Raw genomic sequence first — 72,089 nt, 5'->3', positions numbered from 1 at the left:
TAACCCATGTATTTCAGCCACTTTTTCTCTACTAGCTTATTTTTTGTTGCTCTAAAAATTTTTGGTGGACCACATTTGTCCCAGAAGCTTCAAGCAGGCTTTCTACTGCTAGAAAGCCGTGTTCATCCAAAGGAGTGGTATGGATGGCAAGTCACAGATGTAGAAACTACCACCTTGAGACCAGTGGGTACTTGAAATGCCTTTAATTTGAATGTTTCAGTTATTCCCAAATGCTTAGTCAAAGCCTACATACTAGAAAAATGGCATTCAGAAAAAAATGACAGAGGAGACCAAGACTACACTGCTGTGCTGAAACCAGCTCACTCAGGCAAGCAAGACCAACTGAATGCAGCTCTTGCCAATTTCTTGTTCAGTGACGTCTTGTTGTTAGCTGGAAATGAGCCACGTGAGAATATTTATACCATAGAAATCAGTAAACCTCACAGAAGGTCAGTTATTAAATTTTTACTACCACATGCCTTCCCCAGCTAAAGGCCTGAGGAAAGTCCATGTTTAAAGAACCATCTGGCTCTCCAAAGCCTTAGGCCTCTTCTTCTTTGTGATTTCTCAAAGAAGTGCCAGCAAGAAAGGAAGACACATCCTATGACTGTTTCTGCTTCCATGCTTTAAAACAACCAAAACTAGAGTTCTGGCCAATTACCTCCTCTCTTTGCTTTGTGTAATGTATAAACTTCAAAGTAGCTAAATGCCTTTAGCCACATAAATTTTTGCACCTTTATTGTACTACAGTCTGGCCTGTCAGCTTCTGGAATTATTCTGTGAATACATTATATAAATTTTCCTTTTCTTCTGCTTTACTCATCAGGGCCTAACTTTCATTCCTTTCTAAGCAAAGCTTCCCCAAAGTGGTTTTCTCTCCTGCTCCACTGACTCGCGTTCCATCCTCCTTACTCCCAGAGGTCAACCTGCCACCTCCTCAGTTTGAGCCTCTAATCCTAGTCAATAATGGCTGCTTTTCCCTGGGGCCATGGCCGATCCATTGTCTCTTCTTTCTCTCTTTTGGAAGTTATGTCCCTAAAATTCCTCAGTTAACAGCACAGCTATTATAAGCTGTGTCTCAGCCTACATTTCTGACTGGTCTTCTCACCCTTCTTGATTGGGTTTTTTCCTACCCCAAGACCCTAAATGTAAAGCTTTTCAAGGAGTCTGAGATGAGGATCTGCCGTTGAATCCACATGGCAAATGGCAACTACTTTTACTAAAACCCATGTTTGTATTTGCAAATATGGCATTCTGTATTCTTTACAGATCCTTTTAAAGTAAGAGATATTATGTGGAACAGCAATTTCCACTGACGACCTCTCCAACATCCTCAGTTTCCCAGTATAGCATATGGCAGCTGTTCTCAAAGAAGGATATTTGTCCCTGAAGGGACATTTGACAAAGTCATATATGTGTATATATATATATATATATATTTCACAACTAGGGAGGATGTGCTGCAAGCTTCTAATAGTTAGCAGTGATGGATGCTGCTAAACATCATACAATGGTGTTCTGTACACAGAAGAGCTGCACAAAAAAAGGCTTCCCTGGCATAAAATGCCAATGGGCTAAGGTTGATAAACCCTAACTTACAATGACTCTCTTATTGCAGTTTCTCATAGCAGTTCACTGGCTAATGCACGTAAGAGTTGGGTTGTAAAGGGTACTTAAGGAAACACTTGTTCTTGAGATATAGAAGCACAATTGCATTTTGTCAATTTCTTTAGTCGCACTTGTTTAACCACTCAGTACTTCAGCGCCATAAGGTTTGCTGTACTCATCTAATTATCTCAACCTTGAGACAGGAGGTACCCCATTAGATTTCCACAAAGTCTTGGTTCGGACCCTCTGCCCTCACTGAGTTCACAGCAGATGAGCAATTCAATCCTTGGAGATGTTTATAATATGCAAAAAATAAGCCATAGGATTAGGACTGTGTGTGTGCATGCAAGGCAGGAATCTGCATCCTTAACAAGTATGTCAAATGTGTCACAAGCTTATTCACATTTGGCAATTACTAATTTAGGTAAAATGTAAGTTAGTGAGTAGAATCAAAGAGCTAAAAGGCTGAAAAACAGTTATGCTCCTAACTGCTTGAGTGACTGAGTCTTTGCTGAATCTCATTCAGTATTCTGGTCTGCAAAATGAGAATACTAATAAAACACTCCTCTTGGGGTTCTGAAAACTAAATGAGCTAAGGCAAGCAAAGTGATTAGCAAAAATGCCTAGCAGCCAGTAAGCACTTAGCAAATATGAGATGTTGTTAGTAAACCAACCTTAGAATTTTTAGTTGGAAAAAAAAAAAGATAGAAGCTAAAAGATTATTTTAATATTAGGGGATTATGGATTATCATCAAATAACCTACTTTCTATAAGTACTCCATCAATGTTTGTTGTACTGAATTGAAATGAACTGATTTTAGTAGAGTATACATTTATCTCATCATTTGTAACCGAGCAACAATTCAGATACAACAATGCAGTGTCTGAAAGGAATAATTCATGGCACTTTAAAGCAATGAGGGAAGAAAAAAGGAGAATACAGTACATAGAATACAAGATGTATTGCTGTGAGGAAAGACTTGGATATCATCTATTTCTACATTAGCTGTGTCTCAAGAGTCCAAAGCTTCTTGCTAATCTGATCACTCCCTACAACATCCTGGTATTATCATTCCAATTTTTTTGAAACCTGAGAAAACTGAACCACAGAAAAATTGAGTGAATTACTCAAGGTCACGTGGAAGTCAAGCCCAGAATAGAACTGATGTCTGCTGGTTTCCCGTCCAGCCATGACCCTTCCCAATACACCTTATCTGAAGCAGTCTGGTCAGCAGTGGCTAATGGGTTTAATATTCTTGAACCATTAATATTTTTTTTCTCAGTAACATTCTTGGTAAGCTTGCTTATTTTCCAGGGTGAAAGATATGTCTGAAAATAAAGTTACTGGACAGTGTTGATTGTCCCCCTAAAAAGAAATAGCCTTAAAGCAGTGAATGAATTTTAACCTAAAAAATGTGGCCTTTTAAATTACATTTACTTTTATACCAGTGTCATACCAATATCATGCATCTTGAAAAACAGAAAGGTTGAATGAAAAATACTGAATATCAAGGTAAGAGTTTTGAAAAAGTTGGAAAACCAGGATTCAGAATAATAGCAGACCTTTGGCAATGAGCTTGAATTCCTGCCAGGAAATGTAGTCCATCTTGGCATCCTGCCTTGACCTCACAATCCTGGGCATTGGCTTATATCTCGTGCTGCAGCCAACTCATTTCCTCAAGCCCAATCGATACTTTCTAATAGCTAAGCATCCTGCTCTGAATCACTTGCAAACCACTAAGATACATTTTCAATGTTTATTTTCTGACTTGAGACAGAGAAGAGCAAGGTCAGTTGATTCTTTCAATGATTGCTCTTAAAATAAAAACTTTCACTGCAGTCATTTGAACTTTTGAAAACCAATGTCCAATAATACAGCCATTTAGCAAATTCATTTGCTCATGATTTCATAGTTTTTTTATAGCTTTATCATCTTTATCTCTATGTATATCAATAAATATATTAATGTATCAGTAATTATTTAACGGGCATATGCTTTTACATCTGTCAACCATAGTGCCTTATGCCACATCAACACTCAATAAATGCTAAAAAATAAAATGCATGTAAAGATAATAAATGGTTCTTTTGAAATTAGAGAGTTACTTTTCATGCCAGCTAGACTGTTCATATTATAATCAGAATAATCATATATTTATCATGTGATAGGAAGAAATAAAGTTTAGCCAATGGGAAAGGAGTGTGTCTACAAGTTGTGGAAGACAATACTGAATGAGCTTGTAAGTTAGGCAGAGAACATAACCTCGATGTTACAGGATAATATGAGCGTAAGAATGGAGTGAAGTCAAGTCACAATATGAAATTTTTAGTGTAAAATTTCTGTAGTAGATAAATTCACTGCCCACAGTCTCCTTGATAGCCAATATTTTCATAAGCTTTTTCGCCACCATCACCACTACCATCAGTATCATCACCTACTTTCTACTACAGGTCAGAGAGAACTAGCTAAACGAGCCATCAAGAAGTCAGGAAATTGGAGCATCAATATTATTATCAATGAGCATTAGTAGGATTTCATAGTCAATGTGTGTGTTTTAACTTCAGCATAATAAAGTCAAGTTTTCTTCCTCCTTCCCACTTTTACATCAACTGAGACAAGATTGCTTACCTTCTCAGGATTTTAAATATAAAGTATGTGGCAAATAATCTGCGTTTGAGTACCAATTTTCAGATTTATTTAGTCATCATGTTCTTCGTGTGAATGTGATGAATTAGCAGACAGGAACGAAAGGCTAGATCTAACTGCTGACCAATTATGAAGAAAACGGTCAAAGTATGTAGTAAAACCAGTTTATCTCTCTATTTTAAAGCTATGTTATCTTTAACTTAATTGCTGTTTTAAAAGAAGATGCTATTTTTCAGATGTCAGCCCCTTTAAAACTGTAACTAGAATAATATGAGGTGGTGTTTTTTGTTTTTTTTTTTTTGAACTCTAGATTCTGTTTCAGATGTTAGTTCCTTGTTGTTAAGGAAACCATTATGCACCAATTATCATTAAAACAGAATCTGAAATTAGGTATCTGATGAAGAGGGAATTGTTCTCTCTTCTCTTGAAGGCCAGTGCTTGGACAGACATTTTCTCTGGTCAGAAAAGCCCATTTCTGTTCAGTTACTTTTCAATTTCTCCCCATTTCTTAGGAAAATACTGAAAGACAATTTCAAAAAAAATTCATGGAAAAGAGAAAGCAGTAAGACTGATAAGACTGATAAGCTCGTGACATCAGAGTGAATCTATAGACTCTTGACGTCTGTTATAAAAGGAAATGCCATTTAAACTTGGGAAATGGTATGAAGCATTTTTATTTTACCATTTTTATCGCTAAGGACACAATTTACATATAATAAAAAGCAGAATTTCTGTATATTTTTGTGAGCTTTAACAAATGTATAACACATTTGTGCACCCAGGCCCTCAAGTAACAAAATATTTTCATCATCCCATAGAGTTCCCTTCTCGTACCTCATTCTGGTCAATTCTCATCTCCTAGAGGCAATGACAGCTCTAATATCTGTCATCATAATTGTTTAATAAACAATAACAATGATAATCTGTCAATCAGAATTTTTTTTCCTATTCTGGAACTTTATATAAATAGAATCATACAATATATAATTATTTGTTCTGGCTTCTTTTGACTAAACATAAGATTTTTGAGATTTGTCCATTTAATTACTCTTATGAGTAATATGTTACTTTTCATTGCTAAGCAATATTTTACTGAATCAATATGCCACCCTTTTGTGCCCATCAACTGTTAGTGAGTATTTAGTTTATTTTTAGCTACTAAAAATAAGACATTTGTTCTTATTTTAGCTAAATGTTTTCATACACATATGTGAACATCTGTTTTCACTTCAAGTTTAGGATTGTTCGTCACAGATTTGCTCTGATGATCCCCTTTATAAGAGGCCTAAGTGGGAAAGAGATTATTCTGAGCAGAATAGCCTTTTCTTCATCATTAGTTCTTTGGTTGTCTCAGCCCAGGACTTCAAACCATACCATCGCTACCCATCTCCAACCTTGAATACACATTGTAGGCACACCCCAAATTCTGTGTTTCCTGGGATATGACAGCCAATCAGTATAATAAAGTCAAGTTCTCTTCCTCCTTCCCATTCTCATTTGAAAAATTAGGGCTTCTTTTAACATCTTAACAATTTGTAGCTAGTACGTAGGGCCACTGTAGGCAGTGTCACTCAATAAATCAAAAGCTGCCGGCATTTTCAGAGTTGTTACTTCAAAAGCTTTCCTGGGAGTGATGTCATCAAAATGGCAAAGTAGAAGAAATCTGATTCAACCAAGTGAGCCCGAGTAGTGGCTTACATTTTGCAATCATGGTAAAAAAGAATCCAGATTTCAACATTTCATGTTCTAGGAAGATTCTGAATGCCTCTCTAAATTTTCTGAGCTATAGTAAGAGATCTATTAATAAGGCTATCCCAATGCTCCTTTGAGATCCTTGCTGAGAAAGACGTGCTGAGGTGTTTGCTGTAATACATATTAAGGCCTAAAAATTTAAGGACTTTATCCCAGGGAGAATGCTTTCCTGGGGAATGGCGCTCTGGCATAGACTCACAAGGGCACTTCTGCTGTCTGATGAATTAGTAAACATGGTGTCAGCTCTTCAACTCTGTTATGCACAGGTTATGCCTTAAGTTTTCACATGAATCTGGGAATGCCACATCTTTAGCTGATTTGATCCCCATGAGCTGAGTCTTTCTGTTCCTCTTTCTGAGATGAGCTGAGGGTACCATTTAAACACTCTTAACTATTTCATCCCCTCCTCATTATTTTTTGTTGTTATTGTTGGTTCCAATTTTAGCCACCTTCTAGACTTAGGCCAATGGCCATGGAGCTCTTTGCCCATTTTACATGTGGTAAAAGTGAAACATCTAGTGGCTTGCCATGCTGCATGATAAATTATGTAGCTTTGAGCATTATCTTTTTCTGGGCGGGGACAGTGCATTGTCTCTTTTCTGAGAAAAATCACTAGAACAGATTCAAATTTCTTAAGTGGAAGATGGGGGAAGCACATATAATGAACAAGAAACGGAACTCCCAGTTCCCATTGATATGCATAGTCGGTTGCTAAGGCGAGGGTCAGTAAATTTGCATAGGAGCCAAGAAACCTCCTGAGATAAAAAGAGCCTAGATTCTGACCCCTTTTGCTTTTAGGAGTCAATATTTGAATGCATCTGATGAATTAGGATGGTCGAACTGAAGGATGCTGGCAATAAAGAACAACAAATTCACCAGAGGGGAAATTATCATGGGGAAAGAAGTAGTCTATGCAAGTAATCTGAAAACATCAAAGACTAAAATAGCAACATCCAATAGAAATATTATGCAAGTCACCTGTGCAATCTTGAATTTAGTAGTAATTGCATTTTAAAAAGTCAAAATCAAAAACTGAAATTAATTTTAACATTTTATTTCACTTAGTATATTCAAAATATTATCATCTCAACAAATAACTAATATAAAAAACTATTGATGAACCATTTTATATTATTCTTTGTGTATTAAGTCTCTCAAATCCAGAGTATGTTATATTTACAGTACATCTCAATTTGAATTAGCCATATTGTAAATATTTTAGTCCTTATGTGGCCACCATGTTGAGCAATGCAGGTCTAGATATTCATGGGAAAAGGACTGGAAATATCATTTCACCGGTGACTCTCACGAGGCATCTGTGCCATAACTGTGACATGCATTTGTATGTAATACAGAGAGCTGAAACTATGAAATGGTGAAATGTTCCAGGCTATATGTCAAGGACACAAAGGTTAGTGAAAATAATACCAAAGACTGCTAAATGATGAACTATAGCCCTATGCTGGCAACCCCATGGGGCCTTAGAATTTTCTTTTTCTCTCTTTCTGTTTTATGGAAATACAATCAAACCCAGAATTCTTGACAAGTTTGGTGGAGATAAAAAAAGAAGGACTCTAGAGAATATTTGATTTTACGGCAAATTGAAGCAAATGAGACTTTGGCCAAGAATCTGAAGAACAAGAGAAATATAATGTCCTTTGTTCTGGACATTTTTCCTATAAATTTGTTCAAATCAGTCACAACTATTTGGTTGTACATCAGCCATTCTTTTCCAGTATGCTATGAGCACCTTGAGTCAATAAATTAGAACTTGTTTTTTTTCAATAGTCCCAAAACCTTATATAGCACTTCAGTTGTGGTAAGTAGTGGCACAATCTTTTTCAACCTCTTCCTAGCACCCAGAAAAGGACCTGGCACACAGTCACGTGCATTAAAAAATCATTGAAAGATTGACCAGAGACACCTGATCTCCCTCGTTTTCCAACTGCAGTTGCTTCCATGAAAGATGGACATACCTAGATGGTTCACTCTGTTCATATCTCAAGTAAGCTGCTGTGCAGATAAGTGTGATTATCTTTCATGGGAAGAAAAGTGATAAGAATAAAAAATGTTACATTTGCATATTGCTTTAGATCACATAGAAAGGTTTTATGTGCAAATTCCATTTACATGTCCACATTTTACAAATACAGAGAGGGTAAGACACTTAGTTAAAATCCCATAAAGAACAAGCCATTAAACTGAAAATTGAACCAAGAATGTCCAACTCACTTTCAGTTTCCCTTTCCCTTTATCACAGCCACTGCCAAATCTAGGCCCACATTTTACTGTCAATAAGATATTCTTGACAGATACTTAGTATTTGTATCATGTTCGTTTTAGGAGCATCTCAGTAATCCCTAACTAAGAAAATGTCACCTTTATTTGCAACTGTCTTTGCTCTATCTTTACATATATTAAACATAACTATTGACCAGTCAGAAAACCAAGAGTGGTTCTACATAAAGATTTTCATTTTCCAAGTTGTACCTAGTGGTTTGTCTTCCACGATAAAATAACTTTGTTGGAAGCAGGGAAGAATTGATTTTTAAATCTGACCTGGACATGGAAAGGTGTGTTTTATTGCATGAGTCTAACTGAAAGTTTCCTGAATAAGATCTCCTGTTATGAGATCAAGTAGATTTTGCACAATTTATTCATTAAAGCACTGAGGAAAATAAGCCCAGCCATACAAACTGGCTTAGAAAACAATATAAATGCATTTTTGTTCAGTAAACAATTGCAGAGGAAAAATAATCTCCTCCCAAGTCAACATAAAGTGGGAAAGGACAAACATTTGCTCTTGCCAAATTCAGTCTGAATTATTTGTTACCTGCTACAGATCAGGGTATGTTAATAATACTGTAAGAAGCAGTGAAGTTCTGACACCTTCTCGAAACATAGTTTGTAAATATCAGTAAATTATTGCACATCAGCCTTTGCAAGGGTTGAGTTACGAACAGCGGTAACCATCATTATACTCTTGTAGAATCTGCATTTTTGGTATAATAAAATCTAAATACATCTCAACAAGATGTTAAGAAAGATTAGTGGACATGAAATCCAAAGATCCAGCTTCCCTTTGTAGCTGTGTCATCTTGCACAAATTAATGAATCATTATTAAGCAGGTCAATAATATCAACTTCACAGAGTTATGATAAGAATCAGTGAGTAAATAGAAGTGCCCTTGTACAATACTTGACCCATAGTAGGACACCTACAGATAGCTGACCCATAGTGAGAACACATACTCATAAGCACCATTTTTCTTATTTAAATGTGGTTGATAAATAGATCATTAATGACTAGCAACCTGTTATAGCTGTTCAATACTGGGCTTGAAATTTGACAGTAATACGCCATTCATTCATTTATTCTTTCATTTGTATAGTCATTAAACTAAAATTTAACTTGCAGTCCACTATGTTCAAAGCACTGTACTATATCCTGAAGATATACTAGTTATCAAGGCAGACAATATTTCTATCTCCCATAGCTTACACTCGATAGGCTACTGTTTGGTAAATGCTGTTCTACAGGAAGAGACTTGGCTTCCTAATATGGGAATCTCAGTCTCTACTATAAAACAGTAAAGGACTTCATGCAAAAGGATATTTAAGTCACCCATCAGCATCACCCCAACTTGCAGTTACAGAATACCAAGGTGAAAGAGCCACAATATCCTACAGCAGTTCCTGTTGACAAGTCCAATAGGTAAGCTGCTATTTTATGTGGCATGTTAAGAAGCAAGAGTTCATTGACGATTAAGTTGAAAAAGCTTCGTACTTAAACAGCATTTTTTTAGTAAAAATAAAAGAGGAAAGTCTAATATCTCACTTCTACTCATAATAAATATCCTGAACAGAAAGCAGAAATCACAGAATCTGCTTGATCACAGGTGACACAGCAATCAAAACAAACCCCAGGCAAAGATGGACTTTAAAATATATGGTGCTAGAAGAATTGGGTAATCATTTGGGAAAAAATTAAATTAAAGTAATATCTCATATCCTACACAAGGATAAACTCCAAATTGATTAGGGATCTAAATATAAAAAAATGGAACTGTACAAATATTACATGGGTGAATTTCTCTTTAAATTCAAGACAGGGAGAGAATAATCATGACATAAAATCCGAAGGCAATAAAAAATGAAAACACTGATAAATTTGACTGTGGAAAAAATATTTAAATGTATGGCATGAATCACCATACACAAAATTAATATGCAACTAAAAAATGAGAAAATATTTGTAATACCTACCATAAACAAGGTTAAAGATTCTTGAGGCATAAAGAATTCTTAAAAATTGAGGGACAAATGATCAAAATTAACAAAAAATATAAAAATGGACTTCAAACAGGCTAAAAATCTCAAGATGACTCATAATTAAAGAAATACAAGTTATAACGACACTGAGTTACAATCTCTCTCCTTTCAGACTGACAAAAACTGAAATGTAGGACAACAAATGCTGCTAGAACAGCCGGACATCCACAGAAAAAAAATGTGAATCTAGACACAGGCGTTGCACCTTTCACAAAAATCTACTCAAAATAGATTATAGATCTAAATGCGTAATGCACAACTGTGAAACTCCTAGAAGACAGGAGAAAATCTACACAAACTTGAGTATGTTGATGCTTTTTTAGATAAAACACCAAAGCCACAATCCAGGAAAGAAAAATTGATAACCTGGTCTTCATTACAATTAAAATCTTCTAATATCCAAAAGACACTAACAAGAGAATAAGAAAGCAAGCCACAAACTTGGAGAAACATTTGCAAAAGGTGTATGGGATAAAAGAAACTGTTCATCAAAATACACAAAGAACTTTTAAAACTCAATGATCAGCAAGTAAACATGCTGATTTTAAAAACGAACCAAAGACCTTAACAGATACCTCACCAAAAAAAGGTAGATTATAAATAAGCATATGAAAAAACACTCCACATTATATGTCATTAGGGGATTGTAAATTAAAACCAAGCAAGATACCACTATACGCCTATTAAAATGGCTGAAAACGGAAACACTGACATCACCAAATATCAGTGAGAATTTGGAGTAAAAGAAACTCTCATTCCTTGCTGATGGGAATGCAAAATGGCATAGCCACTTTGAAAGACAATTTGGCAGTTTCTTACGAAACTAAATATCCTCTTACCATACAATCTATAAATCACACTTCTCGATATCTAGTCAAAGGAGATTAAAACTTACATCCACACGAAAAACTGCACAAAGATTTTTATAGCAGGTTATTCATTAAGTGCCAGAAGTTGGAAGCAACCAAAATGTCCTTCAGTAGGTGAGTGGGTAAATGCACCACCAGTAGATTCTGGTGCATCCAGACAATAGAATGTGATTCATCATGAAAAATAAATGAGCTATCAAGGCATGAAAAGTCATAGAGGAAACCTAAATGCATATTATGAACTGAAATAAGCTATTCAGCAAAGGATATATACTGTATGATTCCAAATATATGACATTTTAGAAAAGGCAAAACTATGGAGATTGTAAAAAGACCAGTGGTTGCCAGGAGTTAGTGGGGAGGGAGAGATGAATAGACAGAACACAGAGGATTTTAAGGCAGTGACCTATTCTGCATGATACAATAATGGTAGATACATGTCATTATACATTTGTTAAAACGCAAGCAATGTACAACACTAAGGTGGAAACTGTGGGTTGGAGTAGTAATAACATGCCAACGTAGGCTCATTGATTGTAATGAATACACCACTCTAGTTTGTGATGTTGGTAGTGGTGAAGGCTGTGCTTGCTGGGGCCAGAGGAAATAAGGGAACTCTGTATTTTTCATTTTATTTTGCTGTGAACCTAAAACTTCTCTAAAAATTAAAGTATATATATTTATTAAATGCAGGACAACACCTCTGGTTAGCAAAGCTACAAGGAAACATGTTTTCTTCAAACATTGCTGGTAAGCATGAAAAGCAACACAACCTTTCTGGTTGGCTAAAAAATAACTACCAATGCACTTATCTTTTAACCCCACAGTTCTAGGAACCTACAGTATGAAAATGCATATATGCAAAAGGATATGCATTGAGGATTTTTTTGTTATTACAAGATATCAGGAACTACCTCAGTACCCATATCTGGAAGAGTTGTTGAAAAAAAAGGCATGTCCACACAGTACAGTAATTTGTAGCTATAACAAGACATAAAGAAAGATCTTTATTAACTAATATACAGTGATGTTCACATTAGCTGTTAAGTGGGAAAAGGAAATTATAAAGGTCTATCTGTAGTAAGCTATCCTTTATGTTCAAAAGGAAGAGATATAAGAAAATACATATACACATATTTTGTGCAGAAGATATACAGGTAGGATAAGCCAAAAACTAAGATGAGTTATATGCAGGGTATGGGAGAGAAGAGGCTGAAAAGCAGCAGAGAATAATAGAAGCATGTATTGAGGATAAAGAGAGATACTTCTTCAAGCAGAACTTTTTGAGTATCTCTAACTCTTAGAATCATGGGATTATATAGAAAACCCCCAAATTCAATAACTAAAATCATCCAGAATTCAGGGGAATCCAAAGTGCCATAGACACGGTACTAAATGAATATAGTTGCATGGAAAGTAATAACAAAATCACACTGAAATGGGTGGGGATGAAAATAACCCAAGAAACTTTGAAAATTTTATTTTTTCTGGACAAAATGCTTTACAAACAGAAAGACAATAAAAACTGTATACAAATGCTGTAATGTAGTTAGTTCATTTGTTTTTCATTTGGATGTGGGTTAACAATTCAGAAACTGAGTTTAGTACTACTGTAAGGATTATCGATTTTAGTAATTAAATGTATGTGATGAGAACCAGATTTCTTGCAATTAGAGAGCTGGGGGACGGATCATGGTATCCGGCATTATCTTTGCAACTTTCTGGAAATTTATACATTTTTTTAAAGTTGAAAAGCAGGCCGGGCACAGTGGCTCAAGCCTGTAATCCCAGCACTTTGGGAGGCCGAGGCGGGTGGATCACGAGGTCAAGAGATCCAGACCATCCTGGTCAACATGGTGAAACCCCGTCTCTACTAAAAACTACAAAAAATTAGCTGGGCATGGTGGCGTGTGCCTGTAATCCCAGCTACTCAAGAGGCTGAGGCAGGAGAATTGCCTGAACCCAGGAGGCGGAGGTTGCGGTGAGCCGAGATCGCGCCATTGCACTTCAGCCTGGGTAACATGAGTGAAACTCCGTCTCAAAAAAAAAAAAAAAAAAATGTTGAAAAGCAATAGAATGGCAAAGGTAGCAAGTGGTTTTAAGGACTGGATTGAGATGCTTGTGGTGATTAGTCTAAGAGGTCCCAAGGATTATAGAACGACATTTATAAGAAATCACACTTGCTTTGGGGGGAGAGATGTGCATGTGTGTATGTGTACACACACCACACACTCATACATGTGTGCATGTATTTATTTATAGCAAGGTGATGATTTTAGAAAGGTTTCAATTTTTTTTTTAATTTCTGCAACTTTTTATTTTTCTACTAGGAATATGTATTTAGCATTAGGAAAAATAAGGGCATGTTTTAAGTGTGTTAAAGAAAAATTTAGGAATTACTCATCCAGCTTAAACAGTTTACAAATGAAGAAACCAAGACTCAGAGGGCTCAAATGTCTTGGCTCAAGTTGTCCAGCAACTCCATGGCAGGGCCAGGATTACTGCCATCTGTACAGGGGCTTCATCCACTAGGATTGTGACACCTTTCTCTCTGGTGGGATTCTATTATTTCTCTCCTCCTTGAGTTCATGTTACTGTAGGAACCTGAATGGCAGAGCTAAAGAAATATACACAAAATAAATTAAAAAGATATAGCTAATATTTCAGAAATATATTTTCAAAAACGAAGTTGGTAACCAAAAGCATTCCTAACAAGCTGTCTCTGCTTATCAAATTCTAGCATAATTGTTCAATATTTCATTTTTTCTATTCATGAAAATTCTAAATAAGGCAAATCAGAGCTGTAAGTAACACAGTAATGTAATAAACTTCAAAGACATTTAAAAGTCCCCAATGTACTCTCATTTACATGAAGTCGTTTTATTTCCCAAAACTCAAGTTGCAAAATAATCTTAAGTAACTATTTCTAAAGTTAAATAAAAACATAAAATTCTATTATTTTATTAAGATTCTCCAAGTCAGAGATCTTAATTATTCCTTGAATGAAAGAACAAAGAATGTTAAAAATAAAAATAAAAATTCTAGCACTTAAATACCTAGATTTCCTTAGAAATTTCTGAGACTATTTCCATCACATGATAAAAATCTAATATGAAAGTTTCACTTTGAAAGTAGCTATTTCTCAGGTGTGAAGAAAAGTCTATTTTATAAAAAGTAAAATGAGCAGAATATTTTTCAAAAGTAGTTTTTTTGGTTTTAGGTTCCATTTTCAGTATGTGTGTTTAACAATGACCTATTAAGCATTTCCTTTGGACAAACTCTATTTCTGTTCTAGGTTCTGGGCATACATCAATAAATGAGATCAACAGTGCTTAAACTGTAAAAAATTTCTCCAGATCCAGTCCTAGGAATATTGGAAAAAATAAACATTTTTTTTTCCACATTGAAGATGTTCTACTTTATTCTGTACCCAAATGGAAGGAGTATTGACGTTGATTGAATTGCCAGCATTTTGCTAAGCACTTCACAGAGTATTTTGTCTTCAACACAACAACCCTTTAGGGCAGATGATGTTCCTCCTTTTTTACAGACCTGAAAACTATGGTTGAGAAAGCTGAAATAAGTAAATAGGAGTAGAAGCAGTTAGTAATAGGGATATTTGACAAATGGCAAGAAGTTTCTGACCTCTGCAGTATCCAATAGGTCCTTCATTCTCATTGTCCTGTTGAAAAAAATTTTAAAATGCATGGATGAGTAAATGAATAAGTAAATGAATAAGTGGAAAGACATAAGAGATTCTCATTCTACAACTATTTCTTGTTCATGTACAGGCGAGTTTCACGGTGTGCTTTAGAGAGTAAATAGTTGTCCCTTCAATTTCAGGAAGAAGCCTCTTATGGAGCAATAAAGCATCAGAAATTAGAAAGAAAGAATAAGAATGTTGCACAGCTCTGATGGTGAGATAAGGAGATAGAGAACTTGAGACAGAGCCCCCATCCTATTTCCAGTGACTACCTGTGTGATCTTGATTAAATAGCCAAGTATCTTGAACTTCAAGTTCTCCCCCATAAAATCAGAATAATAAAACATCCCTCATGTACAGTTGTGAGGAAAAAGACAAAAAGCATATTGCATGCAAATTGGTTGGGGGGTTAGTTGGCACTGAATTAACATCATCCCTCTTCATGGGTCTCCTCCTGAGGTCAGAGAAACACTGACTTTGGGCTACCTGAACTTCTAACCCAGAACAGGCACAAGTCCAGAGTTGGGAGCATGGGAGGGAGCAGCTAAAGGAATTAGGATCCAGATGGGCAGACTCCACACAACGTGTTCAAACAATGCCACGGATGTCATGATTAAATGTGGGTGTCAGCCTCTGAAGGTCTTTAAAAGTCAAACTGAACCTAATCAAATGAGGTTTTACCTAGAAGAAGCAGATGGTCTTCATGGTTTTCCAAGACCCCTTCTAACCCTCATGTTCAATGCTAGAATCATCTTAAAACCAGTCAGCCTTTATTTTTTTTTCTAGTGCTTTTTTTTTTTTTGTAAGGTTGGAGAGTGAAACTGATGGCTTATCTTCCGTTGCCTCTTGGTGGGGTTTATTTATAGAATATCCACATGACAGCCAGAAATACCTTCAGACCAGGAGGGACGCCGACCATCTGTTCCTCCGATAACATGCTTCCAGTGATTTCTCTGGGACTCTGGCACTTAACAAAATGTTGCCACAGCATCCTCCAATCTGTGTATTTATAGGAGGGAAAATGTGTGTATGTTACATATTTGGACTTGTTTCTTTCAGCAGGAGAAATATAGCCTCTGCCATATGTTTGCCACACACATAATTACCTCCCCACTCCACACATCCCATTTCAAATATTTCAACATTCAGATAGCAGCAGGTTAGAATCTTCCCCTTGAGTCCAGATACACTTAAACCCACCATCCTGGAACAGAAGCCCTTTGTGGGATGGCCATTAATCAGATAATTACTAACTTTCAAGCTGATTCTCTAAATAAACATTCTCTGATTTGTGGTATCTCCTGCAGCCAGGGAGAAGGCCATGTTTCCCATGTTGATTCCTAGGCATGAGCCCTCACACCCACTCTTTCCACCTCCTCCCCATGCCCACAGCACCTCATATGTAAATTAAGGAGTGAATAATTATAATAAAAATCACAGGTCTATTTACTGAGCTTGCTGCTCATAGCATGCTGTGCTAAATGTGCTATGTGCATTATCTGATTTTATTTCTCACAATAGCTCCAGATGGTGGGATTTATTATTCCCATCTTACAAATGAGAAAACTGAGGTTTAGGGAAGGTAAATAGCTAGTAAGTGACAGAATTGGCTTTCAGTCCCAGATCTGTTTCTCTAAAGGGAGGATCATTTTGTTAAATTCTTTCAACTTTCATCTATATAACTAGTATTTACAGAAAGTCTTCCGAGCACTCTGCATAGCTTTAGGCTCTGGGGGCACAGCATTCCACAGAGGAGGCAGCATTTATATATCTCTCTCTCTCTTTCTCCCTCTCTCTCTCTCTCTCTCTCTCGACTAGTAATTCTGGTAGAAGAGGACATATGATAAATAAAGAAGAAAATAACAGGTAATAATGAAGCTGGCAAGATGGGGCAATGCACAGAGAAAGCCCTGTGGCTGCTTTCACTTTCAGTTTGGAGGAATGAGCTGAGATCGGAATGAGAAGAGGTCTGGCAAGTGAGTTTCTTTGAGAAGAACATTGCAGGCAGAGGAAACAGCTCATGGCCTAAGTGGGAACAAGCTCATCTGCTTCCAGGTTCAGGTGGAAGGCTGGTGGGACCAGAGCCTGGGCGAGGAAAGGGAATACAGTAGGGAAAGAGGCCCCAAAATCAGGCAGAACCATGTCACATGGGCTGTGTAGACCGGGGTAGCAAATTTGGGCTCTCTTTTTTTTTTAATTTGAGCTGGAATCTCATTCTTGTTGCCCAGGCTGGAGTGCGGTGGCACAATCTCAGCTTGCTTCAACCTCCACCTCCCGAGTTCAAGAGATTCTTCTGCTTCAGCCTCCCAAGTACCTGGAATTAAGACACCCACCACCACACCTGGATAATTTTCGTATTTTTTTTTTTTTTTTGGTAGAGAAAGGGTTTCATCATGTTGGCCAGGCTGGTCTCGAACTACTGACCTCAGGTGATCATCCCACCTTGGCCTCCCAAAGTTCTGGGATTACTGGCATGAGCCACCATGACTGGCTAGGAGTTTGGCTTTTCTGAAGGTGTTTGAGTGGACACCAGCAGGGTAGGATGTTAAGTGGGGGAGTTTTATAATATTACTTACATTCTTTAGGATTCAGAATTGATTACAAGGTGATGAGGGATCGAGTCCAGAAGCAGGAAGAACTATAAAAGGGCTGCCATGGTAACATCAGGGCAGTGGAAGGAGTGCTACTTCCGCCTGGGTGGGCAGTGTCCACACAGGGGACAGGATGTGCTTCTCATTTGCGATCTTTCTAGAATGTTCAACAGGATTTCATCAAGTGAGAAAGGATGAAGGGTGCTTTCATTAGAGGGGACAATGATTGCAAGTGTACACACATCTCTTAAGTACAGAGTGTGTGTAGGAAACAGTAACAATTTATCTCCAGATTGTGGTGGAATCAAAAATGTCAGGGGCAGACAGTGAGGGGCCTGGAGCAGGTGCATCCCACAGGATGCCTCCCACCAGGCTAATAAGCAAAAGGCACCCCTTCCTTCAGGTGGATGGGGCCCCCACACAAGAGTATATGGGAAGGAAATACAGAAATGATGATCAGTTCCACCTTTCTTCCTGATCTCAGTCTGAGCCCCATCAAGAATAGTGCACAGAGGCCAGGCATGGTGGCTCACACCAGTAATCCCAGCACTTTGGGAGGCCGAGGCGGGTGGATCATAAGGTCAGGTGTTTGAGACCAGCCTGACCAAGAGAATGAAACCCCGTCTCTACTAAAAATACAAAAATTAGCTGGACGCAGTGCGGGTGCCTGTAATCCCAGCTACTTGGGAGGTTGAGGCAAGAGAATTGCTTGAATCAGGGAGGCAGAGGTTGCAGTGAGCCAAGATCACGCCACTGCACTCTAGCCTGGGTGACAGAGCAAGACTCTGTCTCAAAAAATAAATAAATAAATACAGTGTGCAGAAATCTCTAATTTCCCTTACCTACCCCAACCCCAACCTCACCCTCCCACCCTCTTTGAGTTTTAGTCACTCTTGTGCACTTGGAAAATCCACTCCTTCATTATGCTGTGTTATTGATGTACAGGTAGAAACCCCATTCATACAATATTTTTTTTCATTAAACTTATCATCTTTTAATACATTATATAATTTCTTAATTTTAGTGTTTGGGTCTGAATTTTTTTCTTTCGCTGTTGTTGACCAGGCTGGAGTATGGTGGCGCGATCTCGGCTCACTGCAAGCTCCACCTCCCGGGTTCAAGCGATTCTCCTGCCTCAGCCTCCAACTACCTGGGATTACAGGTATGTGCCACCATGCCTGGCTAATTTTGTATTTTTAGTAGAGATGGGGTTTCTCCATGTTGGCCAGGATGGTCTTCAAGTCCTGACCTCAGGTAATCCACCCACCTCAGCCTCTCAAACTGCTGTGATTACAGTCATGAGCCACCTTGCCCAGCCAATGGTCTGAATATTTTCAATATGAAATCAAAGCGAGGTGGCCCCAGTCTGAAGCATTAGGTCAGAGGGAAGGCATTTTTTAAAACCCTAAAATATTAAATTAACACTCATTATATGTGAAATGTGTCTTTGAAGCTCATGCAACTTTTTAAATTTTAGTGTTATATGGCATGCTGCTGTGTCTTAAATCTTTGCAAGAAAAAAAATCAATTAGCATTGTAGAGCTGGTAATTCTGTACTATATTCTGCAACAAGGGGAATGACAGAGAAAGAGCAATTTAGGCTGATAGCTACATCAACCACAGTACAGTTGATTAAAAATTTAACAGTTTTTCTGATGAATGTCCTAGCTCAGATTTGGAAAACACTGACGAATTTAATTTTCCACTGACTAAATAATCATTTTATAAGCCATGTATAATTCATGTAATGGCAATGTTATGGGCTTGTTAAAAATGACTGCTACTAAATAGTTAACACTCGGTAGCAAGCAGAGGCTTGTAAAGGATCATTACTGGAATTAGTTGGCACCTGTTAACAGAGAATGGGTTTCTACCTTCTGAAATTTTTTAATGAAATGAGTTCAACCTTTTAATATAAATAACATTTCACCCCTCAACCGTCACCAAAAACAAAACAAAAGAAAACACACACACACACACACACACAAATTGTGCATTGGGAAACAAATGATTTTTGTTTTGTTCTAACCTGGTTTTTCGGTGGAATAACATGGAACAAAACCTTCAGCTTTCCCAAGCTTGGTTTCATTACCCAGATGATGGAAATCTAAGTGTGTACCAAACAGCATTACTGGGGGGAGTCAATGAAGTGATGCTTCCAAATTCACGATGAGGCTGGTGCTATACCTTTACATTAGCTGTTCCTTCTACCCTGAGGGCTACCTCCTGAGTATCTATGGGACATTCCTTTACTTTTTGCAGAATTTGCTCAAATGACCCAATAAAACACATGCAAGAAACCCGGTTTCAAATTTCAAACCGAATTTTGCACGATCTCCCCCTTTATCTTCTTTCCCTGTCTTATTTTCTTTGTCTTGTTTACTCTTAACATACTGTAGAATTTATTTTTACTTATTAATTTATTATAATTTTTATTCTTATTAATTTTGTGATGTTGTTTCTCTGTCTTTCACAAGAAAAAGGTAAGCTGGAAAAATAAATAAATAAATAAATAAAGCTACATATTTTATTGTTTTATTCCTTAATGTCCTCCAGGACAGGGCTTGACACATAATAAATGCTCAAAAAATATTTGTTTGATGAATGAGTTAATGCTTCAGATATTTTTAATAATATTATCTTTTCCCCACTGTAACATAGGTAACAGACTCACTGGGTGGAGCTGTAGAAAATGCAATTTCTTGGGAAGTATTCCCAAATATTCTCCAATCAGGATAGTGCCTAAGAATCAACATTTTTGATGCACATGGGTAAAGGGCACAGTTTGAGAAACATTACATTCCTGGCTTTCGGGCCTTACTTCTGTATCTATACCACTCAACCCAAGGCCTGGCACATATGAACTCACCAGCCCACAACCAGTCTTTAATATTAATTTTCAGACATGCCTGGAGCATAAAGTGTGTGTTAATTTGGATTCCATAGCCATGTGTTGGCAATCCATCCAGAACAGAGAGTCAAACCTTGCTGCTTCCTTTACCAATGGACAGGGAGGCATCCTAAAAATGAAATAAAATTATTTCCAGACTCTTTTGTTCAATGGAACTTCCACTTCTTGGATCCTTTGCAATCTGCTCTTTCAACTGTATTAAGAACTTGGAGTTTGAACTTGGCCTTATGTGGTCTTGATCAAATTGCTCAATCTCCCGAAGTCTCTAGTTTTCTACAAAGCATGCCTGATGAGTCCAGGCCTTCCTCTCTTCTTCTCAGGATTATCACAAAGATCAAAATATATGAAATAATGTGGTCTATACAATAGCAGTATAAATTATAAAATGTAAACATTAATATGAATAGCAGGGCTCCTACATGGAGGCCTGTACATCATTTTATCCATGAATTCAGTTTACACGTCAGAGAGAACTTTGTAACAGGGATGTAAAAATTCAGAGATATTCCTGTTTAGTGGCTCCTAGACAGCATTGCACAGAGATCTGCCTGGAGCTTTTTAAAGATGGATATTCCAGGGCCCCAGTGCTGGAGATTGTCATTCCGTTGGTCTGAAAGGATGCTGTGGATCTCTGTTTTTACCCAGCACCTGCCGCAGCCAATTTTAAAACTGAGCTTTTAGATTCTAAATTCTGGAACACATCTTGGTGAACTCTGAGCCAATAAAATTGTATTTTCTTTAAGAGGAGGAGCCTAAGACAAAGGAAGAGATTCACATGTAGTGAGGTGACAGTGTGTGGGGAACACAGCAGCAGGGGTGCTATGGGCATTTCATGTCAGATTCTACTTCACCTTTGAGTACCACTGAAGCTTAAAGTCAGGCAAATCCACTGGGAGATGTGATGCCGTGAAATGGGAAGTGAAATTGCAAAACAGGAACCAGGACTACAGAGAACAATTTTTCTTGTTTCCACCATGTAAAAAGCCAGGTGCCTGAAGAATCTTTGGGCTGCATAAATGGCATCAGCTAGGTTTTAAGGGAGCATTCTCCCAGGGCAAACTAACTTACCTAGATGAGCTGAAGGAAAACAAGTTGTAAAAAAAAAAAAAAAAACCAGGTCTGTGAGCATTTGGGTTTAGAAATCACACTAGGGAGATTGTAAGATTGATTTGTTGTTGTTTATTTTGTTAAATATAGCAATCGGTATGCCTGTAAGCCTTTAAGGAAACCACATGTTTACCTTAACATTTGAGACTTCTCTTTTGTTCTTGGGAAAAGATGTGGATTCTTATCTAGTTGGACTCATGAAACTAGTATGGCCAGCCAATTCTAGTTTGTGCTATCAGCTAGCTTAGAGGACCCCCATTTCTCTTCCAACTGAAGGAGTATAAAGAAAAAGTACTTAGCAACTCATGACATTTCAGATAATAAAACTGAATTGCTCAATTGGAGTTTTCATCTATCACATCATTATCTTGGGATCATGCAAGTGTATGATTTGTTTCTTTGCCTTTGCCTTTTCTTGCTTGCTTGCTTCATTTTACTTTTTTGTGCTGGGTACGATGCCAGAGTTGGGATATAAGATGAATAAAACATGAGCTTCAAGCATCTCTTAGTCAAGTGGGGGTAATAGACATTTTCAAATACTCACAGTACAATGGGGTAAGTGCTAAGAGACCACACAGGAGGAAGTGATTCCTTCTTTCTTTTACATTCAACGAAAACTTCTCAGAAAAAAGGACCTTTTAGTTGTCTGTTAAAAGATGATAAAGTTCCACATTTACAAAAAAAAAAAGGGGGGGGGGGAATTATAGCTTCTGCAGAGGGAGACAAGTACCAAGGGCAAGAAGAAGCTTGGTCTTGCTGGAGCCGAATGTGAATGCTTATTGAAACTTTTCTCATTATGGTACATTTAAGGAATCCTACCAAGAAGCAGGCAGTATTCCAGAGGAACATAAAGATAAACACAGACCTACTCTTTGGCCTAGAGTTCATACCTGGGACAGTTAGCAATCACATGTGCACATACAGTACAGAATAAACAGTGCATCTCTAGAGGGTACATGAGTTGTCACAGGAACACGGAGATGTGGAGTGACAAACGCAGCCTGACGAGTGGAGAGAAAGTTTTACAGAGCATTACCCATGAGCTACGAGGAGTTCACCAGGAAGGAAAATGTAAGTGATGACTTCCCTTGCAGGTGGAGCACCATGTAGTGACAAGCTTGGGGTTGGGGCGGCCCATGGCTTCACAAAGGATTATGAAAAAATTATTGAGAATTTCAAAACAGGGACAGCAGAGCATTAAACTAAGCAAGAACCCTTCTAAGTGTGGGGGCCTGTGGGACAATATTACTCTCCCTGTGGATGGATGTGCATGAAGTTTGCCTCTGCTGTTTTTATCTCTCAGAGGCTTTTGTTCAAATTTATGTGAAGGTCATCAGAAGCATGACTACAGGGTTGTTCTTTTTCTGAAAAATAAAACTCTCATGTTGGAAAACTTTCAACTAAATAAGGCTTTATTGCTACCAAAACCAGTCTAAGTAAACTTTATTGAAATTCAGTGCAATAAACAATAGTGAAACAAAAGGAAATAAGAGCAACCAGAGAGAATTTTAAAGAAACCAGTAGATTAAAATCCCAACTAGACTAACTTCTGTTGAGCAAAGTAATTGTCTAAGATCAGGGAAGCAGCAAGGAACTCCTTGAGTTCCAGAATTCCCTCACAATAATTGAAAAACACTTTAGACTTTACTGAAATCATTGAATTTTTTTCCCAAACAGGGTTTGAAAATAGAATGCAAATAAACAGAAATACCATGAAAAATTATCTAGGAATTAGAAACAAAAAACCTTTTATGTTTCAGAAATAAGGGTCATTAAAAACAAAATATCTATATTTAACTGCTCCTGTAGATGGTAATTAGGTATTTGTAGAAGAGAAAAAGCATATAAGGCATCTGTGCACTGCCTTGTTAGATCAGGTTAGATTACAATGTAATGACTAACCAACTGCAGGTTTTATGGTTAAACAAAATTTCATCTTATTTATGTGTGTGTTCTCTTCATTGCTCTGCAAAATTTCTGCTTCTTAGCATTGAATATGGACTGAACTCTCATCTACTTAACATTCAGGAAAGCAGGATCATTTTTTTCTTAAGGGATCAAGTATATCAATTTAAATAAATTATCGAAGTAAAGTAGTCATGGGGTGTTTCAGAAGAGGTTCCAGTCTTCCCACTCAACTGCCTGGGAGATGTGCTCATTAGCTAAATCTTTGGACTTCTGCCAAGACCTCAGTTTCTCTTGGTTTCTTTTGAGTCTGTGACCTCCCCTTCCTCTAAGCATGTGTCCTGGTGGGACCCACCTCCACATCCAGGTCTCCCCAACTCCTGTGCAAGTTCTTGAGAATGAAACAGCATCCTGAGCCTTCCATTCAACGATACTTAGAACACCAAGTAGGAGTTGAGAAGATGGTAGTTATGTTATTAGAGCAATGATTAATAATAATCACCATTTGCTGAACAGTCACAGACAATTGCATGGATTATGTATTTTATTTGCTCATCACAGCAACTCTATGGGGTAAGCACTATTTTAGCCCCATTTTAAAATGAGGAAACTGAGGCCTAGAGGAGTCAAACCCTTTCCCAAGGCCATTCAATCAGTTTATATCAGAGCCAGGATTAAAACCCAGCCAGTTAAACTACAGAGGTTGTGTGATGAGCCCCTGGGTCAGTGTTTCCCAAACTTTGGTTAGTTTCATACCACTGTAAATGTCTTTATTTCCTTGAAATTCCATTTTTATTAAATTATTTGAAGTAAATAAGATGTTTAAAAAGATGTACCTACCATAATGTTACCTGCAGTTTTATATAACAGTTAAACATTTTTTAATTTTCATAATAAAAGATTAGATTTTACTATGCTAGAGAAGGAAACTTTGCAATCATTACAGATGAACGTACATATATTAATACTTTTAGTTTATATGTTCAGTGTCTTTAAAAAGGCATTAATCTATTGATTCCAATTATATATCTTTCCTACAACATTAAAGTTAATATTAACATACTAAAATATAAGCTGTTTACCATATACCTTCTAAAATCATCTTGAACACCACTCAAATTCATTTGACAAATGTTTATTAGGTCGTTGCTAATGTGCCAGGCATGGTATATAGCAAGAAAATCAGAAAGGCAAAAACCTTTGGAGAGAGACATGATTATTGAAGAACAGAACATTCTACTGATGTCCCATAAGGAATCCAAGGAGACAGTAATTCTAGAAGAGCACAGCTGAGTTGGTGTGGACAGATTTAATGGGAACTAAGGAGACATTGTCCCATTCTATGTTATGACTAGTTGGGGGTTCTCAGGACAGGACACCAGAAACAAAGAGTAGGACTTAGCCCTACTGTAAGTGTCCCCTAACTGAGAGAAGGTAGAACTCACTCAGCTCACTGGTGGAGCAGACTGGTCCGCCTCAGGTGTCCATCCCCTCTGGTATCTGGATGTGCAGTCAGAACCAGGATGGAGCTCGGCTTTTCACAAAAGAAAAATGTCCAAAGAAACATATGTGTGGAAAGGCCTAAGATCTTTCAACCTAGACAGATAGCCAATGAAATTGATTAGCCATTTTCCTGTCACCTCTGCAGCGTTCTTAGCTAGCCTGGATTTCTACCTCCTAATCATCTGTGAAAGAAGCACAACAGCCAGGAAGCACAGAGATAAACATTAACAACTACTGAAGTGAGTCTTACTAGAAAGGAAGCTCCCTGTGGGCAGGAACTTGCTGTATCTTGATGCCTGGAACATCCCATGGCATAGGGTCGGTGCTCAATAGCTCTTTGTTGAATTAATAGGTAAATTAGACCAGGTACCTTTCTTCCTTTGGAACAGTAAGTTGAAGAAGTAAGTGTCAAACATGCACTCATGTATTGTATAGTCTTAATGTCATGCTCAAAAGTTTAGACTTTTCCAGTAGGCCATGAAGAAATACCCTTGCCCTAAGAGTGTGATATTCAATCTACTTTTATACTACTGCAAGTTACTACACTTTCCGAGAATGCCTTATCTCCCCAAATCCTTCTCCCATAAAAAATTCAAAATTTATTGGGAGTTTACTCCTCTGAGTGAATCATATATATTATTTAAATATTTTAAAGCTTACAACCCAGGAGGCAGGTACTACATTATCTGAAGTTTACAAATAAAAAAAGAAAAGAAAAGAAAGAAAACATTGGGTTACAAAAAGTTTTCAAAACATGCAGCTCATGAGTGTTAGAAACAAGAGACAAACCCGGGCAGTCTGTTTCTTAACCACTGTTTTATTGCCCTCCCAATGCTCTCAACGCCAGCTCCCCACAAAATTGCAAGATTGCCAGTACCTGCCTTCAGGGCCGCATCCTCTCTTCTCTGTAACCTTTCATCTCTTGCAGCCTTTAATATCACTCTCACTGTTTTATCTAGAAACAGCATGTGACGGTTAATTTTATGTCAATTTGAGTGAGCCACGAATTGCCCAGACACTGGTTAAATATCATGTGAGTATGTCTATGGGTGTTTCTCGATGAGATTAACATTCAAATCAGTAGACTTGAGTAAAGTAGATCACTCTTTCCAATGGAAGCTGGCCTCCTCCAATCTGTTGAAGACTTAAATAGAATAAAAGGCAGAGTAACAATTATTTCTGTCTGCCTCACGATCTTTGACCTGAGCTATTCGTTTTCTCCTGCCTTCAGACTCACACTCAGACTGAAACTAAGTCATCACTTTACTAGGTCTTAGCCTCTATAATTGTGTGAGTCAATTTATTATAATGAATGTATTTATATATAAACACACACACGTGCACACACACACACACACACACACACACACACACACCGTCTTGATTCTGTTTCTCTGGAGAACATTAAATAGTCCCACCAACCTGTGCTTATTTCCAAATAGGAAGATAGGTCATTTATCAAAGCATACATTTACTAGGTCATGGTTCCCAGGTTAACTGCCATGTATCTGCTGATGAGTAGAAAGAAAATAATCATTTTTTAGGTTAATTATTTATATTGCCTCTTTTTCCACCTGTCTCATTTGAATGAGAGTAATGTCAAGTCTTGAGTAGTGCATAAAGATGGAAACTATGCGTGTAATAAACTAGACTTCTGTCGTTAGACCCAGTCAATTGGAGCTAGCTCCATGTCTACCAGATCCCATCTTGTTCACTCCCTCTTGTGTTTCTCCATGAAAGCTTCTCACTTCAAACTTTATGCTCAGCTCTAACAAAGTTCATCTTTTATCTTGATTACCATCCTAGTGGTCTTTCTACCTCTCTTAGTTTGTCAGCCAAGAAAATGTCTCTCCTTTTTGGGTTTGACCTCTGTTCCTCGCACCTGATTAGTCTAACAATTTTGCTTAAGAAGCTCTCCAGGAGCTGATACAACAAGGCCTTACCCCCACCCCCAATTCCCTTCATAACTCAGCTAGTTTCTAAGGTTTTGACTGATTAGCTGCAATTATATCTGATGCCTTTTCCCTTTCTCAGGTTCTACCATTCTACACTGAGAGACAACTATTAAAAAGTTACTGATTTTTCACTTCATTATCTATATAATCAGAAGCAGCAATGAGTCAATGAAAAGGTCGTTGAGATTGAAATCAAAAGAATTAAATTTGAATCTCTACTTTATTACATTAAGTCTCTTAGATTCAGTCATCTCATCAACGTAAATGATAATAAAGCCTCACTCACTAATGTTTTAAGGTTTCATTAAGATAATGTGCATGAAAGTATGTGTTAATTATTATAAGCTACAAAAATGTCAAATGCATTTTTATTATTGTCAGCCTCATCCTGGGCTGAGAACATTTTCTAAACATCATTTGTACTGAAAGAGAGAATCAATTCAAAGCAACACACATTTCCAGGTCACCTACTTCTTCGCCAGACGTTGTGTCTGCTGCTGGGTACAATGGGCACACAAGGAGCTCACAGCTTGCTTGGCACCAGAGATGGTAAATAACCCTGTTTAAGATTTGAAAATACCTAGTATCTAATTGGTATTTTTTTTAAAGAAAGGAAGAAAGAAAGAAGGAAAGAAAGGAAGGGAGGGAGGGAGGGAGGGAGGGAGGGAGAGAGAGAGAGAAAGGACTTGGAAATACAGAACTCTGCCTGAAGATTAATGAAGACTCATTTGTCATTTGGAAAAGCAAGCCAGGCATGAGTGTCTCCAAATAAAAGTCTTTTAAATACCTGTATATAACCTTTAAAAGCAAGTGCTTCCCGGAGTGACATCTAGTATCTCTTCATTAACTAGATTCGATTTGTAGTAAGCCCTCTAGAGGTCGGTTGACCTTATCGTCTGCATTTTCTCCGAGGAGCCATTAGTTCTTGCTTTAAGTAGTAACTAATTTCCAGATGTGGACTGCTAGATCTCAGAGAATTCGGTACTCAATATCAGCTTTTAAAAAGAAAAATAATATATTATAAAAATTGTAAAAATATTAATTTGATTGAATTTCATTTATATTTTCAGAAAAATGAAAACCTCGGAAGCAAACTGTAAAGAAGCATAATACTCTTGTATCCTCTGGTACGTTTATTCATATCTTGCAGCCATCTTTATTCCTTGTTAGGCCAAATTCTTATTTTCTCCTCTTACTGCTTAGGAAAAACATATTCTTAGGGACTTTGAAGTCTACAAAGAATACTACCTGTTGAATGTTTCCTCAGGTTCTTGATTAACCCTTACACATTCACTTTCTTTGATCTTTCAGAAAAATATCTTTTAGACTTCAGAAAATAATGAGCTCTTTTTAATGTCCCATAAAGTCCAGTACTCCTGCTTATCTTTTCTTTGTGACAGGTACAATTTTTGCACAAGAAAGTAGTTTTTTTTTTTTTTTTTTTTTTTTTTTTTTTTTTTTTTTTGAGACGGAGTTTCTCTCTTGTTTGCCCAGGCTGGAGTGCAATGGCGCGATCTCGGCTCACCGCAACCTCCGCCTCCTGGATTCAGGCAATTCTCCTGCCTCAGCCTCCTGAGTAGCTGGGATTACAGGCATGCGCCACCATGCCCAGCTGATTTTTTGTATTTTTAGTAGAGACGGGGTTTCACTATGTTGACCAGGATGGTCTCGATCTCTTGACCTCGTGATCCACCCGTCTCGGCCTCCCAAAGTGCTGGGATTATAGGTGTCAGCCACCGCGCCCGGCCAAGAAAGTAGTTTTTTACATTCCCTACTCTATCATCAGGTATGGGCCATAGAGCTCATTTGGCAGTTGATCCTGGGCCATCTTTTGATAGTTGTATCTTGGATATCTTTTTTTTAAATGTGTAATAATCAAACAATATTACTCTTTTTGAGGTCAATCAGGATTTATACATCGTAAAAAGTCAGTGAATAGCTGGTGAATAAGTTGAAATAATTTTGGGTTTCCAGCTTCTCTCCTCACCTTAAGCATCTGAAAGAAAAAAAAAAAAGGTTTCAGAATTTGCTTGTGCACAAGAGTAGATTCGCAGTGATAGCCATAGATTTTCCCTCAACCTGATGGCCTGGAAGCTATTTAGTAATTATATCTATACTGGGATAATGGATGTTTGAACTGCAAATGATAGACTTGATATCTTTGTCAGTTTTTGCCGTAATTTTTAAATGTCACTTGTGCCAGGAAGAGGGAAAGAATATAAAGACATTGGAACAGAAAACCAAAGTCAATGTGGGAAAGAAAGCACTTGCTGAAATGGAATGAGGGAAGGGGCAGAGGCTTGCCATTTATGCTAGCTACCTTGATGGAATAATCAGACATTACTTGATTTTATATTTTTATTTTCTGGAAGGTTTTCTCTTTCTCCCTGTCTTCCTCCATTTTTTTCTGCATACCTGTTTTGGAAGAATTTTCACTCCCCTGAAATCTTTGGTTTCCAAAAGAAGGGACTTATACTAGACCAAGAGTGTTGACCTCTCTTAATTCTCACTGCTTCCCAGGTGTATTCATCAGGGTTCTCCAGAGAAACATAGCTTTCTCTTAAAAATATAGCATCATGGGTAGCAACGAACTGGATCTGGTAGCATGGGCAGTAAAGGAAATTACCAAGATAGTTGTAGGTAAAGAAAGGAAGATTTTTTTTTTTTGCAGGAGGGGATTATGAAAGTACATCACAAGGGCCAGGTGTGATGGCTCACACCTATAATCCCAACACTTTGGGAGACCAAGGTGTTTGGATCACCTGAAGTCAGGAATTCGAGGGCAGTCTGGTTAACATGGCGAAACCTCAACTCTACTAAAACAACAACAACAATAACAACCACAAGAACAACAACAACAAATTGGCCAGCCGTGGTGGGCACCTGTAAGCCCAGTTACTTGGGAGGCTGAGGTAGGAGAATCACTTGAACCCAGAAGGTGGAGGTTGCAGTGAGCCCAGATCATGCCATTGCACTCCGCCCTGGTGACAGACCAAGATTCCATCTCAAAAATAAAAATTTTAAAAATACAGAAACTATGATGCAAGGATGCAAGGGTCAGGCCAGCAAGAGAGGAAAGAGAGGAGCTGATTACAAGGAGATAAAGGCTTGCTGGGAATTTTGTAGGATGGTGCTTGTGCTGGAAAGGGCTTCCTGCAGTACTGATAATGTCAAGGTTGCAGTGAGCTCACTTTTATTTTTCTATCAGCCAAGGGTCTGGTGATAAGTCGGGTGCAGGATGATTATGAGTTATCTGTGCAGGAGGGCTCTGTGTCCTGGCCCATGGAAAAGGCAGATTTATATATTATCTACTTTTTCTTTTTGCTTTCCTCTGCTCCCACCAACCTGACTCCTTTTTGTTATTAGTACTCCGCATTTATCTATAAAAGAGTATTTTATTAAATATAACTATAAGAAGATTTATTATAGGAATTGACTTATAAGATTATGAAGGCTAAGAATTTCCATGATCTGCTATCTGAAAATTGCAGAAACAGGAAAACCAGTGGTATAATTCAGTCTGAGTCTGAAGGCCCAAGAACTGAATGCACTAAGATGCAAAGGCAGGAGAAGATAGATGTCCCAGCTCAGAGAGAGTGAATTTACGATATTTAGGCCCTCAGGAAATTGAACGATGCCCACCCACATTGCAGAGGGTGATCTTTTTTACTCAGTCTACTGATTCAAATGCTAATATTTTCCAGAAACACCTGCACAGATGTACCCCAAAATAATGTTTCATCAGTTTTCTGGGCATCCCTTATCCTGGTCAAGTTGACACATAAAATTACTCATTACACTCCAGCAGAACAGATGTCATTTATCAAGAGATGAACATGTGAGAGGTAATTAAAAAGGATCATCTCAGCCCTTTCCAGGGGAGCCTGTGGCATTTTGGGGTAAAATATAAGCAAGTCTATTTGGTTATAAACCTGAAGTCATATTCTATCCCAGACTTTCTCTGCATCTTGCCCTCCATGGTTCTTGGGAGTATTATTTATAGCTATCTGAAATCTGAAATTTCCTTCCATGTCCTTTTGATTTGAGGTGGATTTCACAATTACATATAAAACAAATAAGATAAAATACAAACAAGTAGAAAAACAGAAGAAAAGGATAAAAAGTTAGAAAAAATAGAATAAAGTCAGTTGATTCTTTATTCATTCATTTGGCATATGCTTTTTGAAACTCCACTGTGTCAGGCTCTATTGCACGTAGGACTGTGTAACAAATGACAGACTGGGTTCCTTCATCATGGACTTTATAGACCACATACACTTCACACCATGAGATTCTCTACTTTTTTGTAGAGGTAAGAGGCAAAGTGTATACTGATCTTAACAGTCCAAGAAAAGAAAAATCATGATCAATAAACATGATATGTGAAAATGTTTGCCCACTCAAGACAGTTGAACAACTACAAGAGGTTTATATCGGCTCTTCCACTAGAACACTGAGATATGAATCAGTTTAACGGCAGTCACAGAGAAGTACAATTGTTTATTTTCAGTACTACTGAGTTTCATGCAACTTTTTCTACTTACCTATCTGCTTTATTCACTTTCCTCATTTAAAAAAATTTAAGGCCGGACGCAGTGGCTCAAGCCTGTAATCCCAGCACTCCGGGAGGCAGAGGTGGGCAGAATACGAGGTCAAGAGATCGAGACCATCCTGGCCAACATGGTGAAACCCTGTCTGTACTAAAAATACAAAAATTAGCTGGGCGTGGTGGTATGCGCCTGTAGTCCCAGCTACTTGGGAGGCTGAGGCAGGAGAATTGCTTGAACCTGGGAGGCGGCGGTTGCAGTCAGCTGAGATTGTGCCACTGCACTCCAGTCTAGTGCCTGGCGACAGGGTGAGACTCTGTCTCAAGAAAAAAAAAAAATTAAAATCTGTGACAGTTTTGACAAAATGAGCAGCAAAACCCTTAAGCAAATACTGCATTTTGGCTTGTTCTTAATGTCTGTTAGAAGGCATCCCTTGCTTCTCTTTTCTTCCATTTCCTGCCATGTCTTGTGTTGATTTTCAAAAGTGATTTTTATTAATTTATTTCTTAATTATGCATCCTGGACCCTCTCAAAAAGGTACCAACTGATGCAAGATGGTTATTTAACCTTTCAGAAGCCATTGGGGGCTTAGCATTTCATCTCTTCATCTAATTTCTGACTTATCATTAAAACTGATTCTGAGTAATCACTACTGACTCCCAACACTCTTCAGCATTTGACATTGTAAATATTTCTTGTTTGTGTAATTTAAACCTCATGAAAGGCTAGAGATGAAATGTGGTCATTGGCTTTTCACAACTTAGAAAAAAAAGAAGAAATATATTTAGATTAAATAAAATGCTATGTTCACCTTGTTGGAGCCATAGCAGCTAAAACAACATTTCAGATAAAGTAGTGAAACAGTCTCTGAAACCCAGGTTGCTTTTCTACTCTAGCGTGTCACACTTTCATGACAACACCTGGCCATAGCTCACAGTAATGGTCTACGATTCTGATAATGGCTTCTAAGGGATTTTTGTTTTGAACTTCCTAGGGTTATTAGGAAACCAAGCCAATTTTCTTTTGTCTAGTCTATGATTGAGGAAACTAAAACTGAAGTGTAAAACACAAGTCTTGCTCATATTAAAAACAAAGAACATCAGCAATAAGAAAAAACAGAATCACAGCTCAGAAGGAGTGGTGAAGCCAAAAACACAATTGTGCTGCAACATCTGGATAATCCAGACATTCTTGATAGTTGGCAATGAGAAAGCTCAGATGGAAGTCAGCATTAGAAGTTCTTTACCAGTGATGGTCAAAAGCTTTGGCAGTTCAACAAATTTATGAGACTTTACCACAAATCTGCATTGTTTTTTCTCAGTGGTAGCTGTCTTGATCTACATGGAATTTTGACCTTTAACATCAAAAGTATTCAGCTGGCTATTTAAACTATTGGATTTTGTAGCAGTAATGCAAAAATAGGCTAAATAATCCTAATGAATTTTGTCCTTAGAGGCCTAATATTAGTCACTGACCAATTTTGAACAATTCAATAAGGATACAATTGTTGAAGAGTGGTGTATTCTGTGATGCACCATCTACATGTTAACCTCAAGCTTGTATCATTGAAAGTGGTTCAAAGTCTCCATTTCAGTCATTTCCAAAGGGAATACCTTCCCACGAAGCCTAATAGACCCAATATTTTAGAATCTGTTCACATAGTTACTAATTGTTGGATGTCTCTGGGATGTTTTTATCCATTTCCGAAATTCTTATGCTTTGCCATCTTCTTGGCAACTGTTTTTTGCTTCTGGTTGAATTAGGTCTCCCGGAAACTCAGTCTCAAAGATGGAGCAGATGCTAAATGACTGAGACATACCCATAGAGTTAGAAACTAAAGGCAGACACAAAAACATAAGGTGTGATTCATGTCCATCAAACCTATGAATTGTTTCTGAAATTAGGTTTTCATTTCCACTGAATGGTTCTACAATTCTTTGACAGCTGCGATTCCATTGACTTCAGGGTAGTTTAGCAATGCGGATTGGCTATAGTCTCAAGTCACCATCTGTTCAGTCCACATGTCCAGCTTTCTCTTGAGTGGCTTTACTTTCTGAAACCAATCAGTAGAATTGAAATATATGTTGTCTTTTTACATCAAGTTTGGTGAATCCATATCTCTGCTATAGCAGTCTAAAATTATAATTGAGGTTTTAAAGATGTGGGTTGTTTAGTCATCTGATTTACCAAACTCCTTAATCTGAAAAAGCACATCAAAGAACCTCTTTCAACATTTTTCCTGACTAAATCATCCACCTATAAACAAAATTATATTTCAAGTTTTCTTAAGTAAATAGTATCAAGTATGCCGAAAATTTACAACCTTTATCTCCTCCCCCATTAAAATGTGCAATAAACTAGTTTTTATAAAATTTGGAACTCTACCTTTCTTAATGCTTGGGATAATTGAAACCAAGCTCACCAATGTACTCTTGTGACTCCCATTCATTACTTAACTCTTCTTTTTTCTTTCACTATAGGTCTTCCTATAATAATTGAATTCTGGTTGTAGTGCAGACCAAAATTTTTTAATTTCTTATGGGAAGGTAGGCTCACACATTCTCTATCAGTAGGTCGTGTTTATGTTTTGTAGCATCCTCAATGTAAATTCATCTGGCCTCATGTTGATTGTCCCTCTGAGGTGATCAGACAAGTGAGTAGGGAAGAGTGGTTGTCATAGTTCGTTTGGGGCTGCCATAACAGACTACCAGAGACTGTGTAACTTTATTTAAAAAATATTTTTTTTAAATATTGACTTCTTACCACAAGTACAATAAAAACTAATTATAGTTGTGGAGTCTAGAAAATCCAGTGTCTGTGGTGTCTGGTGTCTGGTGAGGACCTTCTTGCTGCATGCTCACGTGGCAAGTAAAAGGACAGAGATTAACATGTCCTTATATGGCAGAAGAGTAGAAGAGAATGAACCCACTCCTATGAACACTTTCTACAATGGCAATATCCATTCATGAGGAAGGAGGCTTCATAACCTAAACATTTCCTATTAGAACCCAGCTCCCAGTGCCCTTGCATTGGGGATAAGTTTCCAACACATACATTTTGGGGGAAATTTAGACCATAGCATGTGGCTATTGGAACTGGGGTTCCTGGCAATACCTTTGACCCATTGGTATCCTAAACTCTGAGGTCTGCTACTTTATGAGCTGCAGAGGGACCTCAGGCGAGCTAAAGCAAAGCCATTCACAAATGGTTTCCCCCAGGGATCCCTCCTTGTTTCTGCAGCTCCTCCTCTTTATCAACCCCTGCTAGCCTGGCTTGTCAATCTCCTGGATTTAGATAACTGTTCCTATATATCCCCTGCGTTATACTTGGTAACTCATTCACCAGTGATTCTTCACCCTACTTTTCCCACTGGTTTTGGTCATTTTATGTATATTGTGCTTTGGTGAAATGCTTAAAATCTCCTTGTAACTGAAATTAGTCAGTACCCCATTTGAAACCTTGCTGTTCTTGCAGGCTGGTGATTACCCAAAAGGCCACTGTTTTACCCAGGAAGGGCCATGAGAGCCCTGACAGTGTCATAGGGAAGGGATTGAGCTGGGGTGGGAGAAAGATACCGATGGTTCCTGGCCATGTTCACCTCTCACTGAGAAAAAGCAGGTTGGTTGGTTTGCTTGCTTGCCCACTTATTAGTTTTTATTGTACTTGTGGTAAGAAGTCAATATCTGAACAAACACTGTGAAGTTAAATTCAGACTGTTTTCTGTCTGCTGTTAAACCAAAGCACATTTCTTTGTGCTCCCTAAAATAATGCAATATATCAGGACAAGGAGGTTAAAAAACAAGCCTTTAGAGTTAGACAGGCCTAAGCCCAACCTGTCTCATACCTTTCACTACCCCTCTGAAGCCACGAGTGCTTAACCTAGGTCCTCAGTCCCTCTGTGTCAGTTCCTGTCTGCAAAATGGGGGAAAATGTAGCACTTACCTCGAAAAGTGTTATGAACATTATATGTAAAATCACATACAATGTGTCAAACCTAGTACATGGAATACTTACGATGATAACATACCACATTCTGTTTACCAGGCTTTATTCTATAACACTTTACATAGGTTTGTTCATTTAATCCTCACAGTGGCTATCTTTTTCTTTACTTTATAGATGAAGATGAGGTGAAGCAAGATTAATATAAGTTACCCAAGATCACAAAGCCAGCAAGGAAAGGGGCTGGAGTTTGACACCAGATCTCTTTTGTGCTGTAGCCTCTGTTCTAAAGATAGTGCTTTAGAAGAGAAAGTAAGGCACCCTGTAGAGCTTTCTATTACGTAGTGAAGCAAAGGCAGACCTCTAGTGAGAAATTGAATCTGGAAGCCAATTTTCAGATAAGTGTGCTATATGGTGTACCAGGAGGAGAGTGTGAAAATTATTCGTGAGCTATTTGAATTTTCAAAAGCAGTCCTTCATTGCTATCAGTGTCCTTGATGCTTTGTGAAATTTTCTGCATTGATGTAACAGGTATTGGTCATCTACTCAGTACTAGGTGGTATAAAGTGCCATTGATACAAATAGAAATAACTGTTACCCCAACCCTCACCTTCCTTAGCCCCATTCCCTAAACCACGTCTTTTATTATGGCCTTTTAGGGGGCCCCATAAGCATTAGTTAAAAAGAAGTTTTCCGGAATGGTAGAATAAGAAAATTTCATTAGGACTTGGGCCTGGGATTAAATCATGCCAGTAAAACCTGATGTTTGAATATCCTAATACTTGGTTTTCTTAGATGTAAAATGTGAAAATCTAGCATGTAGTGAAACATCAGATCTCACTCCACTGTCAGAATTCAAATCGTGTCTGCCCAAAAAACATATGTTGAAATCCTAAACCCCCAGTACCTGTACAGGTGACCTGCTTTGGACATAGAGTTTTTGCAGATTTAATCAAATTAATATGAGGTCATCAAATAGTGCCTTAATTTAATATGACTAACGTCCTTCTAAGAAGAGAAAAATTTGGACACAGACACAGAAACACAGGAATACTATCATGTGGATATATATAAAGACATACAGACACAATGAGGGAAGGCCATGTGAAGATAGAGACTGGAGTGATACATCTGCAAGCGAAGAAATACCAAAGGTCATCTACAGCCACTGGAGACTAGGAGAGAGGCCTGGAACAGATTCTCCTTCTGAGTCTCTGGAAGAAATCAGCCCTGCCAACACCTTGATCTTGGACTTCTGTTCTCCAGAACTGAGAAACAATAAATTTATGCTGTTTCAAGTCACCAACTTTGTGGTACAGGAGCAATAGAAAACTAATATGCCTGTCAAGTAATGAAGTCAGAAAATAATTTCTTAGGAAGTTTAAAATGATAGATGCAGGAGTAGAGAACCCGCTCTTAGGTGGCTTGCTGCATCAAATAATGGAAGCCAAGTCATAATGAGTTGAAATCCAGGTTCTATTGGGGATTAAAAGATTACATATTAACACCTTTCTCCCTTAGCCCAATTCCTGCTAGATGAATGTAACTCTCACACCCACTAACACACTGTTTTCAGCTTCTTCAACATGTATAGTTGTCTTCACCCACCTGCCTTTTGCTTTTATCTGTTCATCTTTCTACACTACTTTTTTAGTCTGCCTGTACCTCAACTCAAACTTCATCTACCTTCTACTATCCCTTGTCACTTTAATTTAACTTGAGCACAGATATGTTGCTTCTGTACCCAGTAATTGATTTTGTTCTTTCTATTTGTCTTTAAACCTGGCCATGTTTAAGGTCCCATCAACTCTCACATTTAGCTCACTCCTTCTTGAAAAGCCTGTTTGAACACTTTTGTAGAAACAAGGAAACTAGTAGCTTAGCTTTTTATCTACTGTGTTTTAAATAGTCTCTAGATGTTTCATTCTTTGTTGAAGAAAGAAGCTAAGGGAAGAGGGGACAAAGGTGTCTTTTCCAAATTAGGTGATAGTTGAATCTCAACAGGCCCAAGGTTCCTTAATGAGAATACTAACAGTCAGATTCAGACAAGCTGGCTTTGAATTCTCAGATCTCTGGTCTGGCACTGACTAGCTCAGGACCATTGCAGAAATTCCATAATTTCCATATGCAAAAATCATCAGGCTGTAAAATGAGGTAACAGTGCTGCCTATCTTAAAGAATTGTTGGGCCGGGCAAGGTGGCTCACACCTGTAATTCCAGCACTTTGGGAAACTGAGGCAGGTAGATCACATGAGATCAGGAGTTCAAGATCAGCCAGTCCAACATGGTAAAACCCCGTCTTTACTAAAAATATAAAAATTAGCTGGGCCTGGGGGCAGGAGCCTGTAATCCCAGCTACTCAGGAAACTGAGTCAGGAGAATTGCTTGAACCCTGGAGGCTGAGGTTGCAGTGAGTTGAGATCGTGCCATTGCACTCCATCCTGGGCGACAAGAGCAAAACTCTGTCTCAAAAAAAAGAAGTTGGGACGGTAAGTGGATTAATAATGCATGTGTGCTTTATGCCTGGTTCTTAGTAAGGTCTCAGTAAACATTAGCTCTTCCTATTTGTCTCATAGGTTTTTGGCAACTAATTTTTACAGTAATGCTTTCACACAGTTGCATTCACTATTTGTTTAACTAACATCTTTGCATATTTATTCTTATTCAGTCTCTTAATAAGAAATTAAATCATAAAATTGAAATATAAATCCAATAAAAAAAGGAATAAATTTTTTAAAAATCAATGCTAATAAATTTTGGTGACGATTTAAAAAAAAAAAAACTGCTTCCTGCAGTCGATTTTACAGCAGCATTTTATGAAGCATATTTTATTTTTAAACTACATCAAATAGGTATACTAGTACAGGCTGATAGCTATAACTGGAAATAACAGTAAATTTTAAAAAGCTTTTTAAAAAAAAGCCTTTCAAAGTTACTGTCAGAACTTTTCCTGTTTGTCTGAGATTGTGCACTTTAGGAATGAAAAAAAAAATATGTATATATATATACATATATATGTATATATATATACTGGAGGGAAGTTATACTCATTGGCATGAAAGATAGGAGAAAAGCATGCAAGGAAAGCAGTCCAATATGCCAAGGCAATTCTAGCTCTGGCCATCATACAAACTTAACATTACATCTTGGATATAAATGTCTTGAGTGAGTAGGTGACTATCACTGGGATGGAGAAAATGTAAATTGAGCTGATAAGCTTTCAAATAGACAATCTTTAGTCTCAGTTTGAATAAACTTGGCCCAGAGGGCTTTTATATGTTTCCTTTGATGAGGTTTTTTTCTTTTCTTCTGTTATTTATCTTCTTTTGGAGGCGGCTACTACATTGTATATTGTGTGATTTAGCAATTAAATTATTTAAACTAATTAATGATTGAATGGAAAGATGAGTGGGTCAATATATTTATAAAAGTCTGGTTTCTCCAAGCATTTTAAAAAACAGATAACAGATTTCTAGCATGTAATAGGCACTTGATAAAATATTTTGACCAACTAATTCAATTGTATAGATCCTTTATTCTCCCAGATACGTGGTAAATTCTGCATCAAGTAAGCATCAACATAGGCTGCTTGTGTACTGTCATTTAGCATGTATATGACTTACGCAAAGACAATGTTACATAAGCCAGTGCCAGTGTGAACAGATTCTGATCATTAAGATCTACTCCCAAGAAAAGGTGAGGATACAGGAGGTGGAAGTATCAAAGGAAAGGGGAGAATCCCCTCTTTCCACCACTTACTTTAATGGAGTAAGTCAAGCATAAGACTTTAAAATTAGGAGGCATGAATTTAGTGTCCATGTCTGTCACTTACTTGCCGTAAGATATTGGGCAATTTTCTTAGCTACACTTAGTCTCATTTTTCTCACTTGTAAAATGGGAAGTATGCTTTCTCAGTGTTTTCCCAGTGGTGAGGATTCAATCAAAGATTTCCATGAACGTGTGCATTAAACTTTAATGTGCTTCGCAGATATGAGACAACAACCACATCATCCACATTGGATGCCATAGAGAAGGTCAACTCTTGTGAAAGCATAAAGGGTGAGAGACCTTCCGCAGGAAACTAAGATTTAGAAATTTGTGGACTTCAGGATCATATGACTCCGTTGAATGAATCTTTTAATCCTTAGTTTTTAAGCAGTTTATATAACCTGAAATTAAATAGCAAAGCTTGACAGCAAAAGGGACAACAAAGATATATTTCAACATACCCAACCTTTTCCAAAATCATTCCTATAACTCCTGATCATAGTTTTGCTAAGGAATAAAAAAAGGTGCTTTCTTCCTAGCAAACCCAAACAGCCACTATCTGGACTGTGCCTGGAATCTCAGATGCTCTGTAAGACAGAAATGCATTATAAAACATGAGCTTGCCTCCCCTCAGTGCAGCTTTATTGCATATTTATGCTTGTAGTTCCTGGGTGCTTCTGAGGCAGGAGATATGCTTGTTTAACATCTGGACTGGCTCTATTGCCACTGACCTATGCAGAATTTAATCTGGCAACCTCCTTCTGAGCCCCTTAACCCATTTTTGTTGTTGTTGTTCTTGTTGTTTGTTTTTTTGTTTTTGTTTTTGTTTTTGATTTTTTGCCAGAAGGAGCCTGGGGAGTGTGCATAAATCTGAAGACTCCACATCAGGCACTGGCAGGAAGAAAGCTATGAGGCCTTTCCAGACTTTGTAGGATCAAAAACACAAGGGTGATATGGCAGGTGCACAGTGTCACAAAAGACAGGGACCAAATCACAGATGCTAATCAGAATGCCTGAAGGGTGGCAGAATTCAGGAAGCAATTTCTCTTCCACCTATCTTCACTTGATTTTTCTTGGGAACCAACAGGGAGATGTTGGATTTGACTATTAATGAGTCAGTACACACTTTATTGGTTCTAAAGCACCATTTGTCATGGCAATTCACATGAGTTAGCACCATGTTTCTAAAGCTTGCTACAGAATCTAGCAAGCATTTGTTTTAATGAGCTAACACACCCAGAATGACTTATACTTTTTATGGTATTTATTACATATTGTCATAAACACTATTAACTTAAATTATGGAACCATTTGCACACTGAAAGAAAAACAAAGTGTTCATCATTAGAGCAAGAAAGAATCTTTAAAGGCACCCACTTCAGCACTTTGTGTTCTGTTGCATAGAGAAGAAAATCTGGTAGCATTCTTTGTCTCATCTTAGTTAAAAGGAAATCTGGAGACCTGCAACTTGGCTGGAGTCCCTGAAGTCTGGGATGGAGAGGGTAGGCCCATGGACTACAGCGGGTTAAACACAGGGAGCATCCAGTGGTAGAACCCATCAGAAACACTGATGCCAGCTTTAGATAAACTGGTAGCCAAGTTATCAATCCTTAATGACTAGGAAGAATAATCCATGTCATGGGAAAATTTAAGGTTAAATATACAGATTAACAGAGCCTGCAGAGCCTTCTGGAGTAGGCAAAACACAGCACCAGGCACATTTCATGTTAGACTGTGCTTTTGGCTGTGTAGCAAGAAGCAGTGCCAACTTGGACTTAAGTTTTTCATAGCAATTACTGATTTCCTGGCTCTTAATGTACATGTCCACTTACAACGGTCATATCCAGGTTGTAAAGGCCGTACTTTGATGTGATGTGTCTCTCTAGGATTTTCTGGAATGCTAATATTCATTGTCTCCCACATTTCATTAATCTCTCATACTCAAAGCTATTTCCTGGTGATGCAAAGACCTTTGAGTATGAGAGATTAATGAAATGTGGGAGAGTTAATGTGAAATGGTGATTTAAGAGTGTGGACTGTGGTTCACCAACAAGCTATTTGTCCTTGGGACAATTACTTAACCTCTGTGTTGCAAGCAAACAGCTCAGCCTCCGTGCTGTATGTAAATGAGCACAATAGTAATCTCTTTAGGGTCAGTGTGAGGATTGAGTTAAAATATGCCAGGTCCTTAAAACAGTGTCTGGTATTAATGAATACTATTTAGGGGTTTCTAATATTTATTAATTTTAATTATGTATTATCCCTCACTTATCATCTAAGGCTAGCAATGTGAGGGAAAGCAAGCATATAACAGTTTGGATTAAAAAAAATTAACAGCATTTGATTTTCAGCTTAATGAGTTTTCTAAAAACTGTTTTTCACTTTGAAATAAGAGAATGAGACACATTGGTGTAAATAAGTAAAATCCCTTTGAATGGAAACGAATGCAGTATGTTAAATTGGTGACTCAAATTACATAATATTATTATTACTTTTCCCAAATTTTATTAAAACTGTAAACCTTTGTACTGAAGAAGTTCAATGAACCCCAAATGGAATAAACGTAAAATTCAAATATCACACAAAACCAATCACTATATTATTTAGCAATATATATATATATATATGTATATTTATATACATATGTTTTACTCATATATATATAAGTAAAAACAGTAAATAGGAAAGGCAAGATTAACAAAAAAACGGAATTGCAGTTACCTCTGGGGAGAAGAATGGGGGACTCAAAGGCTTTATGTGTATTGATAAAGTCTTTTCCTCAAGTGACCTAAGGGGTAAATAAGTAGTAGTATTATTCTTTAAATTGAATATGCACAAAATAGCTTTTGCAAGTATGTTAGAATCACAATAAATAGAAAATGAATTCATAAAGTTCATCCATTCTTTTTATTTATTACTTACAATAACACAAACCAGAAAGCTGGGAGTCATTCTTGACCACTCCCTCACTAAGCAATTCTAATTAATTATAACTTTCTACTTCTCTCTACCTCTACTGTCACATCCTGCCCCAAGCCATCTTGACTCTCACCAAAAACACAGAAGTCCTTCTCTCTCTGGTAAACCACTGCTCTAATCCAATCTCCAGATAGCAGCTTTAAACCTTATCTCTCTTTGACTTATCTCTATCCCCTTTGCTATCAGACGCAACAGAGTGACAAGTAAATTGCCTAAAGCTGCACAGCCAGGAAACAGCAGAGGCAGGACTTTGGGTGATATTGGGAAAGGCTTAGCCACTACCGCACACAGGGTAATCTCTGGATAAAGGACAGATTTATTTTTCCTTGAAACACTATCTCACCTACTTTGTCTGCTTAGTTTTCCTTAACTCTGACCTGAAACCACAATTTTCAAGAAATGCATTCCTAAGCCTGTGGCCCATTGCAGCAAGTCTCCACTGTCTGTCCTCCCAGCACTGTATTCATTTCTGGTAACATCCCTCCTCCACTCAATTGCAACCTCTGCAAGGGTAGGAGCCTGTTTTGCCCACCATCATAGTGTACACCCTTGCTCACTCTGGTATCCTCCATGTCCATCTCTCAGTGAAAATGACAGATCAACAACCATATTACATTCCAACAATAAGCAATCTGGTCTGCTGATGGCTGTGTGTGAGGCAGATGGACTGGGGGACAGAGATCAGCCCTGGTCCGTGAAATCCAAGATAGCCTACTCCATGGAAGGGACCTAGTGGCCAGGTGGAAATGAAAGTCACTTTGGATACCCAAGACCTCAATCCCTGGAGCCAGTGAACAGGTCACAAATTAATCTCTTCTGCCCCTGTTCTATCATATCCACTCCTGACACTTGGAGATTGGGTGGAGGGAACCTGGATGTTCACCTCAAGTATGCTGAGGCCACCAGTGACACAGACCAAGGTGGTCAGGTAAGATAAGTTCAGGGTAGGGGTGGGAAGGCAGGGGCAGGCACAGTCAAGGCTGTGGGGCTTCTTGGAGACCAAAATAAGCTTGATCCTGCTGAAGTCTGGCTCTTTTCCTTGGCAGCACTGAACATATTCAAAATTATTGCCCATGATCTTTCTGCTCCACAATAGAGGCAAGGTATCTTCATGCTCCTCTGAATCCTTAGTGTCCAACATAGAGCATGACCAAGGGCATATGTCCAAGAAATGGGTGGTATGCTAGCCCCCATGAGTCCTTCAGGTCTGACTCAGGTGAGAAGTCTTTATTCCTTGACACATTTTTAGTTGTTTGGTGCTTTTCACCATGGCCTTGGTGCTCTTTGTATTGTGGGCTCAAAAGACATTTGCTGAGTGAATGAATGGACACCTGCAGGCTCACTCTCTCCTCACTCTCTCCTGGACAGTTGCCAGGTCCAATGCCAGGCAATTCTGCCTGTAATTCTCTTTTCTCTTCATTTACCCGCTCAGTTTATTTCAACATTTGAGAGATTACTAGATGCTACACTCTTTTATTGGGCTCAAAGGTCACTTCCTCCAGAAAGCCTTTCTGGTTGTTTCTTTCAGGGGCTCCTCTTCTCCATGGCCACTGCACCTAGGTGGACCTCTCTGCCCTCAGATCCAGATGGTAACTTGAGAACAGAAACCAGATCTGATTCATATCTCTGTAGCCATCACATAGCCATGATTGCCACCAGGATGGGTTCAGGAAACACCTACAGAAGGCATCATCTCTTAGGAGAGAGACAACCTCTGAAGCAGATTGATCCTGATTGCATTCCAGCTCTGCACTTGATAGGATAGCCAAGTTCCTTTCTCTGTATTAACTTTCCAGGGTCAAACGGCCTGTTGAACCTGGAAATGAGGTCTAAACTATCTGGCAGCATTACTGGGATAGTAATTATCCCTTCAAGCTCAGGAGAGAGTAGGACAGGGTAGACCCCTTAAGATCTGGTAATTGGTAGTCCAGATAGGTGGCAAAGGTGGGAGGAGGAAGAGAAGTTAGAGTGAAATTCAACCTTTTCTGCCCTACTCTAAAGTTCTCTTTTCCCTCCACCCTCAAAGTCACCTAGAAAACAGAGCCCCAAAACTAAATACTGATGTTTTATTTGGGGAAGTAAAAACTCAAGGCATTAGGAGTGAGAAGCAAGGGAGGTAATAATGGGAAGTAATACAAGATGATGTATTACCAGGCTGGGCACTGCTTCATGGCAAGCCTTGAGGAGGCACAGCAGTTGTGTCCACCTGCTACTTGGGAGGTCTCCCCATAGGCTGTGCTATTTTGGAGAAATGGTGATTTGCAGCAATTCATGGACGGGAAGGAAGAAGGGGGAATTTATCTGCTTGGCAGTTGGCTATCTCTCATTTTCCATTAGTCAAATTTTACCCCATCAGTATTAACTCACCCACACTTCTGGGTTTGCTGGTGGCAACTTGGGATGCCAGATCCCATGCCCTGTGGTAGGGAATTTTATCCATGTCTTAGAAGTGGTGGGAAGAGACAGAGACTCCATGCATGTGGCCAGTGAGTTCCAGGGATAACCTGATATACTGCATATGTCCTGTCCAGCACACTCCAATGTTGGTTTTTTCATTTTCTGGAAGACAACACAAGGCATAGTGATCAAAGATCTTTCCCAAGGTCACATGCTTAGTAAGTGGTAAATTTAGGATTTGAGCACTGTCTGGCTCTGGAAACCGTGGAAGACTAAGATAAAGAATTTGGATTTTATGTAGCAAGCAAAGGAGTCACTGAAGGGTTTTAAGCTTGAGAGGGACGTGAGATAAAGTGCTATTTAATGAAGCTCCCAGTCTCCACTGTGCCCTACCTTCCCACCTGACTAAACTCCAGTGGAAGCAGGTGGCCTCAAAAGAGTTAGAGCATCAAAGACAGGTCTTGAGAAGTCTCTGGGTCCAGAGCTTCATTTGGGTTTTAATATTGCTCCATAATCTTCCCGTGTTCATCTAAGCCTCCACCTATCAAAGAGACAAGCTGCTCAGAGACAGGCAGGATCTGAGTAGAGAAGCCAAAATGAGATAGACCTAAAAATGAGGAGGAGGAGGACCATCCATCTCTTCATCATCGGCCTGTGGGTCTGAAGATCTTGGCATCTGCTGATGATTCCTTTGCTGCTGCCTGAAATGGTCAGATCTCATAAACTGTCAGTCACACTAATCACATCTATGCAATCTATCTCTGTTGTATATCCGCATATTTCATCTAAGCTCATCAGAAGGGAAGACAGACCACATACAGCCTTCCCATTTGCATGCGTAGGGCCTCTTACTTGGGCAGCCAGTTGTGCCACCTAACACTGGCTAAGTTCCTCAGCCTCATGATCCACTTCAGCCTGGTATTGGCTGTACATGGGGACTATGTGGGGTTCAGATCCACTTCAGACCAGACGGGAGACTGGTCACTGCAGTGTCATGGTGGGTGTCCAGAAACCACCATGTCCAATATTGCCATTAGGATCCACTACTCCTAGTAAAGCACTGAAAAACCAAAACAACATAAAATTGCTTATTGATTTGTACATTTATTGCATTTCTGGAAATCAAGCATATAATAAAAATAGCAAAAAAAAAATACTTTTGCATTTTATAAAACCAGACATATGTTCTAAGCCCATGCATGCAATTATAATCAGGTTTTTTACTTAGATGATTGTCAGTTCGGCCTGACAAAATCATGTGGAGCACAGAATAATTCTCCATTTTGTGGGAGGGACTATACAATGTATTATAGGATGTCTAGGCTGCCTAAGCCCTGCCCTCTAAACACCAGTAGGTCCCTTCTGTCATTCATCATCATAATCAAAAACCATCTCCCCAAATTTTCAAAATGCCTCATTGGGTGAATTATTGCCCTAAAGAGTATCCAGGACTGGGAGGCAGTTTATTGGTGGAGTGAAAGCTACAGAGCGGGCAAGATTGCCCAGGAAGTTCAGAAAGAGTAATAAAAGACCAGGGACAAGATAGGTCAAGTGAAATACAAACATTTAATAAATAGAAAATGGTAAGAAACAGCCTGAGAAGACTGAAACAGACAGAAGCAACAGATAGAAAAAGACTGGAAATAGAAGGAGAACCAGATTTCAGGCCAAGGAGGAAGAGGAATGGAAAAGGGGAAATAAAATTTTCTGTAGAAGAGACAAATCGGTAGTGTCAAATGAAGCAGGTAAATGAGGAACTGATGTATGTCTACTGAATTTGACAATTAAGAATTAATTTCTGAATTGTCCCAAGGCTATCAGAGCTGCCTGTGTTGCCTGAGATTGTATTGCAGCAAATTTGAAATTGGACATCAAAACTGGAGAAACTACATTGTCAACTCTTTCTGAAAAGGGGAGGGAGATGGAAATTATGACTGATGTGACTCATTGGTTCAAGGCAACTGAATTTTAATTCACATTCCATCGTATTTCCTTCAAGAAGTACCTTATCATTCCATGCTTGTAAAATGCACAGGCAATGCTCGGCTTCAATCAAACTCTAAAGAAGCATTTTCACTTGTTATTGTTTGCTTTAAAACCAAAAATCATTTCTGATTAAAACAAATGAGACTTTCTTGAATAAACTCTACAGCGGGAAAGTGAACATGCATAGACCTCTCTCTTTGTCTTCTTGAAGTCTCTGGACATGTCTTTAAGTTATGTACACATGTCTGTGTACAGCTACAAACTATAGCTCATGTAAACAATAACATGTTTCTTTCTCTTTCCCCAACATTGTGACTCTGACATTTCTTCTGTTTCTTTCCAGGAGACAGAGGTCAATATTGCTGTGTCTGAAATCCCATTGCAGAGCTCCACTAGGGCTCTTCACAATAATTACACCTCTTTTCAGAAATGTCAACAATTCCTGGGCTGCAAAGAATCTCTTTGCAAAAATGTGTCTTTAGTCTAGAAGTTGAATTGGCAAAGAATAGCATCTTCAGCATTTTATGTTAAGGGTGGAAAACTTGAGCATATTTATATGCCAAAGAGGGCAAGATAAAGAGTGGGAGGCTGATGGAACAAGTGTTAAAGTGATTCAATGATGAAATAAGAACATCGAGGCTGGAATAAATGGAACCAAAACTCTTAGATAGAAGGAGACCCTCTTTCAGTATATAGGAGGAAAAAAGAAAAGTATAATCACACCTCTAGGGAGTGGGGCTTGGAGGGTGAGATGGTGCTTTTTAGAAACTCACATAAAAGGGCAGTACCACCTGGGATACACTAGACTGCAAATAATAGATGTCCTAAGTAAATTTAGGTTCAACAATAAAGATACTTACCTAATTTAAAAAGAAATATATCCAGATTTGTTTAATAATTATGTGAAACGGTGAATGGCATTATCTGAAAATGATGATGAAAGCTCATTCTCAGTTGCTGGGAAAGCAGGCTCGCTGTTGTGAGGGAATGCAGAGTGTTAGCTACCTTCTCTAAGTGGATGGAACAATAACCAACCTAAGCATTCTGTGGAGTGTGACCATTGGCTCCCTTCCTTACATCCTTTAGCATATCTCATCCCCAGACAATTTTTGTAAACTCTTGGTTTTCAATAGATGATCCATGGTGGCTAAACCAGCAGCAACCTCATCACCTGGGAACATGTTAGACATGCAAATACTGAGGGCCTACCTCGGACCACTGAATTAGAAACCCTGGGGGTGAGGTTCAGTAATCTGTATTTTAACAAGCACTACAGGTTCATGCTAATGATTAAAAACCTCTGCTGTCAACATCTGGTACTCCAAATCCAGACGCAGGGACTAGATCATTGAGGGTTTCAAAAGCAATGAAAAGAACTTCATTGAGTCAAATAGAAGAATGATTCTGTGTGATACCTATATCATGCTGCTAGTAGCCACCCTCCTAGAGCCATTTCAAATTAATTCTCAAATTCAATTAGGAAAACCAAAGGTTGCTGTTTTTTAGCAAACGTTGCACACGTTTGATCAATCACAAGGGTATTCACAAGAGTGTTGCAGAAACAATGCTCTAAAGGTCATGCTGATTCAGTTTTACCTGATCATTTCCTCAATAATATAAATCTGAGAAGTGTGGTAAGAAAACATGAAACAGACCTAGACTGGCATCCCAGTCTACTTTTGACCATGTGTGTCTTAACTTCTCTGACATAACTTTACTCATAAAGCTCATACACACAGATCTCTTAAAGTTACTATAAGAGAAAGAGGCTAATGTATACTATACATAGCATCTAGTTTGAGGTGTCAGAAAAGCTTAGTGAATGATGTGAAAAAAAGCTCATTACTGTGTGGTTTTTGCTGTGACTCTTGTAGTTATTGGCGCCTGGCTATGCTATTGAAAATGTAAAGAGGAGGAATGATAATAGCTGAAGTGAATGTCTTAGAGCTTTCGTAGGAAGTGCAGTCTGGGAAAGGAGGGAAACAGAAAAGGCTTCCAATGCTGGAGATGTTTAAAATAAATCTTGAAGAATGAGTAAGAGAGAGAGGAGGCTCGGGGAAAGGTGATTCAAAGCTGAGGACATAACATAGATATTGGCATGGAGGCACAAACAACTCTTCCTTTTAGGGAATATCTAGGGAGTGTCGTTTGGATGAAGAGTAGGACCCATGACAAAGAGAGGAATAAGATGAAGTTGCAGGCTAGACCAGGGTCCTGACATGAAGACCCTACTTAGTCTACCTAAGGAATTGGATACATAATTAAAGAATATATGAGGACTGTTGGGTTTACAGCAGGAAAATGAAATCTGCTTTTAAGACCCTATGGAAGCTTAAGAGGGGAGAAAAATGTATACAAATAAAGAAGAACTTGGAGTCAGAGGACTTGTTTGGAGCTTGTTATCATGAATCAGGAGAGCAAGATGAGGCCTGGAAAAAACCATGAGGGGTGAGTGAGTGATTACTCAAGATTTTAATGGAAAAATAATGTTTTCTGATAGATAATAGTATCCTCATTATCAAGCCTTCCCACATTAAGAAAAAAAGGATAAATGAAATGGACTCTGAACATGTCTTATGTGACTATCAATGTACCAGGAACAATGAGGCTTGGTTCTTGGGTTTAAGACATTATAGCATCAGAGGGAGAATAAGCCACATGTGCCATGCATGGTTAGGGAATGTCAAATGCAGTGTGTGCTAAATGCTAGAAGGTGTGGTTGAGATGCAACTAAAGCAAGGTCTTGAAAAAACTATTCTGGACCCAAACCCAGAGTCCCAGGATATAATTTCAACTTTGTCATTGCCTTGGAGAGTGGTGGCCGTGGGAAAGTCACTGTCCCCTTTTAATCTTATTTTGCTCCTTTATACAAATGATAAGATTGATTTGAATCGAAAATATAAGAAAATGACCCAGGCAATGCTTCTCCAACCAGAGCTTATGCCTGCAACCTGGCATACAGAAAGTTATAGAATAGACAATATGCATCATCTCCAGATAATAAATAATTCAGATATTATCCTTCTGTTAAAATAAGTGTAGACATAATAATTTGGCATACAATGTAAACATTCATACATTTTAAAGATAAAACACAAAGCTTCAAAGACATATCTGGCTTTCAACGTATAATAGACAGACTTCTAAGATGGCTCTGAATGATCTACACCTCCTGGTATTTACATCCTTAAGCATATCTCATCCCCTGAGTGTCTGCTAACCTTAGTCACAGAAAAATAATTAACAGAGTCAACAGACAACCTGCAGAATGAGAGAAAATATTGGCAATCTATACATACAACAAACGTCTTCATATGATTTACACCTGTGTCTCCGCCCAAATCTCATGTCACAATGTAATCCCCAGTGTTGGAGGTGGGGCCCAGTGGAAGGTGATTTGGTCGTGGGGATGATTTCTCATGAATAATTTAATACCATCCCCTTTGTACTGTCCTCATGATTGTGAGTTATGACAAGATCTGGTCATCTTAGTGAGTAACACCTACCCCTAACCCTTCCTCTTGATTCATCTGTGTGAAGTGACCCTCTCATTTCACCTTCCACCATGATTGGGCGTTTCCTGAGGCCTCCCCAGAAGCCAACAAGATGCCAGCATCTTGCTTCCTTCACAGCCTGCTGAACTGTGAGCCAATTAAACCTCTTTGCTTTATAAATTACCCAGTCTCAGATATTTCCTTATAGCAATGTGGGAATGGATTAATGTAAGTCTAATATGCAGATTTTAAGAAACTCAAACAACCCAACAACAACAACAACAACAAAACCCAAGTAATCTCATTAAAAAGCTGGCTAAAGATGTGAATAGACACTTTTCAAAAGAATACAAATGGCCAAGAAGCATACAAAAGGATGTTCAACATCACTAATTATCAGAGAAATGCAAATTTAAATCACAATGGGATACCATCTTACACCAATCAGAATGGCTATTACTAAAAAGACAAAAAATAACAGATTTGGTGAAAATTTGGAGAAAAGGGAGCTCTTATACACAGTTGGTGGGAAGGTAAATTAGTACAACATCTATGGAAAACAGCATGACTATCTCTGAAACAACCAAAAATAGAACTACCATACAATCCAGCAATTCTACTAGTAAGTATCCACCCAAAGGGAAAAAAATCATATCGAAAAGATGCCTGCACTGATATATTTACCAGAGCACAATTCACAAAAACAAAGATATAGAATAAACCTAAGTATTCATCAATGGAAGATTAGATGAAATGTGTTATATATATACAGTGAAGTACTATTCATTCATGAAAAAAGAAAGAATGTCTTTTGCAGCAACATGGGTGGAACTGAAGGCCAAAATCTTAAGTGAAACAACTCTGACAGAAAAGAAAAATTACCAAATATTCTCACTTGTAAGTGGTAGCTAAAGAATGTGTAAACATGGAAACAAAGAGTAGAATGATGGACAATCAAAACTCAGAGGGGTGCTGGGGTGAGAGGGAGGTCATATTGGGAGGTCACTTGGTGAGTTCAATGTGCTTTGCTCCACTGCAAGCCTTGACTTCACCACAACAAAATATATAAATGTGTCAAATTGCACTTGTACCCCATGAATCTATACCAAAAAAAAAAAAAAATAGAATACGATAGAATACAGCAAAAGTAATAGAAATAAATTTGCAATTTGGGTTAGAAAAAACTAGAAACTCTCACTCTCTCTCTCTTTACTCTCATTTAATCCCACTGAAGAAGCCAGTTTTCATTGTTGTCAGCTGCCCTACTGAGATGACTACCTGGTCAGAAACAGCCAACAAAGAACTAAAGCCCTCAGCCAGACTACCCACAAGGACTGAACCCTGCAAATGGCTAGATGCATGTACTCGGAAGCATATTCTTTTGTATTCAAGTCTTGAGATGATTGCAACCCTGGCTGACCCTTTAATTGTAAGAGACTCAGTGACCCCAGATAAGGTGTACCTGGATTTTAGCCCCATGGAAATAATGAAATTATACAGATTTGTTATTGTGGTAATCTGTTATACAATACAACATACACAAAGGATTACTTTGGGCTATGGCCAGAAACACCCACTGAAATAATCTCTTTTGTTTCTGCCTTTAACAGCAGTTGGTAGAAATGTCTATAAAACATGCTTTTTGTTTGTTTGTTTGTTTGTTTTTGAGACAAAGTCTTGCTCTGTCGCCCAGTCTGGAGTACAGTGGCATGATCTCAGCTCATTGCAACCTCTGCCTCCCAGGTTCAAGCGATTCTCCTGCCTCAGCCTCCTGAGTAGTTGGCACTACAGGTACATGCCACCACCCTGGGCTACTTTCTTGTGTTTTTAGTAGAGATGGGTTTTCACAGGATGGTGTCCATATCCTGGCCTCCTGATCTGCTTGCCTCGACCTTCCAAAGTGGTGGGATTACAGGTATGACCCACCATGCCCAGCCTATGAGACATCTTTAAGAAGTGCAACCTTTAATGAGCTGAGGGCCAGTGAAGGGGAGTTCCATTGAAAGGGTGACTCCTCAGATTCCAGGTCTCTGGAAGAAAACTTCTCTGGGTGAGAAGGAATTTATTTCTGCTGCTCTAGAGAATGTTTTTGAAATAAATGAGAGTAAGGAAGATTTTTAAAGACTGTCCTTAGAGATGATATGATAAGTGAAATTGTTACTGGCATCCATAACTCAAAGACAGTGAAGATGAAGACGTGTAATGTGAATGTAAACTGTGCAATTTTTATATATGTTTTATTTCACTTTTACATGGAGGTGTGGGTTGGCAGACAGGTGTATGTGGGTGGAAGATATTTCTTACCATTAGCAGAAATTGTTTACTAGTTTGTGCTTATCATAGGAAAAATGGAGAATGTAAAGCAGAACAGGCTGAGTTAAAATTGCAGCTCATCTTCTCACTAGTAGGGCAAGTAAATTGCCTCTATTTCTTCCTCTGTAAAATGAGTAAAATAATAATAATAGTAGTAATACCTCTTTAACTGGTTTGCTGTAAGTAAGGATTAAATGAGTTAACTTTTGACATGTTGTATAAATTATCTATTACTACATCTATGTAACAAACAACCCTAAAACTTATACCTTAAAACAACAATGTCTTATTGCTTATGAGTCTATGGGTCACCCGGATGGCTCTGCTGATCAGAACTATTCTGGGTAGATCTCAGCGAGATTGGTTCATGAGTCCAAGGTCAGCCAGTGGATTGGCTAGGGGGTGGTTTCCCTAGGGTGGTCTCATTCACATTGTCTGGCAGTTGGATAACTATTGGCTGGGGTGATGGAGATTGAATGGGCCACATGTCTCAGATCTTCCAGTCGCCCACCTTGAACTTGCCCATAAGGTAAAAGCAGTGTTCCAAAAGAAAAGAGGAAGCATGCAACACTCTTGAGACATAGGCTTGTAACTGGCACAACATCACTTCTGCCTTATTTTATTGGTTATAGAAAATCACAAAGCCAGCCTAGATTCTACCACTTGATAAAACTACAAGCTCTTATGACAAAGGGAAGGGAATAATTGTCCCTATTTTTGCCAACAATCCACCATAGTTGTTGAAACTGAAATGATAGCTATTGTTATTACGATTAGATGAAGTTGTGGTATCGTACTAAATAAAATCCAATTAGTTTATATATGCAATGCTTTTATTGTATAAATAGGGAATGCAAAGAAAGCCAAGTCATTCGTCTTAGGTTTCCTGATTAATGATGAGCTTGGACTAAAATCCAGAACTTCTGACACCTGGGCGATGTTCTTGCTAAAGACTCTGAGTCCTAATATATATGACTAGCTATGAACGTACACGACTATATTGTTATTATATATTATATATACATGTGATTACAGTCATATTTTTACTTAGTCCCCAAAACATTTTCTAGATATTTGCTTCTTTATTTGTTAGTTTAAGGCATCTGAATGCAAATATTTTGTTTTGTTTTGTTTTGTTTTTGTGTGTGTGTGCTGATTGTATTCAGTGACTCCTAAAGGATGCTATCAAGAATCTTTGGACAAGGATCACAGAATGTTGAATTAAAAACATTTCCCAAAGCTCCAAAACATATTTCAACACTCACCTCCAGATACCATTGTTGCATGGCTGCCCAAGATAAGACTGGCCCTATTTTATAATTTAGCTTTACTTCAGGGCAGAGTGAGGGAGACAGAGCATCATAAACCCAGCCAAGAGAATGTGTTATAAAAGCCCTTGTTCTTTCACTCTAAGGACAAGCTGTGGAAAAACGATATGGGAAATGTGGATGGAGAGTTCCTGCTTCTAGAAAGCAGTGAATTCTTAGAAAAGCCAGCGCAACCCTCCCAGTGACTATAATTGCCATGCAAGCACAGAGGGCTACTCATGGAAACACTATTGTGTTCACTGCTGCTGTTTTTACTGTTGTGTTGCCAGTTTTGGTTGTTGTTCTAATGGTCCACGACACGAGGCATGGTCTCATTCATCCATTTGGGAAATATCTCAATAATGGGGAACCAAGTGTTTTTTTTCCTTGTGTGTTGCTTTTGTCAGGATGATCTAGATTATGCTGCAGTAACAATCAATTCCCAAAGCCCGACATGTTAAAACAAGAAAGGTGTGTTTCTTACTGTCATGAAATACTCTATGGATCAGCTGGAAATTTTACTGGGTTGTTCTCTCTTCAGTTCCCAGGCTGGCAGAATAGTCCCCTCTAAATCACTGCAGATTATTGTGGCAGAGGAGAAGACAACATAGCGATTGAGAACTGGTTCTAAGGTGTTTTCCTGGAGGAGACAGCCTGGCATTTAACTGGACAAAGCAACTCCTACAGCCATGCCTAACTGCAAAGGAAGAGAGAAGTACAATTTTATAATACGCTTAGAAGAAAATCCAGAAACTATAATACTTTGAAAAGTTTGAATGTCTACTAGGCACATACCCTCACGTTAAGGTTATATTAGAGGCTAAAGAGTAGCAGGTATATGAATATGTGCATCCACATTAAACCTTCAGATTTTATGACAAAGCCTACAATGTCCCATTCTCTTTATGTAAATGAGATTCTCCCTTGTTTCATTCCTACTTAGTAGAAAGAATATAGACAAAGCAGTAAGACTTCTGTTCCTGGGTTATCTTGTCTTTATTCCCATCCCATGGTAACCACCTCATCTGCTATTATTATGGGATTTTGCTTCATGAAATTCCCTCTCTCTTCTGTATCTCTAGACACACCCTGTATTTGATGTCCTTACTTGCAGTGATCACCTTTCTCTTCTCATGTTTTCACAATCAAAATCTTAAGCATACTCAGTGTCAACTCTGTTCGCTCTCTAATCTGACACTCATCACATTTTCAGGCTCTATTCATACTACTCTAAGGAGAGGAAATAAGGGTGACAGTCAGTGAGGTCATCTTAGAATTCCCCCTACAACAGCAAAAGGCCAAAGAACAAGAAATGCCAGGTATGGATAGGTGCACTATTTCACTTGCTTAAAATCCCTAACCCAATAGGATACTGCCTGTTAAATGAATGAGTCCATAACTGAGGCCTCTGAATCACCCTCTATAAGGCTACCTTTATCCCTAAAAGGTAGTTACCTGTAGTACTACCTGCTGGTAGTACCCTGGAGAGGTGTACTACCTGTTAGGGATAGACTACCCAGACATCAAGGATATATTGATTGTCTGAGAATCCTGACACCCCAACAGAAATGATTCTCACTATCTTAACCTCAGTGTAGCATAATACCCAGCCACAAAATTGCCACTGAATGGTCAAGGTTCACATTCCACCTATTTCCTATTTTGTCATGCTATCCGAAATCACTGAACTTCAGGTAGACTCAATCTTTTTTGTTTTCTTTTTATAAATGTAACAATAGTGATTTTACAAGGATTAATTAAGATGTAAGCACACATCTAGGTACATACTGAGTGCTCAACAAATGTTAGTACTGTTATTGTTATTGTCACTTTCACCTATTCCTTTCCAGCGTCAGCATCTTGTCTCTCACCTCTTTTCTCTTTATTCTCCCTTTAGTCTTTCCTTTCACAGAAGCAATCAGAAGCCTGTTACATTTGCCAAAGTGCTGATATCAACAAAACAAAATCACCCTTAGCCAGTTCAGTCTCCCAAGAAGTGATAGGATTAATTTGCAGTCCCTCTCCACCACCCACTTTCTGGAGCTAGATCACAAGGCAGAAAGTAGAATCAGGGGGCTGAGAATTTTTTTTCCTTTGTTTGAATACAGCGACATGGACAGAAAGGTCCTAAAGAGAGGCTACAGCTCTCAAACAGAAAATCACAGGTGGTTTATTAGAAGTGGCTTTTTCATTAACCATCTGTGTGACCTTGGGCATGTTGTACTTTACTACTGCAATCCTGTGTCCCCTCCTCTGCAAAAGAGGAGCTTGCCCTGTGAGATCCAGCATCTCACACTGACATTCTAACATCCATAATACAAGGGCAGCACTACAAACAGCCCAGAGCCTCATGCGCAGGAATGGAGCACACATTGTACTAATGGCTGAAGAAGGCTCGGCTCATTGATTTGACCAGTCTTGTATTGCCAGCAAAGAAAATGGTACCTCCCTCCCTGAGAAAAGGCTGAAAGTCACGGAGCAGAAAGGCAGCAGAAACCGGAACTAATTGATACAGATACTCTCCAGGGCTGTAATATTACATTGGATTCTACGGAGCACTTTCAGGTATATCACCAATCTGGATTTCACAAACAATACCATGGGGTAGGTAGAGTGATTGTTAGTATCTACATTTGTGAGAGACCTAAGTTCAGGCCTCTGCCCAGGAAGAGAACTAGGGTTAAGACCCAGATGTAGCATGGCAAACAAGTTTAAAGAGATTTTAGGCCTATAGCCTTAGAATTGTCTATTGTCTCTCTGCTAATTGACCTTGGAACATGACCTTTTACAAATTCTCTACTCTGAGATTTGTACTTTCCTAATCTATAAAAGAGGAATAATAATAACTCAAATATCCAAGGGTGGTTGCAAGGCCCACATCAGATCATGTATGTGATTCCACTTCACTGACTATAAAATGGTGAACTTAGTTTATTTGAATTGCGTTGGCACCTGGCACTGCATTGTACTCACTATTCTAGAAATAATCACTTATAGATAGACAAAATAATCTACATCATGTGTCTGGCAGATGTATATTCCTGAAGCTACTCCTTCATCTATTTCATTCTATGTGTCACATCACAGGCTTAGCAAGCCCCTGCCACTTTCTCCCCAGATCTATGTCCCTGTCTTAAAAACTATCATAAGCTTCAACCTCACCAAGGACTTTTATGGTGATTAGACCCTCTTAATTCAGCCACTGCCCTCTGCTCTGAACTCAGAAACGGATGTTCGCCTGTCAATCTGTCCAACTAGGCAATGACTACCTTGTTAGAGAGACATTACCTACCTTGTTATTGGCAGGCCAAAGAAACAGAAGAAACACACATTTGGGAGGTGTGAAAATAAATAATTCCAACTCTAAGCTGTTGGAACTTTAAATTATTTTGAGCCTTAAAGGAATAAGATTATAGGGCCTGAGTCAGGTGATAGGCAGCTACAACATAGGCAGCCATAATATAGGCAGCTGTAAACTTTGTTTCTCTTACTATAGATTAGCCTCCTCCCTTACCTATATTGTCTTGTAAAATGTAAATGACTAAAGGGCACCAGGGAAGGGAAGACCCCTACCCTCTTATTGTTGGTCTTTGTTATACAGTAACTTCCCTCTCACACAAAGACTTCACGGCTGTCACATTATCTAATCTAGCAGTCCCAACCTTTTCGACACCAGGGACCAGCTTCACAGAAGATAATTTTTTCATGGATGGGGGTAGAGTGGGAGGGATGGTTTTGAGATGAAACTGTTCCGCAAGGAATATACAACCTAGATCCTTCACATGCACAGTTCACAATAGCGTTTGTTCTCCTATGAGAATCCAATGCCACCACTGATCTGACAGAAGGCAGAGCTCAGATGGTAAGGCTTGCCTGCCCACTGCTCACCTCCTCTGAGTGGACCAGTTCCTAACAGGCCACAGAGCATCTGTGGCCCAGGTCTTGGGGACCTCTGGTGTACCGGAATGTTAAATATACTCCTTTAAATTGGAAAGGAAATAAAAGCAAGTTGTACAGAAAAGACAAACTGTAACTAATTAAACTGTTGCAACTCATAAACCAGCCTTATATAGAAGATGTTGTAATCCTGTTAAATTGTTTTGGTTTTCTTTCTTTATAGGCAAAATCTTAACTTCAGAGAACTGACCTCACTTCTCTGATGTCTGTGTTTTCCAGATGTCCATTCCCAGCTTTTCATGTGAATACACTCTTTAAAACTGGATTCTGGTTTTTCTGATTATTTCAGTCCCAGCTTTGGTACTGGCCAGCTGGGTGATTTTGGTGAAGTTACGGAATCCACCAGAAGCACAGTTTCCTTGTCTACAAAGTAGAAAATACAATTCCTGTCCTCCAATCCCACAGATTTCTAAGCATCAATAATGGAGATGTTGTAGAGTCGCTTTGTTAATTCATGTGTTGCAGAGAGACAGCCCTTGTTCCTGATTTGTTATTTAAATATCGTAATTTTGTTTGATTGTTTACTGAAGTCGTCTGAAATCTCCCGTCTGTAACTAATCTCTGACTGAATGAACTTTCATGACAATTTTTAAGAGAGAAAAAGGAAAAAAAAAAACATATATTCTGAATACCTACTAAAAGCTAGGTGATGTCAATGCATTTGTATTGCTTATCTCATTTTAGTCCCACAACAACCCTGTGAGGAAAATAGGAGTCTCACTCCCCAAGAGGTAAGCAGCTCTCTTGGGTTTCTGACCTGAATGACCACAGGCTTAGTGCTGCCAGTGACACACAAAGGAGAACACATGGGCTCTGAGCAGATCGCGGAGGGGATCATTGCTGATACACCCAGAGAAAGCTGTCCCAGAGGCAGGCAGAACTCAGGTCTGCACCTGTAAGGGGTCTTGACTTAGCCTGGACACTTGTGGGTCATTCATGAGGAGCAAAATGAGGCTGAGTGTGTAAATGTGGTCAGTCAGGGAAAATGCATAGACTGAAATATAGAGACCACAATGGAGTACTTGGAGCTAACATTTTAAAAATGGACCCAAGAAGAGAATGAGATGGAGAAGATTGAGGAGCTGCTAGAGAAGCAGCGGGAGTATGACAGTGCAGAAAGATCTTACTTATTGTTGTGGGTGGGCTTTTGGAAATGGCAACTCTAAACAAAACAATCTGTGACAAAACCAATTTTACCATAGGCTAATTGATATTAACAAGACTTAAGTTTCTACTGCATAGTCTGGTCAGAAAAGCATCATCATACTTTATTTATTTATTTATTTATTTATTTGAGACAGATCTTCTCTCTATTGCCAGACTGGAGTGCAGTGGCACACTCTCAGCTCACTACAACCTCCACCTCCAAGGTTCAAGCGATTCTTCTGCCTCAGCCTCCTGAGTAGCTGGGACTACAGGCATGCACCACCACTCCCAGCTAGTTTTTGTATTTTTAGTAGAAAAGCAGTTTCACCATGTGGACCAAGATGGTTTCAATCTCTTAACCCTCTTGATCTGCCTGTCTTGGCTTCCCAAAGTGCTAGGATTACAGCCATGAGCCACCGCCCCTAGTCACATCATTATACTTCTAAATAGAAACCCCAAACACTTCTAATATTAAACATTGAAACAAATGTGAGATACCAATGCGTTTAAGAAAGATTAATAAAAACAAGTTAGATAATTATTTACTCATTTATTCTAGTGCAGGGTCTTGGGTGGCTGGATCCTGTCCCAGCAGCTCAGGAGCCAAGTGGGACCCAACCCTGTCCAGGATGCTGTACCATCACAGCACACACTCACATCCACATCCACACTCACTCAGACTGGGACCACTGAGACACACCAACAAACCTAATATGCACAGCTTTGACATGTGAGAGGAAACTGGAGTACTCAGAGAAAACACATGCAGACACAGACATGGGGAGGACTTGCAAACTCCGCACAGACAGTGGCCCCAGCTGGGAATCAATTTTTTTCTTAAATGTTATAATTAAACAATGTTGAATATTTGAGAAACTCCTGTATGCTGCTGCAGATTTCAGAAGAGGAATTTCAAGTAGAAGGAAGAGTTTGACAATGCTTACATTTGTTCGATGTTTGTAATACAAGGATTAAAAAGTGTCCAGTGAATTTGGCAGTTAGTTCTTCATTAACCACAGGAGGCCATCTTCAGTGGGGTCATGATGGCAGAGGAAGGCTGCATCACTGCAGTTTAAGGAATGACTGGGAAGTGAGGAGCATGCAGAGAGAATTAGTTGACAACTCCATGAGAAAGTACAGGCTAGTGAGTGATAACGGGGAGAAGGTGAAGGCTCCAGGGAGAGGTTTGTGCATGCTAAATAGCTGATGAACTTGTAGAAACCCAGCAGTTGTTTGCAGAGGAATGGTGAGTCTGGAGTCCTGTCATCTTGTGCACTACCCAGAGATATCCGAAGAAATGTGGTTCCAGTAGCCAAAAGCCGAAATGAAACATTGGTAAGCTAGAGCACGCCCAGCAAAAGTGATGAGCATAAGAAAGCAGTTCAACAGGCTGGGCGTGGTGGCTCACGCCTGTAATCCCAGCACTTTGGGAGGCCGAGGCGGGTGGATCACGAGGTCAAGAGATCGAGACCATCCTGGTCAACATGGTGAAACCCCGACTCTACTAAAAAAGAAAAATACAAAAAATTAGCTGGGCATGGTGGCGCGTGCCTGTAATCCCAGCTACTCAGGAGGCCGAGGCAGGAGAATTGCCTGAATCCAGGAGACGGAGGTTGCGGTGAGCCGAGATTGCACCATTGCACTCCAGCCTGGGTAACAAGAGCGAAACTCCGTCTCAAAAAAAAAAAAAAAAAAAAAAGCAGTTCAACATTTCCAATGATGCACATACACATAATACACACAAGACATGTATACAACCTATGCATCACACACACTGAACACGCAACACACAAAACACAACATGCAAACACATATACAACACACAACACATGCATATTACACACATACAATATGCATAAACCATGTATACAATGCATCATACCTGTATCAGACACACATTATACATACAACACATCCAATACAGTAAAACACCACATACAATATACATGCATACACTAGACAACACACATTGCATAGATGTGACACACATGTGCATATATGCACCAAATGCTTGTATACACAGAACATCCACATAATACACACACACACACACACACACACGTGCACACACACACTCTAGGGTTGCCTAGCAAGCCAAGGATGTATATACCATAGTCCCAGTAAGAAGCATGGGAGGAAGGGAAGAGTCTGATGTGTACTAGCCTTCGAAGGGCTAAAAGCTCACATATTTAACCAAGCAAAGAGACGAGAAGGCAATCAAGAAAAAAGGGCATGAGAACAAGATGTGATGACCTTCAGTCTCTGCCAATGCAAGCCACAATACCACTGTGGGAGCAGAAACCGTAATCCTCTGAGCATACCCTTGGGTGTGCAGCACTGACTCAGAGTGAGCTACAATTCCTTTACAAAAAAGAATAAACACTCATTCTCCCCCAACCCTTTTTTTTTTTTTGATTTGCAATAAATGAGTGGTCTGTTGAAAACTCTTGCATGTCTACTTCAAATGTGCTATATGAAAGCTGAATATACATCATTATACTAGAAACACACACACACATATGTTTATTGTAGCACTATTTACAATAGCAAAGACAGGGAACCAACCCAAATGCCCATTAATGATAAACTGGATAAAGAAAATGTGGTACATATACAACATAGAATACTATGCAGCCATAAAAAAGAATGAGATCACGCCCTTTGCAGGGACATGGATGAAACTGGAAGCCATCATCCTCAGTAAACTAACACAGGAACAGAAAACCAAACACCCCATGTTCTCACTCATAAGTGGGAGCTGGACAATGAGAACACATGGACGCAAGGAGGGGAACAAAACACACTGGGGCTTGTTGTGGGTAGGGGGTGAGGGTTGGGAATCTGGAGGAGAGGCCAATAGGTGCAGCAAACCACCATGGCACACGTGGGCCTATGTAACAAACCTACATGTTCTGCACATATAAGCCAGAACTGAAAGAAAGAAAGAAAGAAAGAAAGAAAGAAAGAAAGAAAGAAAGAAAGAAGGAAGGAAGGAAGGAAGGAAGGAAGGAAGGAAGGAAGGAAGGAAGGAAGGAAGGAAGGAAGGAGAAAGAAAGAAAGGCTGAAAGAATGGGAAGACCATACATATAGTGGCTACAGACTCTAATAACTGTTAATAGAAAAAAGAGACTTAGACAAAGGGCATCGGGGCCAAACCTAAGGTAAAAAGAAAAGAGGTTTCCTGCCATCGACAGGCATCGTTATTTCACACTAAGGCCACCCCTCCATGACTAGTCTTGCAGAGTGTTTTTGTTTTATCTGACTGAGTTCTTTTTAGTTTTTTTGTTTTGTTTTGTTTTGTTTTGTTTTGTTTTGTTTTGTTTTGTTTTGTTTTGTTTTACGTAGGAAGAATCCCAGACAAATATGAAAATTCATTCCTTTCCTTATTGCCTCCAGTGAAAAGAGATGAGATGAGGGTGAAATTTACCATTTACTCTTTTTCTCAAAAAAGTTTTTTCCTGTTTTCTTACTCACCCCTAAGTAGAAAACTCTGGAAATGGTCTCCAGGCTTTCAACAATGATATTCTGTTTCCATTTCTTACTGCACTTCCTTTCTTTCCCAGGTCTCTTCTGACAGTGCCAAGTTGCACGCTGGGCTGTCATAGAATGTTCTGAAGTCGTGTAAAAGGAACTGGCACAAAGGAAAAAAAAGTTCTTTTTCTCCTACTCTGTTTAAATTAGTCATTGTCTCCAGCAGTGATACCCATTTCCTCTTACTTTCCTGATCTGGCTTCTTTTTCTTCTTTTATTTTTTCATGCAAATATTCCGATTTGAGTTCAGTGCACACATTCACCCCAGAAGTTCCCGAGATGCCAAGAAAGATCTTTGCCAACAGACCTTACCGTGTTCCTCTTGAGATGATTTTTCATTCTTTGGATGAGTGTGGAACATCTAGTCTCATACATACCTGCTTCTTATTGGGTTTCTACACAGTACGATCCAGTAACGTACAATGGTAGAGGTGTCCCAGCTGACACAAAGAGCCAAAATGCCTTTCATTGTCAATTGCTGCCTAGCTCAGAGGCTGTTTCAAGATTTGCCATGAGTTCAAAGAATTGACCCAAGATGAATTTATCTTTGAAAATACATATTCTGCATAGTACTTCTTCCTTTTGCCTGGTAAAGTCCTGGTTTGTGTCTATCATCCAGGAGTAATCACTTTTAACACCCACTCCATTCTCACAAGTGTCTTGGTTTGCACAGCAAGTTACATAGCCAGCAAGGATACACTACACATTGCAGACATAAAGATACAAAAGACAGTATCCTTGCCTTAGAGGACCTCAGTCTTTGTAGAAAGATAGGCAAGTAGATGATTATAATGTAAGAGCTAAGACAAAGATATGCATAGGGGTATATGACTTTGTCCCACTGTCTCAATGTCCCTTCTGTCCAGAACACAGGGGTGTGTGGTAATTTTATTGTTGCTATTTTTGTTTTAACCAATCACAGTGTTCTTTCTACAGACAGGATGTTCCCAATAATGGGCCATGCTCCCTTCCTTCTGCCCCATCTTTCCTTGCTCCATCCTTTTCTTCCATAACTCTTGAGTCTCCTGGACATATAAACTCAAAAAAAAAAAAAATAGTCAAGAGCATGGAGGAAAAACACAAGGGTAACAAACTTACATTCTAGCTCTGAGTCTTTCCTCAATCTTTGCAGAAATATCACAGGAGCTGCTGTTGCTGCACCTCCCCACATGTTCTGTAGCTCTGAGTGTCAAGTTACATCTGCTCCTGATGGCCCTAAATTGTAGCTTTTTCCTGCTGTTTCTGTTTCTGCTTCTTTGGCTACTGGTAATATAGGCAGGTCTTGCTAATAGTACTTACGATCAATACTGATGTTTTATGCAAATATGGTCAAGCAAAGGCTGGGATTTGACCTAATGGCTCCTACTACCGCTAAGGAAGGCAGGATCACCACCAAAATCATGGACCTCACTCTTTTGTGGCCATGCATAGGGCCCTCCTCTACCCCAGCTATAACTCTTCTTCTTATTCTCTGAAAAGGATGACTTCATTCATCATTTACTCCTAAGATTTTCCTTGCAAGCAACTCTTCTGTACAACTCCCACAAATGAATCAGTCAAGCTGGGAGGTTCCATCTGACTAAAAATGCAGCCTCCACCTACAAATATTAAATGTTCCTGGGTTTATTTTCTGTGTTTAATTTTATCAACTTTTTAATTAAAATGTCATTACAAATTTAAGACAGAAGGAAAGGGTAGGCGAGAGGCCAGGGTGGGAGAAGCGTGTTAGAATGTATTGAGCTGTGTAAGCTGTTTCTTCATTTCTTTACTCTAAAGAGTTCTGAATTTCTGACATTTTGTTATTTTTAGTAGCTTCAAATCCTGAAGTTTATAAGTAGAAAATTGTGAGGCACTGACTTGCCAAGTGGCAAAGATCTAAAAACAAAAATGAAAACCAGAAAAGTTAAGTGAACAACTGCAATTCTGTGAGACAAAAGCTAAAGCTGAGATGAGAACAGAGATTTCTGAGGGCACAGAGGCAGGTGTCTAAATGGAAGACAGAGGGATGCAAAAACATAGGATGTTATTGTCTCTCAGTTTTTTCTTGGGTTGTTCCCTAAGGTATCTTGTCTCCTAAGATTGTTAAGTTCTTCCATGAAAAGGACAGTGTTTTATTTCTCTGCCTTATTTGCCCATATTACTTTGTAGTGCTTAGCACAGCAGAAAAGCTTCAAACACAGGTGGTTGCTTGCTCGATTGATTGATTGATTGTTTAAAAAGAGAGGAAATGAGATAATCTAGAAAAGTCCAAGAGCAGTCGACCATTGCTCTCAAATCTGTCAGTAATTCTCTGTGTGACCTTGAACAACCATTCACTTCTTAGTGTTTTCAACTGTAAAGTAAGTATGACCAGATAATCAACAAGCTCCAGACTAGTTTTAAAATTTCATGAGCCTTTAATTGTGACTGTTAGATCAAGTAAAAGGAGAAATTGTAGGGCTTGATAAGTCATACACAGAAGCCATTTTAAGGGCTGAACTTGGACCTTGATTTCTCTATTATAAATCAAGGACATTAAAATAGATGATCTTTTCTATTGAGTCTTCGAAAACACAAGAAATATCTGAACCAGAATTCTAGTCTTCAACTTCAAAAATTAAATTCCAGTGACACAGTATCAGTCCTCAATAAGGAAAAGGAACAGACTTTATTCACATATAATTCACTGGCCCATGGATAAGAAACATGTATTTTTAGTGGTTTTATTTTTATCTAAGTCATAAAATCTCAATTCTGTCTCAAACATAGTATGTTCCCATTCATATAAGAGGCAATTCATTTTATTGTTACTTGAAACTAAAGGAATCCAATAAACTGGATTGGAGCCAAAGAAGACCATAACAACAAAATGATTGATCCTTTTATAATGCTATTCTAAGATTGGAGACATTCAATATAGACAATATTCATTTATACCACCAACCAGTATTCATCTCTGTAATAGAATGTAATATTCATTTGCATTTATTAACTACCTGTCACCACTAGAAATACAAAGTAAAAGGGCTTCACTGTTAATTTTCAGGCATGATCAAATACTAGTTGTTATGCCCCCACTGACATGAAGAATCTATATGGGAACTTGAGGCAAAAATGTCAGCTCTATTGCATAATGAGAACGATAAAAGTGGTATGTCTAGGATCCCTTGGTGAAAGCAGAAATTAAGTAAGCAGAGATATTTGAAAATAAAGACAAAAAGGGATATTTTAAGCAATGGGAGCTGTCCAACATTGGAGGCTGGCAAAGGGTGTTAACACCAGAGATGAGGCTCTAGACTGGTTGTATTCCACGCCTCCTTGGTAAATCTTTGCAGCATCCATCTGAGACAAATCTTACTTTCCATCACACAGATGAAAAGGCAGACCCTCAAGAGAGTTAAGCCCTTCTCCTTGAACTATTGAGCTGTTACGTGATTAAGCCAAAACTTGAAATGAATTTTGACTGATACTAAAGTCCATGTACTTTCATTATGACACAGTGCATTCATGAAGTAGTTTCATTTCACCACCTAATGTTCTCAGAGAAAGACCAGCTGACAAAAACAATAGGAATAGCAAATATTTTTTGAGTTCTTAATGTCTGCCATCTTGGTTGGGAATAGTCTTGGACTATTTGAGGTATTCAGGAACATCTCCCTCTCAAGTATTCTGTACTAACCCAGTGAGGCAGGTATCATGATTGAGAATTGTCACAGGATTTTATGGATCCTGAGGACAGCAAAGCTTAACATGGAAGGTTTCCTGAAGGAATAGAAAGGTAGAGGAAGGTCTAGTCCTTCCATCATGAGCTGACCACTCTTCGAAGCCTTCCTCAGACTCATTAAGATCCTGTGATTTTCAAGTTTCTCCTAGCCACCTACCAAGACAATGCTGGGGAAGCTTCTCTGAGCTTACCACAGTTATCATGCCACTCTTGAATCCCTGTAGTTACGAAGGACTCATCACCTCCCCAAAACTATGCTCACTAAATTTTGACCTATGATGTGCTGACTCGTTTCAACTTTGTACAGCTCTAACTCCTAGAAAATTTTCTATATATTCAGCTGAGTTTTTATAATTTCAAACCACTTATCTTTTTTGTCACTTGGAGTCAAACAGAAAGAAAAAATAGCATGAGCCTTTAAAGTACTTCAGAAAAAATATATACCTTCCCAAGAGTGTAATGGGGACGGTGAACGTGTCACCCAGACACAAGTTCACTCTTAGTTTGCTTCTCGCTTGTGTTATGAGCACTTGATAATGGGTAGGTTATTTTGACTGACAAACCCCTCTACACAAGACCATAGATTGCTTCTCTGAAAAATGAGTGGGTTGGATGTGATGGATTTCTGAAGCTTCACCCATGATGTATTCTAAGTGAGCCTCTTTGATCCCTCAGAATAAACAGAGCTAGTTATTCATGCCCTGCTCTTGCTAGTTTTCCAGAATTTTCACTGTGAAAAGTTATTTAGTCCTTGTACTCTTTTTGCCACATAACCCAAGGATCCTCCCCTAAGACACTTTCTGTCTTGTTCTCACTACCTAATCTCAAGGATCCAAAGCGATAAAAAGTGTCTCATCCTCTTCTCCCACAAAAATAGAGTGTCGCATTTCAAATGTGCTTAACTCTAAATATACACTATTACTGTCACTATTAGCAGCCAAGGCCTGAAACTTTTATTAATATTTCCAAATATTCTCCTATCAGAATCTTTTTTTATGTTTTAACAGCTTTGTTGAAATATAATTGATATACGTGAATAAAAATCACACTGCTAATATAATACTCAATGGTGAAAATATGAAAGCTTTTTCTCCCAGGTAAAGAGCAAGTTGAAGATATCCACTTTCATCAGTTCTATTTAACATGTACTGTTTCCTAGCCAGAACAATACGACAAGAAAAAGAAATAAACATCACCAGAATTGGAAAGAAAGAAGGAAAATTTTCTGTTTGCAGACGGCATGATCTTAAATCTAAAAAATCATAAAAACTTCACAAAAGAACAGTTGGAAAAATAAATCAATTCAATAAACTTCAGGACACAAAATCAATATATAGAAATCAGTTGTGTTCCTAAACAAGAATGAACTACCTAAAATTGAATCTTAACTAAATCCCATTTATAAAAGCTTCATAAAGCATAAAATACTTAGAAATAAACTTAACCAAGAAGACAAAAGACTTGTAAACTAAAAACTACAAAACACTGATGAAGAAAATAAAGAAGACACAAGTAAATGGAAAGACATCTTGTGTTAAATGACTAAAAGACCTAGCATTCTTAAAATGTTTATACCACCCTAATTTACAGTCAATGCTATTCCTTTGAAAATACTTTAAAAAATAAACCCTTGAAATAAGGTTTATATCTTGAAATACTTTTTATCACAAAATGCATTATAGCTAATAATTCTTAATTTCTTGATTACTGCTTGTGTTAATTAATGATCCATGTCACCCAACTTTGAAAATTCTGATCTTTGGGAAGGTTACCTGCACAAGGAAACTGTTATAATTCCAACAATAGGAAACAGCAATTATTACGTGCAAAGACCATATCGACTTTGATGCTGGCCAACATCTGATTTCTGTTTAATGGTTTATATGTTTATGTTTAATAATGCTTTAATGGTGAATATGTTTAATGGTTTGTAAGCCCTCACTGACCACTTTACTAATGATCAAGGGCTAAAGACAACAGATGGGGAGCTTCTGTTCGAAGCCTACCATGCCCTGCCCTGAGCTCTAAACTTAGGACAGCCTTGTGTTTTAAAGACTTGAGCTTAAACTACAAGGGAAATCACAGGTAGGTGTAGGAAAGTGTAGGGAGTGACACTGTCTGAGGCAATCACTTACCTTTGATAGAGACAAACAAGGACAAAACACTCCATGTAGTTTCTGCTCTGACAAATGGGTGACTCTGACATCAAGTCAGGCAAAGATTGAGTTTGTCCTGATCACAAATATTGAAAGTTGATTCCATTCCCCTAAAAATTAAGGTTGAAGAGCTTGCAGTTGGGAAAGAGAACTGGTTTCCCTCGGCCCTGTACTGACCAAGTTCTGGAAGTAATTGCAAATGCTTGATTCTTATTGCTCAAGGCACTTTATGACACTGTAAGGATCAGTGTGGTTTCCCCACACCCAGACTGCCAGGGGCTTTATTGCCCAGAGAATCTCACTCTTTAGTGCTGAAGAATTCTTACACTTCTCTTTGTCTTTCATGTTTATTTGAAACAGAATTCAGCCTCCATTCACAACTGTGCTGACATTTTTAACTTTCCTTTTCTTTTGTGCAACAAAAGAGACTTCTTTCCCCATCCATTGTGTGACGGCTGAAATGTTCCTGGGATTTGCTCTGATAAAAATGCCTCAGATGACCCAATGCACCATCCAAGAATTTGACCGAGAATGGAAGCTGAAGATTTTACATTGAGTTTAACCAAATCTCCTGTGGTGGACATCTAATGTTTTAGTCTAACCACCATCTAATTACTTCTTTTGTGACAGTTCTCCCTCCTTTTCTCTCTCCCCACAAAAGATAAGCATCTGACCCAAGATGGAGCAATGATAGTACCTCACTCCTCAGGTGACAAAAATTAGTTCACAGAGTGGAATGGCATTCCAACTTAGATCAGTCAGTGACCTCTCATTATGTGGAATGTGTGTTTTCCTCTCAAGCGGTAAAGACCTGAGTGTCTGTGCACAGAAACTTCTAGAAGTTGTTATTCCAGCCTTCTGAAGAAAGGCAGTCTGCAAGAGGGAAGTTTGAAGCCAGTTGCAGGGAAAAGGAAAAATGAGTTGAGGAAAGACAGCTCTTCTGCATAGTCTTCTACAGTCAAATTCCTACCTTTCCCCCTATAGGTATCAATTTCAACTAACTCAAGTTTGACTTGTCAATCTTGCTACTGAAAGTTGTCGTGAATAAACTAGTTATTTGGCAAGAGATGTTCTTGATACAAAGCAAAGGGGAAATTTTGTTGACTGTGGCATTACGCCCTCCTGCGGTCTACTCCTTCATGGTCTTTCCTGCTGTCTGTACCTCATCAAGGCACTTAACTTCTCAGAATCACATTTTTATCAACACAAACACATAAATAAATACATACATATGTTAACCATGCCTTTTGTTTTCTATATTTTTGATGCTTTGACATCTTGAAGGCTTGCTGACTCTGGAGGGACTGCCTTTCCCAGGACTAGCTAATTCCTACAAATAAACATTTGCAAACCAAACAATACAGAGCCCATGCTCTTGACCATCTCATTTATCAAGCTCCAACACTTCAGACCACTATTCCTCTGCCCTAATCACCCCAAGGCCAGCACCAGGAAACTAGGGACAGCTCCTCTGCCCCAAAGCTGCTGAAATGATTCAAACTAGACAACCCTAAACTACTTACTCTACTTCACCTGTTTCTTCCCAAGAAAGCAACAATAAAGGCTCCTACCCCAGTTTTCCTCTTGCTCTCTCTTTATCCTTATGAACCTTAGTGCTTTCCTGTGTGGCCCTGTGGCATGGTGGGCTTCTTTTTTAGCGGGGGGGTGGGGAGACTGTAATATGTGAACTTATCTGGCAATTTTCTCCTGGTCTGTTGGATACACCACACTTGAATATTAATAAAGCCTATATTTTAAAACACTACCTGCGAAGATTGAATGAGAAGAAAGCACCCTGAGTTATCCTAGGTGTGGTGGATTTTGAATATTTAGTTATTCCATAAATGTGAGGAAAATACTTATTAATAACTGTTAAGAACTGAAGGGAATTTGAGAGTGACAAAGCTGTTGCACTTTGGATCATAGTGATTGGTACTTGAATTGTTTCCTTACAAACTTTCAGAGAAATACATTCTTTAATAAATGTATATAAGTTTTATCTCATTTACTCATGCTGTGGATATATATTAAGGACCTTTTCTGTGTTACAGCAATGAACCAATCAGATATATTGCCCGGCCCTCATGAAACTTAATCTTATGCTTCGAAGATGTTGAAAAGTGTAAGGCTACAAAAGTGATATATACTGTGGGCACTAAATAAACCCTGTAAATGATGACTGGGAACTCCCCTTCTTTTTGCTTAAGGCAAAATAGAAAAAATAATATTTAAGATTATTTTCTATACTTTAGCCCATTCTTCCATTTGTCCCATATTTTTCTGTTATTAATTTTATAACTATTTTAATAATATAATTAAGTAATAATAACCTATATATAATCTAAATAATAATCTTCAAACATATACAGTGATTTCCGACTTACAACTCACTAACTCACTCAAATGTACTATCAACTATGCATGTCAAATATTAACTTACAAAGTACTTTACTCTGGCCCACCCCTAAAATGTGTTTGTTCTTTGTTCATTTGTTTGTTTTTGAGACACAGTCCCACTCTGTCACCCAGGCTGGAGTGCAGTAGCATGTGCAGCCTCTGCTTCCCAGGTTCAAGTGATTCTCCTGCCTCAGCCTCCCGAGTAGCTGGGATTACAGGCATGTTCCACTGTGCCCAGCTAATTTTTTTTTTTAGTAGAGACGTGGTTTCACATAATTTTGATGCTCAGATCTGAACAGATAAAGCTAGAACTGGATAGAATCAAAGCTCTGACTTCTTCCAATCACAAACAGAGAGTAATTAGTGTTCTGTGGAATGGTGCTGTTGCCATGGCTGAATTAATACATAATAAATCACTGGGTCATAGTTTGGACGTCTCCGAAAAACAGACAGATAGGGCCTATGGTGCTTCCCCTGACATTCCCCGATCTTGGAGAAGTTACACATCACATTGCACTTACCAACATTTAAGTCTATAGAATGTATGGGGGGAGCACCATGAAGATCAAGGTCTCTCCAGCTGCGATGGGTAAGGATGAAAACTGTCTTATCTACATGCTCAAGTCATATTCTCTTTACTCAGCTGTGCTGTAGAAGGGAGGTGGACTGTCAAATCCATGTCTGCAGCTGCTGTCTCAAAGTTGTAAAAATTAGCATTTCAGAAGACAAGAGATACCCACTGTCCAAATCAGATTTCTTCACAGGTCACAATAAGGAATTTGCTATTAGAAGCAACACTCTTCTGAAAAGCCAGTCAGAGCAGCAGGCTGAAGGGAAATATTAGCTGATTCTAAGCAGACGGCACCACGCTCACATCCTTGGCCTCAGAGACGCCTCTCAGCCTGAAAGCAGTGCAGAATTGCACCACTGATTTGCAGGCGAGGAGTCTTGAATATTACCGACCAAACACCTGAAGCCACCCCTGACCCCTGACCTGCCATCCTTGAGGTGGATCTTGGCTGCTCCAATTTTTTATCAAGAGAGTACATGCACAGCAAAAAGAAGGAGGCTGAACTTCTGCCAGAAGAACAGGGCCCAAGGGATCCCAGTGCAGGAAACTCCTGAAGTCACTCAGAACAGGAAAACCAAGACTGGAAAATGTTGGTAACTGACACACTTTTGCACAGACAAAATTCATGCACATCAAGCTCATAAGTTGTTTGGGGAAAAGAAGTGCTGATATCAAGCCACCTAAGCAATCCTTGATGGCACCATGCTCGACGGAAGAATAAAATATGGTGCACCCCTGTGGGCACACTGTGCTGACTTCACAAAGCTGCTGCAGCTGAAAGCCCAGGGAGCCCTTTCAGCTCAGTGATGGGTGAATCTCTTGAGGTTTAGGGTTCAAGTTCAGTTCGGGTAATGACTTAGCTACTTTTATGCTTCCTGAAGTTTAAGAGTCTTTGGGAGGAGGAGGGGTTGAAACAAGAGAATTGCTTTGAGGGGGGGGTTGCAACTGCACAGATCAGAAAAACAGAAAGGATGGCTGGAGATGCACGACCTTAGCCCAGAGATGGCACTTG

Source organism: Sapajus apella, unplaced genomic scaffold (assembly GCF_009761245.1).
Source record: "Sapajus apella isolate SASKATOON/1434 unplaced genomic scaffold, GSC_monkey_1.0 scaffold5, whole genome shotgun sequence".
Classification (NCBI taxonomy): Eukaryota; Metazoa; Chordata; class Mammalia; order Primates; family Cebidae; genus Sapajus; species Sapajus apella.
The sequence above is the reverse complement of the archived record's forward strand: the minus strand, read 5'-3'. Positions refer to the sequence as shown.